General features: G+C 43.4%; 3 protein-coding genes and 1 long non-coding RNA gene across 6 annotated transcripts; 1 reads left to right on the top strand and 3 right to left on the bottom strand.

Annotated features, from left to right (window-relative positions):
• Positions 1-11,354: 11,354 nt before the first annotated feature.
• LOC121624670 (glutamate dehydrogenase, mitochondrial) lies at positions 11,355-27,943 on the top strand. The gene is made up of 13 exons (XM_041962486.1): positions 11,355-11,962; positions 16,197-16,277; positions 16,587-16,642; positions 17,241-17,304; positions 18,802-18,896; positions 19,650-19,829; positions 22,198-22,335; positions 22,530-22,667; positions 22,794-22,874; positions 23,817-23,940; positions 25,536-25,627; positions 26,413-26,475; positions 26,993-27,943. Exons 1-13 carry the CDS (start codon positions 11,566-11,568, stop codon positions 27,110-27,112), a joined length of 1,629 nt encoding a protein of 542 aa, XP_041818420.1. The 5' UTR covers positions 11,355-11,565; the 3' UTR covers positions 27,113-27,943.
• LOC121624671 lies at positions 23,660-25,409 on the bottom strand. The gene is made up of 3 exons (XR_006007877.1): positions 25,244-25,409; positions 24,810-24,885; positions 23,660-24,707 (listed from the first exon to the last, which is right to left on the bottom strand). It is a non-coding gene; the product is annotated as an uncharacterized LOC121624671 (long non-coding RNA).
• A 1,047-nt stretch (positions 27,944-28,990) lies between the features above and the next one.
• On the bottom strand, positions 28,991-39,858 carry sncgb (synuclein, gamma b (breast cancer-specific protein 1)). 2 transcript variants are annotated; one of them, XM_041962908.1, is made up of 6 exons: positions 39,618-39,858; positions 36,092-36,133; positions 35,381-35,508; positions 34,137-34,154; positions 33,195-33,236; positions 28,991-30,751 (listed from the first exon to the last, which is right to left on the bottom strand). In XM_041962908.1, the coding sequence occupies exons 1-6, from the start codon at positions 39,736-39,738 to the stop codon at positions 30,743-30,745; spliced, it is 360 nt and encodes a 119-aa protein (XP_041818842.1). In that variant the 5' UTR covers positions 39,739-39,858; the 3' UTR covers positions 28,991-30,742. The 2 variants fall into 2 exon arrangements, with proteins under 2 accessions (XP_041818842.1, XP_041818843.1); XM_041962909.1 differs by lacking the exon at positions 34,137-34,154.
• A 2,834-nt stretch (positions 39,859-42,692) lies between these two features.
• On the bottom strand, positions 42,693-57,392 carry ldb3b (LIM domain binding 3b). Of its 2 annotated transcripts, XM_041962891.1 has the most exons (9): positions 57,063-57,392; positions 53,161-53,312; positions 52,838-52,913; positions 49,523-49,545; positions 47,467-47,664; positions 46,518-46,541; positions 44,208-44,374; positions 44,019-44,055; positions 42,693-43,355 (listed from the first exon to the last, which is right to left on the bottom strand). In XM_041962891.1, exons 1-9 carry the CDS (start codon positions 57,156-57,158, stop codon positions 43,259-43,261), a joined length of 870 nt encoding a protein of 289 aa, XP_041818825.1. In that variant the 5' UTR covers positions 57,159-57,392; the 3' UTR covers positions 42,693-43,258. The 2 variants fall into 2 exon arrangements, with proteins under 2 accessions (XP_041818825.1, XP_041818826.1); XM_041962892.1 differs by lacking the exon at positions 46,518-46,541.
• Between the last annotated feature and the right edge of the window lie 1,098 nt (positions 57,393-58,490).

Raw genomic sequence — 58,490 nt, 5'->3', positions numbered from 1 at the left:
AAACATGTATTTACATATAAAACAGGTAATGAATTAAATAAAGCACTAATCTGTCATCTAATCAGACACTAACCCTGACATTAACCTGAAATGAAACCTCTGCACCAGATGTTTTAAATAATAGCCGATCAGTCACAGTTACATCCTGCAGACAAGCAACTAGATTAGATTAGATCAGATTAGATTAGATCAGACTTTATTGATCTCACAATGGAGAAATTCACTCATACAGGAGCTCTTCAGAACACACAAACAGGAAATGGAGTTGCAAATAAGAACAATAAGGAACAATAAGATGCAAAATAAGAACAATAAGGGTGCTAATAAAAACAGTTGGAAAAACAAGAACAAAGTGCAAATAACCAACAACGGAGCAAAAAAACAACTGTAAGAGTTTAAGTGACCTTTTCCCTGCAGTAGTGGCACTACTGACACTTCAGCATCCTCTTGGTAAAATAATGTAAATGAACAAAGTAGAATATAAATGTTGGGCCATAAAACTGTATTTTTCCAATGGTTTGACCAGATATAAGACCTTATCCGAATTATATTTATTCAACTTGGAAAATTAAATATGTCATACTGGATGAAAGAGCACTAAATAATATTAATCATACATAATACACAGTAGCATGCATAAGATGTACATTTGTGTATGAAAATGGGTGATCAAAAATGAAAATCTTTCTATCTACATGTGCCCATCTAAACTTTGATCTGTTCATCAAGCTGATATTGAGCCTTTAAGTCGCTGAGGAAAGTGACACGAGGTTTTATGAAACGTTTTTTGTCCTCTGTGTTCACTGTGCTTCTTCATTAACTTGGCTCTGGGAAATCTTTCCCAACACGTTGGACTGGTCTGCTGAACCGACACGTTCTGCTCGGCTGTGACCGTGCCGGGTTTCAAGGTGACCCTGGCAGTTGTCGGTTGAGTCTGCGTCGCTGCGTGCTGTTGCAGAAGCCTGATAGCTCCAGTATGAGCGAGTCTGAGGCACGGAGGGCGGAGATAAGAGGTCATGGTGGTGGGCCGAGGGTTTAATTTCATACTAGCATGAGTTAGCATTTTAAAGGAGCAGACTCAGACTCCAAACCCAGACAGGAAGATGGTCCAAGTTCCCCCAAACTCTCATGCATTTCCAGTGAAAGCCACATGTGACCTGACTGAGCAGGCCCTTGTTTAACCCTCCTCTCCTCCCCCAGTCACACCCCTATGATTGGGGGGGGTGTTGTCAGGCTTTCAGCCAATGACATGACAGTGTTCACCCTTTGAAACACAACCATGATAAATCAGTGTGTGACAGCGCAGAGAAGAAAACACAGAGAGTTGTAGAGACGGGGGAAGGGTGAAATGATTAAAGATAAACCGAAGGCACACAAACAGGGAAACACTGATGAAGGAGAGACTGTTTTAATTGAAAGCAGTTTATAATAATGTTTAATTATTAATTGGCTTTTATTGGCCCTTGCTTTATTGCGGAATCAGTAGCAATTGATATGTAGATAAAGGAAAGTGGAGTGGAACTGACCTCTGGTGCAGAGCCCACAGTTTAAAGGTCATCTGTTTTACGTGCTTTTTTGGATTTTCGCATGATTAAGGGAAGTCTGTGAAGTACCTTTCAGACACTGAGGCAACTCAACATGCTTTATATTAAAAACAACACAGAGAAAAATCAATCCAAATAGAATAAAATAAAAACAGAAATGTGAGAAATAAAGGTGCAGTACAGGAATTAATCAATCGCATGTGCAGGAAAACAGGAGAGCTTTGAAGGCTGGTTTGAAGTTTGCATATTTAAAGGGTAGTTTCATGTTTCTTCAACTCTGCCTTAAAACAATCCTCACATTCACATAGGAACATAGTTCTGGTTGCTGTAATTGCTCCTTTCAACTCAGTATCACGCCACTGTCACGCAAATGTGCAATACACCTGCCAGTCCATCATGTCTGTGCCACGTTTTGTATCACCTGGCAACAACACCGTCTCCCTCTGCGGTCAAGTTAGCAATAATGAATATCCAACATCTGGTTGCATTATTTCCTTAAAACATTATTATTATTGGTTTCAGACGGGAATCGAAGGCCGGCCTCCTGCGTGAAAATCATGTGAAAGTTCACCTCGACCTCAACCCCAAAATGGACTTTGTTGAACTTTCTACATTTGACCTTTGCTCCCATCATTATCGCCCCCTGCTGGTACTGCAGATTTGTTATTCAAGTTATTCATACAAGACATTTTTTTGTCAATTTTGGACCAGTTTCCAGTCAGACTCATGATTAATTCTCACATGAAAACCTTGTGTCTGCATGAAAAACTGTAAGATTTTAGATTGTACATTGTAGTTTTTTTTTTACTAAATCTTAAAACTAATTTTTTTATTCATTCATGTAATGAATCATGCACAGCACCCTGTCAATGCAACATTTTGACCCACAGGGCCTTCGTCAGGCCAACATCCATGTAGACAAAAATCGCTCATTTAAAAAAAAATGTATTACAAGTTTAAATGTGTCAAAAAATGTATGTCACATATGCTCACCCACCGTCCTTTCTTTATTACATTATGTGCACAGTAAATAATTTGAAGATAATGGATGTTATTTTCTATAATCCAATCTCCTAGGTGTAGGTGGAGCAGCCATTGTTGTCTGTATATACTGTGTATCCTGCTTTTTATCCACATGGATGTCTGCTTGACAAGATTTTGCAGGTCATGATGTTGCGTCAATGCATCTTTCAGCAACTTGCAAATGCAACTTCTCCTTTTCCTTTGCATGCGGTTTGTGTCATGCGCCTGTACCCGACTGGGGTTGAACGTATATTTCCACCTTATTTGCTTTGAGAGCATCTGGATGGATGGATGGCTGAAGCAGTATTGATTTTTCTTTTTAATTAAGTGCCTCATAAACATAAAATATATATATACAAAAAATAAAATATAAAATAAATAAAAAAGCCTGTTGCTTTGGCCGGCATTAATTTCTGAGGAGTGACAGAGGCCTCAGTTTAACATACAGCTGCTGAGAATCTTTACTGCTTTCTGCTTATCTTCCATGAAGAACAGACAGGCCGAAAAATGCATATGAATATTCATGTGGTGGTTGGTATTGTCTGTGCTGTTAATTTGAAGGTCCACTTCCTGTGTTCTGTTGTGTTGGCTGTAACTTTACGTTTTGTTTTCCTGAGGCTCCCTTCCCCCCCGATGCGTCGAGGAGTGATTGGGCACACCTGAGTTCACTTCCTGAAATTAGGACGCCTATTTAACCTCTGCGGAGACGCTCCTCGACGCCAGAGTATACTTCCACGTACCGTGGTATCAGTTGGTCTCAAGTCTCTTGTGGTAAAGTACTTGTTGATATCTCGTTAAACCTTTTTGGAGTAATCGTTTGTCTCTTCTCTTTTCGTTCCAGTGCCTCCCATGCCCACACAGCCCAGCACTCTCTGGACCTCTCTGAGTTTGTGTTTGTTTGGACCTCACGCTGCCAGCGACTGTTTGAGTTATTGCCTTTCTTGTGAAAATAAAACTTTTGTTAACCTTCTCCGTTTCCGCTCCTGGGTCTCTCTCTGCACCCGCCGTCACAGAATACTCTGGCCAACATGGACCCAGCGGATCCGGACCCCTTTCGAGCGGCACTCGCCCATCAAGGACTACGTCTCGGCCAGCACGAGGACATGCTTCGGGGAGTAATGGAGGCAGTACAAAATCTCAGCGTCCAAGTCCGTGACCTCACCGCTCACCTCAGCCGCACGGACACCCGTGGCTCGCCTTCCTCCTCCAGTCCCACACCAGCGCCACCCCCACCAGCTACCGCTTCAGCCCAATCTACCTCTCTGTCTGTCTCTCAGCGAGAACCTTATGTGCCGGCCCCCGAACCCTTTTCAGGTGAGGTTGGTAATGCCGGGGGGTTTATTTTGCGTTGTTCACTAGTATTTGATCAACAACCCCTTAGTTACCCTTCTGATAGAGCTAAGATAGCCTATACGGTCAATTTGTTACGGGGCAGGGCAGCGCAGTGGGCTACAGCGTTATGGGAACAGCACTCCCCCATTCTCTCGTCTTTCAACAGTTTCTCGAGGGAACTTAGTCGTATTTTTGATCATTCACGACAGGGGCAGGAAACTGCTAAACGCCTCTTCTCTCTGGCGCAAGGAGTGAGATCAGTGGCAGATTTCTCTATCGACTTCCGTATCGCAGCCTCAGAGAGCGGGTGGGGGGAGTTAGAGCTACGAGGTGTTTTCCTACGGAGTCTTTCTAGTGAGTTAAAGGACGAATTAGCTTCCAGAGATGAGCCCGATTCTTTAGAGTCCTTAATTTCCCTCGCCATACGTATAGATAACCGCTTGAGAGACAGACAGAGAGAGAGAGCCCAGACTCGCCTCTCTCATGTTCACGAGCCAGTTTCCCTCGCCCTCCCTTCAGCCAGTGGCGGATCCTCCGGCCATTCCGCTGCTCCCTCCACATCCTCCTCCCACCCTTCGGAGCCCATGCAGTTGGGTCGGACCCGTCTCCACCCTAGCGAGCGGCAGCGACGTTTCAACCAGCGGCTCTGTATCTACTGTGGCCAGGGAGGTCATTATCTCGCTAACTGCCCTCAGACGCCAAAAGGGCAGGCTCACCCGTGACGGAGAGCGCACTGGTGAGTCAGACATCCCCTAATATCAGCTCTCCCTCCCGCATTACTGTTCCCTCCTGTCTGCTTTGGGGTCGTGAGTCTCTTCCCATAAGAGTTCTGATCGACTCAGGGGCAGACGAGAGTTTCATCCACACCGAACTAGCCACCCAGCTTAAGCTTCCCCTTGAATCCCTCCCGGTGCCCAGAAATGTAACCGCCTTAGACGGCCGACGTATAGCTCAGGTCACTCAACGTACGCTCCCTGTCACGCTCATAATTTCCGGGAATCATAGAGAAGACATCCAATTCTTCGTCATTCCTTCTCCTCAGATCCCCCTGGTGTTGGGCCTCCCCTGGTTGCTTAAACATAACCCCCAGATAGACTGGACTACTGCCAGTATCACCACCTGGAGCCCATTCTGTCACGCCCACTGTCTTCGTTCGGCCAACCCCTTTTCTTCACGTGTTTCTCCACCACCTCCCACGCCCCCTGTCCTTACCTCCGTGCCTCCCGAGTACCATGACCTAGCCCCGGTGTTCAGTAAAGAGTTGGCCCTGTCCCTGCCTCCTCATCGCCCTTACGATTGCTCCATAGACCTCCTCCCTGGTGCCCCTCTCCCTTCGAGTCGCCTGTATAACCTGTCACGCCCCGAAAAGGAAGCCATGGAGACATACATCCAGGATTCCCTAGCCTCTGGACTCATCCGCCCCTCCTCCTCTCCGTTAGGGGCAGGCTTCTTTTTCGTTAAAAAGAAGGATGCCTCCCTTCGCCCCTGCATCGACTTCCGTGGACTCAACGACATCACCGTTAAGAACAGGTACTCTCTCCCTCTCATCGACCCCTCCTTCGAACCACTCTGCTCCGCCACCATCTTCTCCAAACTAGATCTCCGTAACGCTTATCACCTCGTCCGGATAAAGGAGGGTGATGAGTGGAAGACAGCTTTCAACACACCGTTAGGTCATTTTGAATATCTTGTCATGCCCTTTGGTCTCACTAACGCCCCCGCAGTCTTCCAGGCTCTCATTAACGATGTCCTCAGAGACATGTTAAATCGGTTTGTTTTCGTTTATTTAGATGACATATTGATTTTCTCTCGAGATTTAGAGGAACATAGGCAGCATGTCAGACTAGTGCTTCAGAGACTTCTTGAGAATAAACTGTATGTTAAAGCGGAGAAGTGCGAATTTCATTCTGACTCAGTGAGCTTCCTAGGCTACATCATCGCCAAGGGTCAGCTAAGACCCGATCCTGCCAAGATCCAAGCTGTCACGGATTGGCCCGTCCCCACCACCCGGAAGGAGCTGCAGAGGTTTCTCGGCTTCGCTAACTTCTACCGCAGATTCATCCGTGACTACAGTAAGGTAGCTCTTCCCCTCACTAGACTTACTTCTGTTAAAATCCCCTTCCTGTGGTCTCCTGATTCTCAACAGGCTTTCGCCCAGCTTAAAGCACTGTTCACCTCCGCCCCAGTGCTCAAACACCCCGATCCCGCCCGTCAGTTCGTGGTCGAGGTGGACGCGTCCGACTCCGGTGCTGGTGCCATCCTTTCCCAGAGAGACCCTCAGACTCACAAACTTCATCCCTGTGCTTTCTTCTCCCGCCGCTTATCCCAGGCCGAGCGGAACTATGACGTCGGGAATCGAGAGTTGCTGGCTGTGGTTTGGGCTCTTCAAGAATGGAGGCACTGGCTGGAGGGTGCTACGGTTCCCTTTTTGATCTGGACTGATCATAAGAACCTCGCCTACTTACGCACCGCTAAGAGGCTGAATCCCCGCCAAGCCAGATGGGCTCTGTTCTTGAGCCGGTTCAACTTCACCCTCTCCTATCGCCCCGGTTCCCGTAACACTAAGCCCGACGCCCTGTCCCGTCTCTTTGCTCCTCCCTTGGACTCGGAACATCAGGATGTCATCCTCCCGCCGGCTTGCATCATGGGGATGGCTGCATGGGAGATCGAATCCCTCGTGCTCAAGGAGCAGAAGCAACAACCGGACCCGGGTTCCGGTCCCCCCGGTCGCAAGTTTGTCCCGGATTCTGTCCAATCGCAAGTCCTCCAGTGGGCTCACTCCTCTAGACTTACCTGTCACCCTGGTTTCAACCGCACTCTTCAGTTCCTCCGCCAGAGTTTTTGGTGGCCCAGGATGTACCGTGACACCCGTGCGTTTATTGCCGCTTGCTCTGTCTGTGCCAGGGGAAAAGCTTCTCATCATCCCCCTGCGGGGTTACTGCACCCCTTGCCCGTCCCAAGCCGCCCATGGTCACACATCGCCGTGGACTTTGTTACTGGTCTTCCTCCATCTGAAGGTAACACTGTCATTCTAACTATTGTCGATCGCTTTTCCAAGTCTGTGCATTATGTTCCCCTGCCTAAACTGCCTTCTGCCCTCGAGACTGCTAGTCTACTCGTGTCTCATGTGTTCAAGCTTCACGGTATTCCCCTCGACGTGGTTTCTGACCGGGGTCCACAGTTCGCTTCCCAGGTGTGGCAGGAGTTCTGTAAGGCGGTGGGGGCCACGGCGAGTCTGTCCTCTGGTTACCATCCCCAGAGTAACGGCCAGACAGAGCGAGCAAACCAACATCTGGAGTCCGCTCTTCGCTGCGTGGCTGCTCATCATCCCGTCTCTTGGAGCACTCACCTGCCTTGGATTGAATATGCCCACAACTCCCTCTCCTGTTCGGCCACAGGTATGTCACCGTTTCAGTGCTGTCTGGGTTATCAACCCCCCTTGTTTCCCGAGCAGGAGACTGCGGTGTCCGTCCCCTCTGTGAAGGAGCACCTCCGGAGGATTAAGGAGGTATGGCAGTCTGCCAAAGCTGCTCTCACTCGCTCCACGGAGAGGAACAGACGGCTGGCCGATGCTCACCGCGTCTCCGCCCCCGAGTACCGACCGGGTCAGCAGGTGTGGTTGTCGTCACGGGATCTTCCGTTGGATGTCGAGTCACGTAAGCTCTCTCCCCGTTTTGTCGGCCCATTCGAGGTGTTGAAGGTCATTAACCCGTCTGCTGTCAGGCTCAAACTACCAGACTCTATGAAGGTCCACCCCACCTTCCATGTTTCTCTGTTGAAGCCGGTGCGTTCCAGCGAGCTCAGCCCGCCGGCCGCCGCCCCGCCTCCCCCCCGCCTCATTGACGGTCACCCCGCCTACACGGTGTCACGGATATTGGATGTCCGTCCACGCGGTCGTGGTTTCCAGTTCTTGGTGGATTGGGAGGGTTACGGTCCGGAAGAGCGTTCCTGGGTCTCCAGGGGGCTCATTCTGGATGACTCTCTCCTTCGGGACTTTTATGCCGCTCACCCGGACAAGCCGGGTAGAACGCCTGGAGGCGTTCGTTGAGGGGGGGGTACTGTGGTGGTTGGTATTGTCTGTGCTGTTAATTTGAAGGTCCACTTCCTGTGTTCTGTTGTGTTGGCTGTAACTTTACGTTTTGTTTTCCTGAGGCTCCCTTCCCCCCCGATGCGTCGAGGAGTGATTGGGCACACCTGAGTTCACTTCCTGAAATTAGGACGCCTATTTAACCTCTGCGGAGACGCTCCTCGACGCCAGAGTATACTTCCACGTACCGTGGTATCAGTTGGTCTCAAGTCTCTTGTGGTAAAGTACTTGTTGATATCTCGTTAAACCTTTTTGGAGTAATCGTTTGTCTCTTCTCTTTTCGTTCCAGTGCCTCCCATGCCCACACAGCCCAGCACTCTCTGGACCTCTCTGAGTTTGTGTTTGTTTGGACCTCACGCTGCCAGCGACTGTTTGAGTTATTGCCTTTCTTGTGAAAATAAAACTTTTGTTAACCTTCTCTGTTTCCGCTCCTGGGTCTCTCTCTGCACCCGCCGTCACAATTCAGATATTATATCCCTCCTTCTGTCTGTTCTAGCAGAGGAATATTGTTTCATCACAGCTTGCAGTCCACATATCAACTTTTAAGAGACAATAAAGGTATATGACCCTGTAGTACACAGATAATGATGAAGAGATAAGCACTATTATTGCATTAGTAGAAGTGAAACAGTGATTGACCCTGTATCGCTTGCAACTGGCAACCTGGTTTCTATTGATTACTTTGTCCAAGTGACATCAGCGTGACGATAGAGGATGTTCAGAACATTTACCAACCAAATCTCCACCAAACCTTTGTGTACTTACTTCTATATTACACACTTAAAAGAGACATAATTCCGTTTGCTTTTCATATTGTGTAATCATGTGTTTGTACCACAGTTTAAGCATATGGCTGTATTTGTACCTGCACCCGAGGTCAGGATCTAATCTTATCATCTGTGCAGAGTCCACAGTTGTAAGCCTGGGTCATGGCCTTCAGCCAGACGAGCTCAGCACTAAGATCCTCTCGCTGCGTCATATGGAACGGTAGAGAGTGTTAACGCACATACATATTTGTGTCTATACGTGAAATACTGTGAACATGCAATGAATGCGGTGTTACGTAAGAGCCCCGCTATCTTAGCTGTTCTCAGACGATGGGAGCAGAAGCACTGCCATTAAATAATGACACATAACAATCACAAAAATGGTCACTGTTTCACAAGTGTTGTCCATGCTCATTGTGAGGAGTTACAGCCATATTCACACTCTTGTTGAAAACATGCAATGTGCAGTACGACAGGACTGAGGGTCTTCAGCCATACCAGCAGCTCTGTTAGGTTGCACTTAAACACAGCGGCTCCATGAGATAAATGCTAATGTTCGCATGCTAATGTGTTCACAATGTGGAAGCTAACATGATGAGGTTTAGCAGGTTAATTGTTTACTTTGTTCACCATCTCAGCTCAGAGTATTGGCGTCCCAACACATTCGATCAAAGAGGTGGACTAATTGACTGATAGCTGCAGAGCCGCAGCGCTATCTTAAAGCCTCTGCTGATTGGCTGACCCGTAGGTTGTGCCCTCACACCTTGCTCCTATGCCAAGAGGCCTCTGATTAAAATAATTTTGAGCAACTGGGTGTTGTCGTCGTAGATCAGGGAAGACGCTCACTCTACCTCCCCCACTCAACACACACCCCTCCACCTTGTTCCAGCCATCTCTGAAATGTTTCCCAGCAAACCCCCATTCATTCACTCACGCACACACACACACGCACCATTATTGACCTGCTGACCTAAATTATGCCATCTCACTTGGAAGTAATTGCACGCACATAAAACACCACAGCAGGAAGACAATCAGCACTTTGTGTTTAGAGCTCACTAGTGAATGCTAGCATGCTAATATGCAAAACTAATATGGTGAATATGGTCATCATTAGTCCTGTGCAACAAAAGCAAGTTAGCATTATCAGTGCAGATGTGTTAGCATGCTGTTGTTAGCATTCAGCTGGTTCAGCCTAACAGAGCTGCAAGCATGGCTGCAGATTATTTTTCTTATCAAGGACATTCTGGATATTTTTCAATGGAAGCTGTCAGTAGTCAACTATTTGCGCTGCTAGTCACAAACTGTGCATCATCAGATCAAACCCACGGTTAACTGTAAGTGCCCATGAGGGTGGTTAATGACTGATGCAAATACAATGGGCCTTTTCAGCATCTCCCACCTGACTCTCCCTCTCTTTACCCTCTTGTCTGAGTCATCTCACTCAACAGATCAGAGAACTGCTGATGACAGCAAGCATGGCACCGATCCTTTGAACAAACCACAAAGTACAAAACTGTGACGCTATGGACGCTGTACAAAAGCTAATGAATGACAAAGCTGATGCACTTCAATCAACCAGCATATGTTCCTTCAAACTTAATGAAATTTTGATATATTTAATAAAGCATTCAATTGTTTCTAAGTGCTTCTCATTTACCGAGGCATATTTTTCATACAATCAGTTGTAATATTATCATTTCATGTTGCCTTCAGGTGGTTGTTAGGGCTGTAATGCTGCCTTCATGTCCTCCAAGGCAATTGCTAGCTGTAACTAAAATGTCTGAATGTATGAATGCTTCATCTCAATTTAATTCAAAATTCAGTCTGGTAAGTGTGCCATGATTGTATTACAGGGATAGCTTGACATTTTAGGGAATATTTGCTTTTTTGCTGATAGACAACACTTGCATGCCTGTACGTTAAATATAAAGCTACAGCCAACAGCTGGCTATCTCATGTTTTGAACATGTTTTGTGCTGAACTATTTGTTGGTCGGGTGCAGTAACTTAATGCCTTTGTACAGAGCCTGGCTAGCAGTTTCCAGTATTTATGCTAAGCTAATTGCCTAGTGTCTGTTTTAGGGGAGAAATAACTACATATATAGCTTTTACCATAGTTTTGACTGCAACAGCATCCTTTGAGAGGTGCACATGGGTGTAGTGGTGGTGTGGGGGCATGTGGGGGTGCTCCTATTGAGTCATTCCCTTTTAAATGTGAAGAAATAATTGACTGCCAATAATTACATTTTAACAGAATACCAAACTTATTGTATTGTATAATATTGGCCAAGAGTTCATGTTTTCTCGACAACACGCCACCATTTTTGTTTTGTATATTGCCTATCAACATATTGCTAACCAGTTTCCACCATTTCGATTTAACTGTACCAACAGATCACATATTATCCACTTTTATGCTTTAAAGTAATGCTGCAACTCAAACATTGCTGGCTATATGAAATAAATGTCTATCATTTAACTTTCCCCTTTCTTCGTCTCTCCCCTCTTTCAAGATTAACGGCGCAAACTCGGGAGCGCGCACTGTCAGTTGCTACGCACGGGCGCGCGCCTCTGTTGGTCCTCCTCTTCCGCGTGCGTCCGGAGGAGCCCCTGCCGCACTCCTTGGCTCGTGCTGCCTTTTTAAGCAAACTGACACGGCATGTCATTCCCCACTCGGCCAGAGGACGGGACACGGTGAGGAGTTGCTGTGTCGCTCATTCTACCCCCCTTCTCCTGTCTTCACCCCCATTGTCCTCGTTGTTTAGTTGCCTTTTTTATTAGTTCATCTACACGGTTAGCTAGTTGCAGTCATGTATCGCTATTTCGGGGAGTTGCTGAGCCGCTCTGCGGGTAGCGCCCTGGCCTCGGGATGCGTGGACTCCGCTCTCCCGGTGTCCTCGTCCCTGATGCGGGTCCGTCACTATGCCGATGCTGCGGACAAGCCCGACGACCCTAACTTCTTCAAGATGGTCGAGGGTTTCTTCGACCGCGGCGCCGCCATCGTGGAGGACAAGCTGGTGGAAGACCTGAGGACCAGGGAAAGCCCCGAGCAGAAGAGGAACCGTGTGCGGGGCATCCTGCGCATCATCAAGCCTTGTAATCACGTCCTGAGCGTGTCTTTCCCGATCAAGAGGGATAACGGAGAGTGGGAGGTGGTGGAGGGTTACCGCGCCCAGCACAGCCAGCACAGAACACCCTGCAAAGGGGGTAAGAATTGAACCAACCCCCCTGTCTATTCCACTGTGACAGCAAGCTTTAGCCAGCTACTTAGCATTGGTTAGCGGTAACAATAGCTAGTTAGTTAAAAGCAGAACAGGCATCTGTTGTCAACAGCTGCTAACGTCACTGTACCGTTACACCCAGCTGCGCTGTTTTATCCACAGCGCACCATGCAGCTAACTACACCCTTGTTGTTGTAGTTGCAGCTTATATGTTCTGTTTGTTTCCTGTATCTCACAACTGCGCACTGCTCACGTGAGACGTTTTGTGCTGTTTACAGTGACCTTCCTGCTCACCTGTGGCTGTAGTTTGTTAGCTTGCAGGCTAGCAGCTATTCTGCCCTGCAAGATAACCGTCAAACTGCAGCAACCCCCATACTTTGTGGCTAGAGTTGAGTTCTAGCCGTCAGTCTTGTATATTTAAAATTGCCAGCCCTTTTTACATTTTCTCACAGTCCTGTGGTTTGATCTGGTTCAAAACTGGAAGGGTGCACCGGTTTATTTCTTGTTATCACTGATCTAGTCTAATCTTATTCTGATTTTTGTGTCAGTTGTTTAATGTACTGAAGAGGGCAGCCCTAAAAGCATCAATTGTTAATGTGTGTCATTGAGCGTTTCAGGCCTTGACTGCACAAAACACATGGTTGACCCTTGAAGACCTATTGCTCATGCACTGTTCTGTCAGGTGGTTCATTCACACAGGCAAACTCAGGCATGTGTCAAAAGAGCAAATGCACACAATGGTGTCCTCTCTCATTCTGTAGACGAAAAAAATCAATGTTTAAGGAAGCTTTATAGACAATCTGTCAGTGTTGAGTAGAGTATGATAAATGACAAAGGGACATGGTTTGAAGTTCAAGGTTCAAAGCAGAGGCATTATGGGTTACTGCTGCATTGCACTGTGGGTAATTCATGAGTAGAAGGATATGATGTATAGGAAGACAGGAGGTGTGAGAGCTGGGGAGGGGGAGGTTGGCTTTCCAGGCACTCCTATTTGTCAGCAGTGTGACAGGTGGGGGAGGGTGCTGTGGAGAGGAGGCATTCTCAGTAGAAAGAGACATTCAGTCAAAGGGCGTGTGTGAATGGTGTGGAGTGGACATTGGCCTGCTATTAACGCCATGAAACCCCTCCACTGTGTCTACATGATGTAGACCTATTCTGGGAAGGCATTTTTCTGCCGAAGACATGCACGTGGTGGGTGGGCACTGTGCTGTTAGGGGCGCAACGGTTCACAAAACTCACCGTTCTGCTCTTATCACAGTTTTGAGTCATAGGTCGGACCATTTTTCAGACCATTTTAACAGAACTTTTGCCCATTGTTGCTCAACTACGTTATAATACATCACTATATGCTGTATATACATTAATTTATAAAAGAAAAAAGATTAGTAAACTCTCAAACTGACAAGCCAGTCAGAGCGCATCATTTATGGCTCCTGGATAAAATATTGACTACAGATCCCCCAAACAGCTTCATAGTAATGGATCAGTGCCTCCATTATTATCTCCAGGCCATTCAGGCAGTATCTGTGAGAGATCACTCAGAGAAGCCATATCGGTAAAATAACATTAAAAGAGCATCATTGCCGCTGTCCATCTCATAAAAGCCTGAGGAGAGCAAAGCAGATAGGAGTAAGAGCAGTTATTTTTCAGTGGGTTTAATCATTAATATAACGCATAGACCCTTGGCTGTGTTCAGGTCAAACTGCAAAGTGCAAGGGCTGTTTTTGTGTGTGCATGTGCTCAGACACCCCCGTTTCAGAGCCTTGTAGAGCGACAGCTGCTGGGCTGGACCACACTGCTCTCTACTGACTACTGAGTGAGCATCTGTGGTGTGTTTGTAGGAATGGTTGTTCACACACCCCCAGAAGATCGTTTGTGGAAAAATGTCCTATTGTTAAATAGTGCCAGCCACTCAAGTTTTGTTTAGTCTGCAAAATTGTAATCATCCTTCTCCTTTCTGTGAGGAAGTGGAACAACCCTGTGGATAGTTCATTTCACTGTTGTCACGTGGAAACCAGAAGTGCAGCAGTATGGCAAAGTTCCAGAGGTATGGAGGTGCACCCCATACTGCTAAAAGTTAAAAGCCATTCAGTAGAGTCCTAGCTGCTAAATAAAAATCTTAAAATCACACTTTAAACGCCATTTAGCAATGACTTGTGGATTATTACACCCAGACAACAACATCCTGCTTATAACTATGTCAGGTACTTCAGTTTTAATGGATATATTCATATTTATTATAGTGCTTTGGACAAACAAAAAAATGAAATGCCCTAGCATTAGTGCAGCTTCTAATAGCATGAATAACTGTGTGCTGAATTAAAATGCCACAGTTTAAAAAGACTTCCAAACTGTTATTTGTGCACTAAAGGAAAAAAGAGCAATTACTAAGAAGAAACTTTTAATAATAAAGGGAAAAATATCACGATAGGGCATATGCACTGAGTAACTGAACCAGTAATTCAAACCATACACACTGTTATTCAGGCCAAATCCACAAAAAATTGGCAGGTTGCTTTAGATCTGGGAGGCTCTGAAGCAGAAAACTCCAACATGTCAGCCTTTAGGCCAGACTGTAGAAATTAAACTGCCCTAACTGTTGTAGAAACTCCAACTTTCAGCATGGGCTCAGGTTATTTCCAAAAAATCTGCCCTCCCTTTCAGAGGAATGTGTTTACAGATTGCATTTTGGATCTGGTTACTGTGGTGTGCTGTTGGTTGGGTGGAGAAATGGATGGTTGGATGGGGGATGGGTAGGCAGCCAGGCTTTTTTTTCCCCTTTTAATTTGATCAGTGAGCTCAAGATTGTCTGAGTTAACTCAGCTGATCTTTGGTTGAATGGAAATAAAGACGGGGGGAGAACCACAGCAGCACTCTGAAAGATGGAGCTTTGTTTTGAGATGTTTAATCTTCTGAATGCAGTAACACAAATGCGAGTATGTGGGCACAAAATTGAGTCATTTCGGGCCACTAGAAGATGACATCATAGTGGGCTGGCTTCTAGATGTGCTTCCTGTGTTTTAGCTTGCAGTCGAACGCATGAAAAAAGACACATACAATGCTTTTGTCCTCATAGCGCAAACTGCCGTCTCCTCTTTGTGCTCTTTGCCCTTGGGTTTCTCTGTGTAAGCTAACTCTGGATGAGCTATATTTGGTGCTGCTGTACCGTCTCAGACACACACACACGCACTATGCCAGTGAGATGGAGCACTGTGACTTGGGCAGCCTGGTTGTATGAGCTCATGTAACGCTGCACACAGGCCGGCCTACACGTTACCATGGCAACAGTAGTAAACTCCAGACAACAGGAAAGAATGATTGCAGCTGGGGTTAGAATGGAGGGCTGGGATTGGTTCATTCGGTCTCCACCTGCCCATCGCTGCTCCCGTGAATGCCAGACGGCGTCAGTGATCTCTGACCTGTTCGTGTGATCTCGTGTGGTTGTGGAGAACATAGTGGTCCAGTCTTTAGCAGGTCTCTATCTCAGCTATTCATTTCCTTTTTCTGTTGTTGAGCTGTACATATAGTGGAGACAGTTTCGGTGGAGGCAAATAACTGTCTTGTGTTTCAGTCTGAACACTTAATACTGCTGCCAATATACAAGCCGCTTGAAATCATAAGATAAGATAAGACTTTATTAATCCCCAGCTGCGGAAGTTTGGGTGTTACAGGCAGCAGGCAATAGCAGGAGAAAAATAACAACAGAATAGAGAAATACAAAATAAAAGCTGACTATATATATGTACATTTTATACAATATAAACTATAACATAATATGTAAAATATATATATGTATATCGCTGCAAAGAACTGTAAAAAATTCTGCCCTAAAAATATACCAAAAATTCTATGGAATTACACAGTTTTTTCACAAATTGCACATGGTGGGTACTGACAGCATTTACACTGTTGCACAGTAATTTATTTATATATATATATATATATATATGTGTGTGTGTGTGTGTGTGTGTGTGTGTGTGTGTGTGTGTGTCACAGTAGAATACCAGTATGTATTGATGGGTAAGGTACTCAGTGAGAGTGAGAAAAAGTAACCCAAAATCTAAAAATGTAAACACATTTACTTTTATAAAAACTGTTGAAATTTGTTGATTTTTGTCAATACAAACAACAAAAAATCAGTTTGAAGAGAATAAAAGCGTCTTTTCTTTGTATGGTGGGCATGTTGTAAACTGCTGCCTGTATGTGTGTGTTTCCCTCAGGTATCCGTTACAGTACAGATGTGTCTGTGGATGAGGTCAAAGCCCTGGCATCTCTGATGACCTACAAGTGTGCTGTTGTTGGTAAGTATTAAAGCCTTAGCCTTCCTGATCTCCACATAAGGTGCATAATAATACTGTTTGACTTATCAAGTTCATGTTATTTATCCACCTCACATTCATTGTTGAAAAGCTACCAGGGAACTACTTTTCATTTGCCAGGATTTTGGGGTATTGGTCATGGAACAGTGCTGGAGAATAGTTATCCATCTTTTGTTTTGCTTCTTTTTCTACCGATTACACATAAAGAAGTTTGAATCTACATGTGTATCTTAATGTCGCACACACATGTGAATGTTGCTGTGGTTCTTAAGCTGTGTTATTGTCCTCCAGATGTGCCATTTGGGGGTGCCAAAGCTGGAGTCAAGATCAACCCCAGGAATTACTCTGTAAGCCTTCTAATGTCAATCCTCTCCCCCCGCACTCACACACACATGTAAAGACGCACAGACTAGCTTAACTGTGTGCTGTAAAACGTATAGGAAAGCAACAAAGCCTAAGATGAGCGCTCAAAATTCACACGAGTCATATGAGGGATCTGAGTTTTCCTGTGTTTCTCTCTCGTTCTCACATCCAAGCAAACACAGAGGATGATTCAGTCACACTAGGATGCAAAAGGCTGCAGGAACTTATCCTTTCATTTTGTATTTCTTGATTAATGAGATGACAGAATGATTAAAGAGAGAGACAGAGGTGGTTGCTTGTTTATATTGTACTGCTGAAGCAGATAATCAAATGTGTCTTTGTATTTAGATTAGATTTTAGTTCAAAGGCTGGAGGAACTGCACTGTCAGTTAATATTTTGTGGTTTATTTTCTTATTCTTTTGATTAACTAATGGTGCCTGCCTTGCCTTTAACTGGGTTATGGGCAAGGATTTTTGCCTCTTTTTTGTTGCCTGTTTTTTGTTTAATAACTTCCTGTCCTTGAACAGCCCATTGCAGTGTAACGCCTTTCTTGAACTCTATGCTGTGTCTGTTTGTCACAGGATAATGAGCTGGAGAAGATTACCAGGAGATTCACTATTGAGCTGGCCAAGAAGGGTTTTATTGGTGAGTATTTGTTCGCGTGTAAGTGCAACATTAAATGGTTGATTCATTGCTAACTGTTCAAGTTATTTCTTCATAAGTAATTGTATAACTTGTGGGGGTATTCATTGGTTACACTGCCTGGTATTTGGTGCGTGACGGTGTTCTAGTCGTTATTTGACTCTGTTACAGTGGCTATGGTGGTGAAAGGTGAATGTTTCCACCCAGAGAAGTAAACATTTCCTGTCATCCACTGCTATTTATTCAGGCTGGGTTAGCTATGGGTGTGCCTGTGTCAATTGAGATTGTTAACTATGGTTTTTAGGATAAAAATTCAACTTGAACCCGATATTGACAGGTGGAGAAAGCAGATACTATAATCAATCTCCTGATGTATATACATATATTTGTTTGTTGATGTAGATTTGTAATGTCACCACTGTGTGAGATCACTGAAGGGTTAGTGCATTAACAGGTGAAATCGTTTGGCTTTGGGAAGATATTTACTTTGTTCAACAGTTCAACATAATAATGTTGCAAAAATCAAACTGGCAATGTATTTAATTATTAGTTTCTGAAAAAAGTTGCAGTATTAGATACGCTGAGCAAGGCCACACATAAACATACTCACTGGCTCAGCAAGTTTCAAGCCCCTATACAGTCACTTTGTTCACCCCCGCCTGGATGCATGGTGATGTGTATATAATGTGTTCAGTTCAAACACGGCAAAGAGAGACATGGCACTGTCCCTTCTATGCTTGTAATCAGCACAAGTTGGGTCATGTGGTTTTTATACACCCTGGAGACAAAGCTGCACACATCACTGTCCTGTTATGTCAGTGTGAGCGTAACATGGTCAAACTGCTCCGGCCGAGAAACCCATCCTTTTCTCTCTCTTACAACCCCGGTTCCACGAAAGTCAACCTGTTTACCTGTTGAATGATCCAAACAGGTGTTTTTGGAGCATTCTGCATCTTTCCCAGTCTTTTGTTGCTCCTGTCCCAACTTGTTTGAAACGTGTTGCTGCATCAAATTCAGAATAAGCAGCTATTTACAAAAATCAATGAAGTTGATCAGGTGAAACAATAAATATATTGTCTCTCTGCTGTTTTCAATGGATTATATGTCAAAGGATTAGCAAATAATCACATTCTGTTTTATTTATGCTTACCACAGCATCCTGACTTTTTTGGAATCTGGTTTGTAGTAGTCCCCTCCCCTGCCCCCACCTCTCCACATGCCTGTTTCTGTTTTTGGACAAGGCCCTTGAGGGGACATGTATATATGACACAAGGGCACAAAGCTGGCACCCACATTTCCCCTGTTGTCCTAATTCATGTTGCCGATGACAAAATGTTCAAACTTTTAGGATCATCAGAGGTGCCTAGTTGTCTGGTTTGTGATGTTATACTGTAAGAGAAAAATCCATTGCGTCAGTCGTCCCGTGTGTGAAAAATGTTTTGATTTATTGACTCTGTCACTTCTACCTCCCTCCCTTTCCTACCCTTCTTTCTTGACCAGGACCTGGCATCGATGTCCCGGCCCCGGACATGAGCACAGGAGAGAGGGAAATGTCCTGGATCGCCGACACATACGCCAACACCATCGCACACACTGTGAGTTCCCAAACATACAAGACCAATCTGTATGTCTTGGCGGGTTTTTGGTACAAATTTTAAAAAAGACCAAATGAAAAGCAAGGAATGAGTCACATGTAAACCACGAACGGTGGTTTCCTGCCGTTCCCTTCTCAGCCCACCACTGAGTCACTCCTCCTCTCTTCAAAGCAGATTTACACACTGAGGCCTGTGTGTGTGTTTTTTTCCAGTTCATCAGCTCTCCCCTCATTTCTCCATGTTACTCAGTTTCCCCCTCCTCTCTCGTCTCTACCCCCCTCTCACCTTACCTACAGTCGTCATGTGTCCTCTGTTCCAGATACCCCTGGCAGGGCTTTGGAGTGGGTGACACATTCCTTCTCTGGGTATCTGAGGGCAGAGGATTATGGGTAGTGAGTACTGACATGCAGTCAGTTGTCTCACTGCCTGATACTGTGGTACTACACCACTGCACAATCTTACTTTGTGTATGTCAAGTATATCTGAATGCAGGAAAGATGCAGTACCACAAAAGGCCACTAGATGCTGGTTCCCCCAGACTGAGACTCTCAGACTGTATTGAATTCCATTGAAAAAGTGGCAGATTTTCTGGGCATCTTGGTAGAAATTCTTATGTTCATTGGAGAAAATGAGGTTTTAAGAATAGTGTGTAATCTCCTCTGGTAATCGGTGGGCATTGTTACCAATGCTGTGTACATAAACTTCCACAGTCAGTCATCTGTTTGGTCTGATCTTCTCTGTATGTGTGTGCAGGACATCAACGCTCATGCGTGTGTGACAGGAAAGCCAATCAGCCAGGGAGGAATCCACGGGCGTATCTCTGCCACAGGTCGTGGAGTTTTCCACGGCATCGAGAACTTCATTAACGAGGCGTCCTACATGAGCATGCTGGGTCTGACACCAGGCTTCCAGGACAAGACCTTCGTCATCCAGGTACACACACACACACACAAACACACATGGTTTGTTCATAGTAGACATTTTACTCAAGTGGAAAGATTCGACCCTAAATGTGCTGCAGATATTTGCTCACAGATACTCACAGGATTTAAACTTTTCATGATGAGGGGTTTTAGAGCTATGCCTCAATCAGAGCTATGCCATCTGTTTTATCCCAGCCCTGATCTCCTCATGACAAGCAGACAGCAGTGAACTGAAGGAAGGTCTCCTCTTTCTTCAGAAGAAATGATGATTCAGTAGGAGAGTGGAACCAACTAAGTCTTTTGGTAGAAACTGCTGCTCAGTGGAAGATGTTATTGGGAAAGATGATGAAAATGAACTTAAGGACATAAGTCCTAAACAGTGATAGAAAGAAACAGAGCAACCAGCACCGTGGTGAGAAACCTTAAACATTAAAATCATGGAAGGACCATTCTTACCTCTGATTTAAACCGTGAATCTGTAAGAACAGAAGTGCATCTGTGGGGACAAAAAGTTGAAGAGCAGTTTATCCTCCCTAGCAGTTTCACTTCTGTTTGTCACATGGCAGCTCATCACGTGCCATTGTCGGACACACACACACACACAGAAACACTGACACATGGCTAGGGACCCCCCTAGGCACTGGCCTCCACTGCTTTCCTAGAATGCTTTCTATAATTACCACTTGTTCATGTCAACAGTATAATCTGGTATTCTTCATAACAACGTCTAGATGCATTTCACTCAATAAAAACGTCTGTCAGGACCTGTAACTTTCAGACACATGAAAGAGGATCTGCCCCTACTCGTTTCCTTAAACACCCGCAAATATCCCCTCTTTGCTTTATAGCGGTTTGTAAAGAAGCAGATTTCTTTCCAGCAGCACTCCAGAAACAGTCAGAGAAAGGGGATGACGTTCGTTTTGCCCTCATTTTGAGTGAGGGCATCGTTGAGGAGGTGAAGAAGCGGTGACAACAGCTGAATCATGACGTTGTTCAAAAAGCTAATCCCTCTGTGTGTGTGTGTGTTTGAGGATTATGCTGTGCAGAGATTAGATTTTCTTAGAGATTTATTAGTGGGTGAGGAGGGAACCGATCTCTAGTAGGACATCAAGATCAAAACAGGGGCATGTTTTCTATCTTGCTAAATTTAAAATAAATAAATAAACACTCTTCTAATCACTGTCATCCTGCATTTCTGTTAAATCCAAGTCAGGGATGTGGGATATGATGATACTGTATATACCATGAGATCTATCTTCATGAGTTTTTGTTTGGTTATTTAGAGTATTTGCTTTAATATAACGTAAAAGCAATCCAATATGGTCACAACTTCACTGACCTTCTTACTTCTTACAGTACAGTGACATTAAATCGTCTCTTTTTACGGCTGCCACTCAAATATGTTCAGCTGGGAATAAAATATATGTTCTTATGTAACCGTATGCATTTTCTAGGTGGAATCATGGTCAGGCTGGTGTAGCATAAGGTTTTTGTGTTGAACAGGTTCCCGGCGTCAGTTGAGTGTTTTTCTGTACTTATTGGCTCACAGTCTCATAGAGGGTTTTGTTAGTCAGTTTCCCCTTCCTCTCTCCTCTCTACCCTCCTCTCACCTTACCTACAGTAGTCGTGTGTCCTCTGTTCCAGAAACCCCTGGCAGGGCTTTGGAGTGTATGAGGGCAGAGCGTTATGGGTAGTGAGCACTGTGTGCATGTCAAACATTTGCGACTGTAGCTGAATGCAGGGAAGATGCAGTACCACAAATGGCCACTAGATGCTGGTTGCCCAAAATCCATTGAAAAGTTGCGGATTTTCCATTAAAATAAAACTATTTTCCTCCTGAAGACAGACATGGAGAAACCCAGAGCTCAGCCCTGCTGTAGACATATTACAGATTTTTCTACAATATTTATACAAAGGTTGCCATCCTTTGGATCTCGTGGTCTTAGATCATTGTGGGTGAGGTCAGAAATTAGCAATTGGACTTCTTTATGGCAATATTGTATTTACAGGAGCTTGGCATCAGCAATTAAGTATCTTGGTTTATTAATTATAGACATGTTAGACTGTAAGCAGACAACACAAATGATTTTCCCTAGACAACATCCTGTCCGTCCATATGTGTTTTGTTTTATTTGTTTATTTGTCCTGTCTCCATTTCTTAACCAACAATTTAACCAACAAAATATTTTAATCACATGGAAGCTGTCTGAGATAGTAGACGGTGATGATGTTATAATCTAAACCAGCCACATGGGGGCACAATTGTATGTAGTTGCCTTAAGCTGAAACAGTTTAAATGTTTACTACTGATCTTATTTAATGATTTAAAAGTGGACAGTGATGTTGGACTGTGCTTATAACTACCTTACTGTTCACAGGGCTTTGGTAATGTGGGTCTCCACTCCATGAGGTATCTGCACAGGTTTGGGGCCAAGTGTGTGGGTATCGGTGAGATTGATGGAGCCATCTACAACCCAGAGGGCATTGACCCCAAACAGCTGGAAGACTACAAACTGGTACCAGCACAACTGCCTCCACTTCCTTCTCTTTTCTTTTATCACTTTATCACTTTTATCCCCCTCAAAGCACATCAGTTCTCACTGATTCATTCTCACTTAACAATATTGTTGTCAGATGACTGTCTGCTTCTGGAGTCACCCTAATCATTTTCTCCTGTGTGTGTTTGTGTGTGTCTCTGCACTTTCTGCAGCAACACGGCACCATTGTGGGCTTCCCAGGAGCCAAGCCCTACGAAGGGAACATTTTGGAAGCCGACTGCCACATCCTGATCCCTGCTGCCGGAGAAAAGCAGCTCACGCGCCACAATGCCCCCAGGATCAAGGCCAAAGTAAACACTCACTTTGATTTATCCGCAGTGCTGCGCTTTGAACTCCCATTTGAATTTGCATGATTAAAGACAGTAATCTTGGTCGCAGTCATGTGAAGAATGTGTTTGTCTTTTTGTCTCTTGCAGATCATTGCTGAGGGCGCCAATGGTCCCACCACCCCAGATGCTGACAAGGTCTTCCTGGAGAAAAACGTCATGGTTATTCCTGTAAGCACACACACCGCACGCACAGCGATGCAAGCTTTGAAATTTAGTTGGATTTGAACTGAAACATTGGAAACACGTTTTACATTCAGTTGTGACGCTGATTTAAGCAAGCTTTTGAACTCCAAATTTGTACTGATTATTTCCTTCAGCTCAGTTCAAGTAAATAAACTGGTTTCTTGGATGTCAAAACGAGCCACAGGTACGATGTCACCAAGAACATTTTTACAACACTGCACTGTGGTGGCAAGTTAAGTTCAGTGAAGACGTGGTCGACTTCTTACTGTGAGCGATGGGCTCCGACATGAACAAACCTTTTTTATTTGCCAAAGTTCACATTTGGTTATTTCACATAAGATATTTCTGTATTTGGGTTTTCATCTGAGCTCTTCTCACTGGTTTGAGGTGGGCGTAAACGTGATGTCACATATTTCTGAGCACCAATCAGGATTTAGCAGCATTTTAATCAAGATCTGATGACACTTGGCGGAGCTGCTTATGTTTCCAGCACATCCCTTAGCTCCTCATAAATAATACCTGAGGATGTTTTTTTCCCTGACTTTATTATTTGATCATGACTATTTAATGTTGCAGAAAAACAGTGAAAGCACAAATTTGTAAATATAATATTTAAACCATGAAGGTAAAAGACAACAATTGCTTTTAAAATGTGCCTCAAACTTAGTTCTCACTTTTCGTCCTCAGTTGTCATGTTGTTGCTCTTGAACCTGTATCGATGTAGCCCCATAAAAATAAGGATTTCGCAAAAGCGTTTCATTTATGCTGTCTTTATTTTACAGGGGAAAAAAAAAAATCATTTGCTTCCCAAATCAAATCTCACAAACATTTTTACAGCACAGAGGAAAGCTAATCAGAATAATTGTACACACAGATGAGTGAAGACTGTTCCAAAGGGGCAGATATTTATGGTGTTTCATCCTGCAGGACATGTACCTGAATGCTGGCGGTGTGACAGTGTCTTATTTCGAGTGGCTGAAGAATCTCAACCATGTCAGCTATGGAAGACTGACCTTCAAATATGAGAGAGACTCAAACTACCACCTGCTCAGTGAGTACAAGACTGCTCTTAACGTCCTCCATGACCGGCACACAGAATAAAGTGTCGTAGGACATAAACAGAAGATACATCATTACACCTCTAACATTACATTTGTGACTCTTGTGACACATTTCTAAAACAATATATAAACACCAGGAGCAGAAATTATAGAGATGCACAGTACAAGACAAATGTACTGCAAAAATCAGGAAAAAAATGTAATTGATTTTACAACATAGTACCATTTTTTTATTTTTTTGAGGGGGGGTATATAATTACTCATTCATCAGACAATATATTGAACATCAGCGGGGAGCCGGGGTTGGAGTTTTGCTGGGGTGGGCAGAGGCCCCTTCCCCAACAGGCTCATCAGGACATCCTCCATCATTAGTTAAGGTCATTCCTCCCATTCTTGCTGTTAAGGCGCCATCCTGGACTTCTTGTCTCATTTCTTGAAAATCTCTCTCAAACGTTTCCATTATTTGGCCACGTACCAGAACTCTTACGTAAGGATACAAGCTTATGGTACCGTCACCTTCCTTGGACTTTAGTCTGATTTGACCGTCCTGTTTAATTTCCTGAAGGTTGGGATATTTCTTCCTCATTACCTTCAGCCAGTCTTCAACAAGTGAGCTACCAAATTGGAGGTCCCATTTTTTCCCTTCTCTTTCATCATAATAGAGCTTGTCTTGATTGACTCTCACTGTTTTCTCTCGAAACATTTTTTTTCCGTTGTCACTCAGTCCTTCATCGTAATTGAATCTTTGAGCAGCCATCTATACAAAAAAACAAAAAGAATAATTATTTTTTTGTAAACGAACATGCCACTGATAAATGGTACAACACATTCAGTAGTCAGACTTGTTGTGGGGTTTTACCTTGTATATCTCTTGATGTCGCGGTGCTCTGGATTCCTCGGCTCGATGGCAGATACTCCGGTTCTACAGGTGCTTCCTGAAGCCACAAGACAAACCTCAGATCAGGATTCACATCTAACGTGGACGTTATAAAGTCTAACCTGCCCACAATATATCAAGTCTACCACTACAACCTTTACGTTGAACTCTTCATGCTGTGTTTGCTCACAACGGCTTTTAGAAAACGTGTTCTTAAACACCTAAGTCCTGAAATCAGCAAAAATCATCAACAACTTATATCGTTCAGTCCTTGCCTTGCTGTACTGGATTCCTGGCTGTTACTGTACACACCACTGACAACACTGCTAATGTATTTTTAATTCAAGAAAAATAGAGAAAATCAAATTAGCAATCCAGTTAACATGAATTAGAAGGTTAGATAAACATGTTCTTACTGAATCTGTGGCAGCTGAGGCAGCGTCGATGATGTTGCTGTGCAAATTCAGTGTCAGCTGGTGTTGTTGATGTGAAGGTTGTGAAGGATCATCTGTTTCCATTTGTATTTATATTCCATGTCTTGTTTGTGTACAGCCAATCATAAAAGAGTAGAACCTCTGTTCTCCATATATGGTCAAAAAACAGAAGAACGTCAAGCTTCAAAACAAGATAAATCATTAGGGTGTCTTGTTATTGGTATGTGACACCAACTCAGAAACAAGTCTTTTCTTTTCTTCTTTTCTCCTCTAGTGTCTGTGCAGGAAAGTTTAGAGAGGAAGTTTGGCAAGCAGGGAGGACCCATCCCTGTCGTACCAACTGCTGACTTCCAGGCCAGAGTTGCTGTGAGTAATGTGTTGACACACACATCTGTCCATGAACAGACTCGTTTTTCAATAATGATTTTGTTTATTAAGGGAAAAAAGCTATCCAAACCTACCTGGCCCCGAGTGAAAAAGTAATTGCCTACCTGTTTGTTCCACCCTTGGTGGCAACAACTGCAATCAAGCATTTGCGATGACTGGCAATGAGTCTTTTACATGGCTGTGAAGGAATTTTGGCCCACTCTGCTTAACAGAATTGTTTTAATCCAGCCACATTGGAGGGTTTTTGAGCATGAACGGCCTGTTTAAGGTCATACCACAGCATCTCAATCGTCTGGACTTAAGTCTGGACACTCCAAAACCTTCATTTTGTTTAAGCCATTCAGAGGTGGACTTGCTGGTGTGTTTTGGATCATTGTTTTACTGGTAGAGAGCAGAATTCATGGTTCCATCAATTATGGCAAATCGTCCAGGTCCTGAAGCAGCAAAGTAACCCCAGACCACCACCACCACCATGTTTGACTCATGGTATGATGGTCTTTTTATGAACTGCTGTGTTAGTTGTACCCCAGATGTTACGGGACTCACACCCTCCAAAAAGTTCAACTTTTGTCTCGTCAGTCCACAGAATATTAATGGATAATGTCTCTCTCTCTTATACTAATCTGAAACATTTCAGTGTGACAAATATGAAAAAAAGAATGAAATCAGGAAGGGGGCAAATACTTTTTCACAGTACTGTATAACAAGACAGTCAGAGAGACAGAGAGTTAATGTGAATATGTAACATTCATCTTGCTTTGCAGGGTGCCTCTGAGAAGGATATTGTTCACTCTGGGTTGGCCTACACCATGGAGAGATCTGCCCGGGTAAGTGATCGCACAGGACACCACGCAGTCCAGCGTGTTTTAGGCACCATAACACTTGGAACAATTTGGAAATGTTAGTGTAGTGCAGTGGTTTACAGACATCTTCTGTCATGTGCCCCATCTCACTATAAACCATTGAACAATTCTGAGGAAATCTGTGACAAAACATTCATTGAGATATTTCCAAGAACATGAACCACATGTTTCCTTTCAACCTTTGCCAAGATTTTCTTAATTGTGGAAATAAAAAATGTAAAAATGTTCCACTCATTTTGCTGCTTGAGTAAATCTTGATAGCCCTGTTAGTGTGAAAGTAGTTTCTAATAACTTGGATGATCAGATTAGACCTCCAGCAGGTTATCTGCTTTTCTTAACTTAGAGAGGCCTGAAATATTGCTTGTCGCCTGACGCCCATGGTACCAAATGTCAGTAAGCACAAGTCAGCATCTCCTGTTCCAGTCTGGTGGCCATGAGTCCTACGACGGTGGTATGACGTGTTCTCTTCTGCCTTTTTTAGCAAATCATGCGCACAGCAAGCAAGTACAACCTGGGTCTGGACCTCCGGACGGCCGCCTACGTCAACGCCATCGAGAAGGTCTTCAAAGTCTACAATGAGGCTGGGCTTACCTTCACATAAAAGGCCAATCAGGAGCCACATTTCCTCTCCCTCCCCTCGCCCTCCTGCTATTGATCACCCTCTCCTGCCTTCTTCCACCCTCTAAACAGCCTTCAGAACATATCACTGTTTATCGCTGCTCTTCAGCTCTTTCACCCACATACAGCGAGACGTTGGCTAGCCTGGTATTTGTCCTGTGATCTTAGTGCTGCCATTATACCGTATCTGCATCCCTGGTTAAATATTGCCCTCCTCTTGTTTTTGCCTGAGGTTGTATTGAGAAAAAGCAGAAAGAGACCCCTGACCTCGCCGCAGCCTTCATAATTTTGCTGTATGGCAGCCATGTTTAAAGCGCCCTTTTTTGTGATTATTTCAGTTGACAACACTACAGATGCCTTATTTCAGAAAGCGGTGTGCTCTGAAAGGGAGATGGCCACTTCAGTTAAACTTTAATGAAAAGGGATTTAGATTTAACTTTATGTAAATTAAAGAGAATAGTCATTTTATTACTCTTGAGTTTGTCTTCTCACTCATCAGATGTAAAGGTTAGTAGTGAAGTTGGAAGGATTAGGATTCCCAACAAGGATTATATTTCATAGTTGGTGTTTTTGCTGTTCAATATTCGATAGATGCTCTGCCACTCCTCGTCCCCCCTTTTTTCCCCCCTCGCTTTATCTCGTAAAAGCAGCTTCTCCCCGACTCCTCTGCTGGCCAAGAAAGGGGAGCAGGGAGGGGGCTCGTTGTCACTGTGACCGCCCGTCCCCTGGTTGAATTTTCCTCAGTTTTAATCGTCCAGTTCCTCGACGTTGACGTTGTTTTCGAGGAAATTTCTTTTTATTTTTTATTTTATTTCTCTTTTTTTTTTTTTTTGAAACCAATAAAAAGTTCAGAAAAAAACATACAACAGTGTGTTGCATCAGTTTATTTTTATGCTATTCTGTCACAAATTGTATTGATTGTAAAGGGGATTTAGTGTGATAGCAAGCTAAAACATCTGAAATGCAGCATCTCTCCCGGTCTTGTCAATAAGGCCTGGAAGGGGGAATTAATATTAAAACAGACAACACTCAGAGTGATGGACACAAGATAAAATGAACTGTTTGACCTTATGGGAAGTGCACCTATTTGCTTTCTTGACAAGAATTAGATGAGAAAATTGAAACCACTCTTATAAAGTGGCAGAAGGAGTACAAGTATTAACTACAAAATGGACATAAAGTATTTAAGTAAAAGTACTTGTTGGCCAGGGTTAGTACATGTACATTTTATATTATTGGAATATTTTTACTGGTGCTTTCACACATAAGCTGTATGTTAATTTTACCTTTTTACATCTGGTGGAGGTGAAGCACATTTAACTTTTATACTGTTGGATAGTTTAATCAGCACAGTGTCATTTTTTACAGTGCCATATGTTCTGTTTGTAAATTCTTCATTTGTTAAGTAACTAGTAACTCCAGCTGTTCAACAAATGTAGTAAAAAGTACTGCATTTGCTTCTGAAATGTAGTGGAGCAGAAGTTTTAAGTAGCATGAAATTGAAATAATGCATTTCATTTCTTTTGCACCACAATAGGTAATCTTGCAATGCACTATCCACTCAGTGACTACAGCATTATTCAGCTGATTTCTGGTTATGTTTAGGCACTGACTGCACTTGTTAGGAAAGGTTATGGTCTGTTTTCATACAGAAGAAGTCACTAGCAAACACAGTCTGTGTCTGCATATGGTCTATTTGTCTTCTAGTGCACAAGCAAATTCAGCAGGGATCCACAGCTCATTTCTGCCCTGTGGCCCCTCGGTGGGTCAGTGTGTTCCTGACTGTGTTCTGACTGGTACCTGCAGTGTTCACCCATCACTCGGTGTTGCACCTCTTCAAAGAAACTCTAGACACAGTTGCTGGATTTCAACAAAACCTTTTTAATTTCACTGGTACTGTTTATAAAATCAGCGAGTCTGCTTTGATGCCAACTTAAACATGGTGTGCGATTTGTGTGTTTTAAGTGGGGTTTGTGATTGTGTGTCGTTTCGAGTGTGCTGCGTGTGTGTGTGTGTGTGTTAGTACAAGTGTGGTGTAGTGTGTAGTCTGTGTGTGTGTGTGTGTGTGTGTGTGAATGTCAGATTGCTTGATAAGGCAACATGCAGTCATCAGTTTCCATTGGCCTCAAAGTAAAAACACACAAACCTGCTCCAGACACAAACACACACACACGCACACACACACACTTTGCTGGCTGAACCGGTTCTATGTTAACACACACATATATACACACACACACATAGAGTGCATACAGACACACACACTGAGGCAGACGAGCAGCGAGCGGTGGCATCACACTGACAGAGAGGCGAAGAGGATCCTGTGATTGGCTGAGACGGTCGATGGGCTACAGAAAATATCCCCTAACAAACAGCATATCCCAGAATTCAAGCTGTGTGGCCTCATTCCCTCAGCACAGAAATCTGAATAACTTACTCCCAATGGCATGCAAACCAGTGTCACAAACACTACAAAGCGACTACACAATAACAAGGTGATTAGCTGCTCATATTTCCTCCTTAAATTAAGCTTTTTTAACCCCTAAGACCCAGTTTTCCTTTTAAATTTCCCCTTAAGTAGCTTTAAAAAAAATCATTTTATTCCCTTGTGTCTGACATATTTTCTGTTGGAACTCATTATTGAAGCTATGAGATGTTTGCACTGAGGGGGAATATTCTCACCCAAGACTTTTTTGTGAATCCAAGCAGATCTGATTAACAGTTATTGACTGTTGTGTTCTCTCTTGTTATGGAGACACTGTAATAACCCTGTTTACTAAACGTGGAGGCGAAACACACACTAAGCCATACGAAGCTACACAGAACAGCTACTCTACAGTTACAGCACGAGACGAGTCATTCTACACATCTGATCATGCAGTCTATTGTAGCTAACTAACTACTGCACACACAACAGAGTGATATCTGTCCTCGATGCACGATTCCCTGCACAAGCCTCTGGAGGTTTATTCTACTCGCCAGCAGCTACACATGCACACACACGCACATATATATAAGCTGTCACAGGCACGCGAACAGCCGATCACACACCCTGCCTCACACACGCTGTGAGCTATTGTTGTGGACTGCAGAGGCTTGACTGTATGTACACACCCGAAATGTTTGCCCAGTGTGTGCGTCTGTGCTGGCATTGACTGTATGTACTGCATGTGTGTGTGTGTGTTTCATGCATGTGTGGAATGAAGGTGTATCTCTTTTTGTGTGTGTGTGAGTGTGTGTGTGTGTGCACGCGTGTGTTTGTGTGTGAGGTTTCCCTAAAGGTTGGTAGGCGTGGGGGCAGTAAGGACACCAGGGTTCATATCAGGACGACACTAACACACAGGTGGGGCGAGGGTGTGTCGGGCGGTGGAGGAAAAGCTACAGGCTGCAGAGAGTCGGGGGGCGGAGAAGGGGTGAGGACAGGTGGCTGCTGGGGGGGCGGGGCGGTGACGAGGCAGAAGGGCTGAGGTGCGGCATCCGGAAGAGTCTGTTTTAGTTGATTTTGGCTCTGAAAAGTCACAAAAAAATATGTGGAACATCTGGAGTCTGGTACAGCGAGGCGAGGGGAGCGAGGGGCCGCCGGAGAGCATGGGAGGGGAGATCCTGAAGGCGACTAATACCCCTGGAAGCAAGGAAGGAAACAAAGATAGAAACCCATGTCAGTAGTTAGATCCTTTACTCAAAAGAAGCAAAATCACAATGTTATGACGAACAGGCCCTTTCAAGTTAAAGGGGCACTTCCCAGATATTAAAGTCCAGATTAGGCAGAGTATCTCGCTTCCGTATTGGACATATTTCTGACAGTGGAGACGTGCAATGTTACATTTTTATTTTCTTAACCTATTAAAGCTATGTGCATATTTTTTCTATTGTGCAAAACACTGTTCTTAAAGATTGCATATGGTATACCCTACCATATGCCTTTTTTTTCAAAATTTTCCTTTGGCAATGTATTTTTGTAGTCTTTTTGTATAAAATGTACAGTATATATATATAGTTGACTTTTATTTTGGATTTTTTTTTATTTTCTCTTATTATTACTGCTATTATTGCTTGATGCAAACAACACCCTAATTTTCTCGGCAGGGTATCAATGAAGAAATATCTTATCTTCCAACTTTGGGAGGAATTTGATTTAAAACAGTGAAACATGTGGGAGTCATAACAAACAGTGAGCATCCCAGTGACTCAGAGCTGGAAACTAGCCTCCATACGTTGTTTGCAGTCACGTGATGTTAAATTTAGATGGAGGGCAGGAAGTGAAAACCGCAAAAAAAAAGCAGTATAGAAGCATACAACTTTTTTGTTAGTGGTTCGGTCCACGACCTCGGTACCGAGGTGTTCCAGAGTGACTGTCGTTTGGTTTTTGGGTGAGTAGTTTTTTTTTGTTGTGTTGCTTGTAGCTATTACTTTAAATCACCATAGATTTAAAACAATAGCTAATATTACTCAATTTCCACTATTGTCCGACTCAGCTCCGCCATTTTTGCCTGCATTTTTCGGTCAATTTCTTGCATTTTTCACCCTCACGAACAACAACTTTTGGTACTCGATAAAACGTCCTCATTTCTTGGTTTGAGCAATTAGAGCAACAGTAAACAAAGCAAAGCATCAGCATTGTGAGTGTGTGTTATAGTGCTTCCTGTGCAGAAAATCACTTCCTGCTCTCCTTCTGTAGTTCTCGCCACAACCAAATAGCGACGTGACGTCTTACGCAAACAACCTATTAAATCATAGAGGACGACCCGGCTTCTTCGACACCTTCACCACCCCCGTTAGCGCAGCAGCTAAACTTACCCCTCAAACAGTCCACTGTAAATATCCTTGTGTGTAATTTGGAACTGTCACAGACACTTTCCTCAAAGTGAAGTAATTCTAGCCAGTGGGCCATTAACATACTATTTTGGAGAAATGGAGGACGTTTTACGGGACAAACACTAGAAGATACAACGACGCAGCAAGCTGCTGCTGCTAGCTAGCTAGCTAGCTGATGAGTCTTAGCTCTGTGCTGCTAAAAGTTGACGATTGTTTGGTGGGTGGAAGTCATGATGTTATTGGTTGAAGCAAGTGAGCAGAAAATTAATACTAATAAACTAATAAAATTAAGGATACAAAGACATGGATTTTTTTGTTTGTTTTTTGCATATATTTTATATAGATGGACAGAATAACCGGGCATGCGATTTAAAAGGGTTAAATAATCTTTTTAATTTTATTTTGACTTTAAGCATCAAGAGCAGCTTGTTAATCATGAGCAGTGGTGGAAAGTAACTAAGTGCATTTACGCAAGTACTGTGCTTAAGTGCAGTTTCAGGGTACCCGTGCTTTACTTGAATATTTCCACATTATGCTACATTAGTGACTCCCAACCTTTTTGGCTTGTGACCTCTTATAAAAAAGTTTCTGGCTGGGGCCCCAATCCCGTTTCAGATGTATTTGGGTTGTTTTAAATGCCACCAAAGGGAAATTTGAAGATAGTTTCACTTAAATTATTAAAGAGGTCAAATCATCCATTATTTCACACACACACAAAAAAAACTTGAACATAAATTTGTGTTACAGGCTCTTGTTTTTTCTTCTTTCCTGATCCCCTCAGATTTATCTTGTGACCCTTAGGAGGGGCCTGACCCCGAGGTTGGCAACCACTGGACTTAAAAAATACCTGTAGATAAAAGTAGCTCCACGGGCTGTAACAGTAAAACGCTACTCATGCATTAATTCATCAGTATTAAGAATCTAATAATGTCATCAGATAAAAAGAGGCCATTTTCTGCAGTAGTAGTACTTTCTTGAAGTATATTTTCCTGATAATACTTCTGTGCCTTCACTTGAGCAGTATTCTGAATGCTTGCACTCGTAATGAAGTATTTTTTAAGTAAAGCATCTGAATACTTCCACCACTGGTCATGACGACTAATCAGTGTGTGAAAACACCTGTGTGAAATCTTCTGTAGCTCTGGCAAGTCACGAGGCCACAAAATGTGCTTCAATATCAAAAGTGAAAGCTTTGTTCAAACTAATGGAATGTTATGGCTTTAAGCCCAGTGAAACTCTGGTTTTCTTACCTCTCCTCCTTCCCCACCCTGCTCCATTCCTCCATATTCTCCCTGCAGGTGCGGACAAGAAGAGTGAGAATAAATTAGACACAAAAGAAGAGGTGGGGTGTGTCTGAGAGGATGAAAGAATGAGGTGATAGCAGGAAGGGGGGCCTCAAGCACCAATGGCTGTCTAGCTTTTGTTTTCCTCCAGCTATGATTTAAGAAAGCATTTAAGGCTACATAGACCATGCTGCAGGGTCAACTCATCTCTTATTATCATGCTTAGGCTATTTCCGGGGGGGGGGGTCAGTTAGTTCGATTAGAGCTTTACAGCATGTAAGAGGCTCCAGGTGCACAGGCCTTGTTCTGCCTGAGCAGTGCATGAAGTTATTTTGGGGCATGCCATGAATATATTCACTGGCTTATCTGGCGTGCTGGAGATGTGCCTGTGAGCTTGTATGTCATTGAATGCTACAGGAGGAGCTACATGGTTAGAAATGCATCATTTTAGTATCATCGTTGCCTAAACCACACAAATGAGTGAGCGTCTGAGAGGTCAGAGGAAGACGGTTTGCAGAAGAGTAGGAAACTTTGTGTGTTTTCATGCTGTTATACAGTTTGTCAATTTGATTCAAGCCCCAAATACTGCATGAATTTGTCCATTTTAATTTGTTTCCTTCCCCTCTTGATGCTCACTTAGTGGGTGTTTAGCTAATATACACTGAGTTACCAGTTCATTGGGTCACGTATGCCATTTATTGTAGTCCAATACCACAGTCCTGCATTAAGTCCTACCTCATGATTCTGCAGACTTATTGCAGGTTTATTGGATTAGCGTGTACAGGCAGTGCTAATAAAGAGGTAACTCTGGTGCATGTGGCATGCAGAGTATCCCCTCTCTGTCTCTCCTTCACCCCAGCCCACCCCAGCATGACCTATGACCCCCACACTGCTCTGTCCAATAGGCACCTCGTATACAGGCTCCTCCTATCAGGGAAACAACAAAAAACATGAACAACAAAAGGTGAGAAAAACAGCAACACGGAGCAACACACAAGACAGAAGCTTTGCCACAGTGCTACAACAAAAGAGGCAACACACGAGACAGAAGAACTATTAGAGGACATGCAAGACTCAAAAGTTAGATGTAAGAGCATCTAACATGTGACAAACAGGTTTGACAACAGAGTTCAAAACATACGAGCAGAAGGAGGGTTGCAAATCAAAGAAATATTCAGGGCAAATCTTCCAGTTACTGTGCAGTGTTACAGCATAGTGCATTAGAGCTTTAATGCATAGAAAATATTTTGAGACCTGGTAAAAAACAGTACATGTTTCTACTATAGTGCAAATACATACACAACAGTTCCCATCAGTTTTCCATTCTTTCATTCCATGTTTTTGGCTGATGAGAAGAAATTTGACTGATGCTTTTATCCAAGGCGACTTGGATGCTGAACTGCTTCAAGTGCTCCAGTATGTGTTTTATTTGTTTTTGTTTAAAATGACCACACTGTGGTCAATATATACTTATTGTTTTTTTTTTTTTAATTTAAAAAATATTGATGTCCACAATATCCAAAAATTCACTATTGGTCAATCTTTACATGCAAGTTGATTTATCAAGTAAAAATGCAAAACATTCCTCGGTTGCAGTTTCTCAATTGCTGATTTTCCCTGTTTCATATCATTGTAAACTGAATATCTTTGGTTTTTGGACTGATGGCTTTTAAGATCAATAAGAAACATCAGTAGGTTAATTGATAATGAAAATAGTCAGTGTTTGCAGATCTAATCCATTTGAAGTGCATCTCAATAAATAAGAGCAAAGCCATCAATGGATTAATGCTAATTTCAGCATTACTTCGATGTATCATTTTGTTAAAGGAAGAAACTGGAGTTTGATTTCTTTCTTTCTGATGTGATTAATATGGAGAAATAGCTCGATCTAGTGGCCGACCTGTGGTCGTGTTCCCACCTGGCATTAAAACTGTTAATTGCACACAAACACAACTTTCTAAATGAATTTACTGGTTCTGCTGAAATTAGATCATATATCAGGAAGAAATTATTCTCTGGTTTCTCCTCTGATGTCCTCTGGCTGCTCTGGCTCCACTTTCTGATGTCCACTTGTGATCGGATCACCAAAGACGACGTGGTATTGCCAGGTGTAAACGCAACCTGTGTAACCCACCGTTACCATGGTAACTGACCTGGTTGACCAGCCCGGTCGACGCAGCGACATTCTCGACCCCCTCCACGGTTGCCTGTGAGACTTCGTTGGCCCCGGCAACCACTGCGTCTCCGACGATGTTGGTCTGATCCACGGTCCTGTTGGCCACTGAATGCAGAGTGGAGGACGGTTAGTGCAACTGCAACACGCTCAAAGTCTGTTCACTGAAAAAACTGGTGCAAAAACTGTTTGCATCTTCAGATATATTTTTGTGGTCCCTCGTGGTGAGACGTTCCCAGATGGTTACATAGGAAAAACTCAGCGAAGCGTTTATGTGCTGCACTTTAACCAGTGGTGCCCCCAGAAAGTTTTCATAGTGGGGACCAGTTGGGAAAATTAAAATCTTGGGGTGGCACTCAGTGATATAATTGTCACATTACTGCCCCCTGAGGCCAGAGGGTGGAAAGCACTCACTGGTACATAACAGTTGGCGAGAACCACAGCTGTGGTGGGGTTTTTCCCCTAGCAGCCACAAGGGGCAACAATGAGCCCGTTTTATACAGGAAAACAAACTTCAACGAGCAACACAAAGGAACGATTTCTGCAGATCATGAAAACACATCTAAAGATGCAAATCCCTGCACAGGTGAAAAATAATGTTTGTATCTCCTGCCGATGGTTTGTTAAGATGTTGATGTGACTGGAGCGCTGAGGTCACGAATGTGGCGAGCAAATACGCAGCGTTTCTTACCTGTGTTTACTGATGACACAACTCCCTCCTTTGTCTTATTGCCTGAGGATCAAAAAGAGATTATAATCAAATTCATGTTTGTGAAGTTTCCTATTGTAAGAGAAAAATGCATTAGTTAACACGTTAACACATTTAGCATACGCATCCTTGCTGATGTTGCCCCATGAAACTCTAACATTTCCTTCCTGAGAGTGTAGGATCAGCAAAGCTCTCTCTAGAAATACATTTAAAGCACTAGTTCTGAGTAGAACTGCTTTTTTGAAGTGAGCTTGATCCTTTTCTCCTCTGCTTGAATTGTTTAATTCTACATGATCTTTCCATTTGAAGCTTGAGAACGCAGCATTTACTGTTTAACAGCTCCATAGGGCTTGGCGGTGTTTTATGGAAATATTTTTTAGTGGAAAACATCCTGTGAACAGCGGCTGCTCTCTGTGTTTCCCTCTTCACTCACCACCACTGTGCTCATTATAGTATGATCCCAAGCAGATTAAATTGTGGTTATATAATCTGCCCGATTGAGGGATAGAAGGAGGGAAATATCTGCTCTAAGAGATGAAAGGGAATAATGGGAGGAAGGTAGAAACTAAGGAAGGAAAGGAAGAATAAACCTGCAGAATAGCACGAGTTGGTGCACGCTGACTGTTCTCTTCTCGTTCTTTCACACAGATGCTGCCATCCACCCGTCCTCTTTCTGTCTCCTGCATCCCTCCATCTCTCTGCACGCTCCCTGTGCTACATGAGCCACGTGCCTGAGCACTGAGCAGTGCTGCAGTACAGCCCGACACACACATAGACACACACTGCAATGACACAGCTTCTTTCTCCCGGTCAACAGAGGGAGCCCCCAGACTGTCACTGTGAATATCTGTATGTGAGCCTGTGGTGATCTGTCTGTCACCATCACACAGAACAAACTGTACCCATGGATAAATCTTCCTCGCCTTCCTTTTCGATGTAAATTATTAAACAAGGTTTGGGCAGAAGCAGATGCAATTCCAGGTGATGCACACGCAACACTAAGAACAAGAAAGCAATTTTTTAAATAATCCAGACAGTAAACAATAATCCTGATCGAAAGCTTGCCTCAGTAAATGAAGATTGCATGGATTAGACTGTGTGAATGCTTTTTGCTGTTATGAAATTATATATTAATCGTGCAGAAATATGGCTGCAGGATTTGTGCTTTGGCAGTCCCGATGAGATGAAAGCTCAGCTATGTCAGAAATGAAAAATGTTTAATGAAAAATCCTACCAGAGGTGATATTTTCCCAATAATATATGCACTGAGACATTCATGAGCATATGCATTTACTAGATATATACACATATACAGTATGTAAAAAAGCTGTGCAGGACAGGTAACATTGAGAGCTTGTGCAAAGACCCTATAAAATTAAAGAATGAATGAAAAAAAACCTGCATAAATTAAATAATTAGCAAGTGCGGTAAGGCAATAACAAGACCAAACTATTTTTTAGAATCATTTTTACTAAAGCACACAAATGCTTTTCTGGAGAACTGACCATAACCATTTTTTAATATCAGTGCAAAAGTAGAAAAGGAAAAAAAAAACCCCCAAAGCACTAATTAGAACCTTTTTCTTGCAGATTATTGATGAATTCTGACTGGAAAATCTGATTTTTGAGAGCTTCCAGGGTGCAGTTTATTCATTCATAAAACCATGGAAATCAGCTACAACCTCCTCCGGTGAAATAAATACCCACAAAATAAACCCATTGATAAAACAACATGAAACTGAATTCAGTCTTAAAACTTAGTAAGAAAGACGTTTTTTTTGGAGCTGTTTTGTAGCAGCTTGTGTTCAGTGACTTGTGGGATGTTTTTATTGTATTTTTGTTATTTTTCTCTGTCCGGGTTTGGACTGTATGTGAAAGCGGGTGTGCAGACCTGGATACTGTGTACCCACACTCACACGCTGACGTATGCACTCTGCTGCAGGCAGATACAGTGTTTTATCGGCGCCATCGACCCTCTTCACTTCAGCGGTCACGCCCCCCTCTTCTGTTCCTCCACCTGTGATCTGCATGTCTGTTTTCCCCTCTCACCTTTCTCTCTGTCTCTCAGTTGACTGTGACCCCCTCCTCTCTCTCCTTTACCTGAGTCTCATCCCCCTCCATCACTACATGCCAACTCTCTCTCTTTCTGTCCCTCCATCTGTCCACACTGGAGCCACGAGACTAGAAGCTCTGAGCTTTTTTCATGACGTAACATCCCTCCCCTCTCTCTCCCTCTTTTCTCTCTCTCCCCATGCATCCCTCCATCTTTCCCTGGGATGGGTGGTGGGGGGAGTTGTTTTAAGAGCTGTGGGGGAGGAAGGTGGTTAGTCATCAAAGCAGCACGCACTGGCAGGCAAATCCTGCAGCTGCAACGACACAAACGCACGCATTCTTGCATCAACACATGGATGGGGTGAGGGTGGAGTGGGGGGGTGGGTGGGGTTGATGGGAGATCAAATTGGTGCAGTGCTCAAGTGATCCTTGCCCCATCTACCCCCCCACCACCACCACCACCACCACCACCACGCTTCAGCCAGTGACACAGACTCTTTTACGCATTTTGCTGCATTTTTTTCCCACCTTCATCATCATCAGTAAAAGAGGCTGCTGTGTGACGACCAGGGGGAGTGAGGAGACAACGGACTGCAGATGACGACAAAGACTTCCACTCTGCTAACTCCTCACCCAGCTTCCTACTTTCACAGCGCCCCCCTCCCCCCTCCGGTGGCCTAAAAGCCTGCTACTCGGGGTAACCTTGAGATGTGACGCATTAGCTGCTTGAGCCACTATAAAAGCAAACAAAAGCATCTGCAGCATCTTTAAACATTATAATTTCCTGTTGTATTTTTGCTATTTAAAATGCCCTGTCCTCATATATTTGCATGTTTATTGTGAATTTATGCATTTATCTTAAATTATCTATGAATATACGCCAAAAAAAAGTATGGCAGGCTATTGTGTGTAAACTCTTAAAATTAAGAAAAGCAGATAAATGGAGTCTCTGGGACATTATATCCATCACTGGACGTCCCTTTGCAGACTGCTCCACAAACCACTGAACGTGGGTAAAACAGGACAGGTGATAGAAGCAGCACCTGCAGAATCCCTCTTTCCTCCTCTCTCTCTCTCCTCTATTCCTTTTTTCCCAATATGCACCAATCCTCCACCTACTGCCCAATTACAACTTCTTCCATATCCTTCCCCATCTAAACCCCCTCCTAACACTGTCTATCCTTCACTCTTTCAGACCCCCACCCTCTGCCCTGCACCAGTCCTGCAGCAGTATCGTGCTGGTGCTCACTCCATCCCGTCTTCTTCTTCCTTCTCCCTCTCCTCCCCCTCCTCCTCCTCCCTCTATTCCTGATACTTTGTACAAGTGTCCCAGACACGGACACCCATGGGACCCCACCTCAAACGGTGCAAAAACACATGATGCAACCCAAAAAACGAATGCATCCCCCTCAAATGCACCTTTTTTTTTCTGCAACTCGGTGCAATGTGTTACGTACCTACATACATCACCCCTTCCTTGGTCTTGGCTGCTGCCTCCTCCATGCCGGCTTTGGTCTTCTCTGCAGCGGCCACCACCCCCTCCTTGGCCATGGAGAACCCCTTCATCAGTACATCCATTTTGGGTGACGAGACGGCTGGGCTCCCCTGCTCCAAACGGGCCTGGCTAGCTTGCTGGCTGGCTGGCTGGTGCTTATGGTGAGTGTGCAGAGGAGATGATGTGAGATGTCAGAGTGTGTGTGTGTGTGTGTGTGTGTGTGTGTGTGTATGTGTATGTGTGTGTGTGGCTCCTCCTCCCTTCAGTGCTACAACAGAGGACTGAGAGGACCGCACAGCAGGGCTACAGCACGCAGACTGAGAGAAAGAGGGGGGAGGAAACAGCCGCTATGCACGAGATGGAGAGAAGAGGAGGAGGAGGAGGAGAGAGAGACGACCGGATGCTGCAGCATTTTCAAGTCATGCTGCAACCCCGTGCCTCAACCACCCCTCCACCCGTCATCCATCTTTCTCCTGGTGATTCTCACTCATGCTCAGCGCAGCCTCCAGCTTGCTGCTTGCATATTTTGATTGGCAGGTTGCTGTGGACACACCTTTCTAGATGCTGAGCTTGTGAGCACTGTTACATAACCAGCAGAGCTTCAGCACGGGAGGCGAAGAGGATTTTTTTTTCACATCATATGACTTGTGAGACTTGTGTCACGTAATCTGTAATCACAGCACACGGCTTGTCCCAAAGACTTGATTCCCTCCTCCTTTTTCTGATTCAGGGTATTTCTCACCTAAACTCGCCAGCTGCTTATGTACCATATAAAAATATTTTGTATATATTTACAGTATGTACCTCTCTGTTTTTACCAATTGTTCATTCATGGCAGTGAAGCCTCACTGAACCAAATTTAATTGAATTAAGAGAAAAAAAGGGAGCACCTGCAGCTATTTTTATTGGTGTGAGAGGAGAGAAAATGCTTTGTCATCTCCACCTGAATGAGTCACAACTGCTCCTCCCTCCTCCTCCTCCTCCCCATCGTCCCATTTCTCCCAGACATGCCGACTCAGCAAAACAGCAATTCTGTGGATGGTTTTGATATGACAACAGCTCCATTTTTGTTTCATTTTTATTCAAAAAGGTGACAAGCAGAGAGAAATAAATGGGAATACAGATAAAAATAAGTTGCTGTTACTCTATGTTTTTGGCATTTGGTCCATGAACCTGATAAAACAAAGGGGAGAGGAATAAAGTGATGTACATCATGCAGAATAGTGCTGTCTTTCTGTTGCAGAGAGGATGCCTGTCTTTTCAGTCTGGCTGTGCAGAATCCCACTGCCCTCTGGTGGTCCTAACACATATAACGTCATGACGCAGCATTATGGCTGATAGGTGGTTGTCTTTAGATATGTAGAGGACTATTTAAGCAATGGACAGACATACATAACCTATGAATTCCTAGCGTGCAGTGCTAATTATCTAGATAAATATCTACTTTTAAATAATCTATATTTACATAATCTATATTTAGAATTTGGCTATATTTACTCATATTTAGGCTATATATAGAAATATATGTGTGTGTATATATATATATATATATATATATAGAGAGAGAGAGAGATCGAGGCCATTTATCATATTTATTATTTCAAACCCTGTGTAATATCTCTAGTTGCAGAGAATTACTTGATTTGGCAGTAAATTACACACTAAAGGAACATTTTCTAGTTCTTGGAATTTCATTGGATATACGACGCGCCAGTCATGTGCACAATCAGATGCAATTGGCTCGATATTAACGCAAAAGCAACAAGGACTCTCGTTGGCTCTTGTCGGCTGCATACATGAAATGGAAGATTCTAATTGGTCAAGGGTTCAACAGAGGTCAGAGTGTAGCGGCCATCTTGAGACTAACAGACAAAAAGATTAGCCCCTCTGCTGTTAATTTAAAACAATGTAGCAGCTTTCTGTGGATAATCTTAGTGTTTTGGACTAAATGTGTTAGTGGGTTGGATCATCTGGACCTTTACCAATGTAACCAGACCATTTTTGTCCACGTGATTGTTGGATTACCATGAGACTTCATTGGTGAGTTGCCTCAGTTATAATCGATTGTTTGTTGTTGCCGTTAATTGTATCTGCTGTTGTGATTTTATCTTGAATTGGAAAGCTAAGATTCTATCTTGAATCTTAGCTTTCCATCAATGTTTGGCATGAATATAAACTTAAACATAGCAGTTGTGTACATTGACGGACAGAGTGCTGAACAGTCTGACGGCCCACGGGCGGCGGTGAATTCTTAAGGGGTTGCTTAAATATGTAGGATTCCTTATGATTTATTATTTGTCATTATCTGAGCACGGTGGGCGGTGAAAACAGTGAAAGCTTTCATTGTCGTTCTTTGCTCCTGTTTCAGTGAAGAAATACTGTCCAGTTCCGACGTAACTGATGCTATGGCAGCATCTATGCTAACCCCTTTAGGGACCGCCATTGTTGTTTACAAACGAACAGTCGCTTCTCGCTGTTGTGACACAGACAGCCAGTTAATCACATGGCGCTGACTGGTCGGAACCGTTGTGGGAGACCAAAACAGAGTTAATAGAAGGTGAATGCTGTTTGTCCGAAACATGACTTCAAATGAATGCTAACGTTGCTCTGTGTCTGCTGAACGTGTAGATAATTTGCTAGCTAGAAGCTACGAAGCTACCTCAAGTCTACACCTCTGATCACTTTCCCTCAGATGGTCCTGTTACTGTTCTTATCTAACGGCAACACATTTCCCAACCATCTGCTTCACCTTTGATACGACTTATACTCATTAAACGAAAGCAGCAACAATATTCAGCTCTCAGGCCTGGGATGTGTCATCGTCCACGTCGCCGCCATCTTAAAACGTATTCCTGTCAAAAGCTATTCGATGCTCTTTCTGAATGACGCCGCTAGAAATGACAGCAAATGTTGCTCATTGATGGATGGACGACCCCGTCGATCGTGACGTGACGTCTTGCTTCCACTTTTTGATTCCCAAAATAGCGAGTCACACGTTCATTTCATTCATGTGAGTTTACAACAGTTCACTCAGCCGTATGGTTTAAAGAAAACATTTATTCACATTGATATCAGTACATGTTTTGAGTGCATTTTTTTTTTACATACTGTATTTGTGCATGTAGGTAAATCTCTATGTGTGTATTTGTACTTGTGCGCCTTCTCACAAGCATGCTCATCGTGTTAAAATTCATACGCCTGTGAATGCAGTTTATGTACTAAAAGAAACATCATCAGTTCAGCATTTTCACTTGAATACTTATTGTTTTTTGTACAATTTCCCTCTCGTTTCAGAGAGACAGAACCGAAACCAACAGGAAACAAAGAAAGAAAGAAAAACCCATATGCGAGGTCAGGTCTTAGCGGCGGACAGACACATTTGACAGGTAATATCAAGCTATGAGCATTCTCACACTAACACTTAGTATCTCACATTCTACTAATCTAGGCTACAACACTGTCTCACATTCTTGAGGAGTTTCCTCCCCCTCCTGCTCCGTTTTTTTCCCTCCATAATTTATCCCCTTTTCCTTGTTAACTTCTGTACTTTTGTCCATGTCCTCCTTTACATGTCCTCTCTCTCGCTTTCTCTCCCGCTCCTCTTTATTCCTGGACGTTGAGGATCTGTGCAGACAGTCCGTGGTGCCAGTTCTTCAGCTTGGCAAAGCGGGGTCCTTTCACCTCCGACTCAAACTTCTCCCTGAGGGTGTGGATGGCGGGACGAGGCAGTTACAGCAGGTAATGGTTGCACTTTTAGTCATGACTGAATTAGACGAGAAGGTAGATACAGTATTGCTCTCATCTGTACTGTGCATGGGAAGCTACTACCAGCACCTGGTTATCTTATCTTAACACGAAGGCTGGAAACAGGAAAACAGCTAGCCTGGCTCTGTCCAAAGGTAACCAAATTCACCTACCAGCACCTATAATTCTCACTAATTAAAAGGTGATATCTCTTTTGTTTAATCTGACAAGTTGTGGTTTAATAAGGGGGCTATTTGCCAGACTATTTCTTGGACTTCACCACTAGCTTCGTCATATCTCTGCTGGCTACCTGGCGCGTCATTTTTACACTTTTATACGTGAAATAATAAGGTGTTAATTAGTGAGTTTTAGAGGTGCTGGTAGGTGGATTTGATTACCTTCAGACAGAGCCAGGTTAGCTGCGTCCTCCTGTTTCCAGGTGTTATGCTAAGATAAACTAACCATCTCCTGGCTGTAGTTTCATACTGAATGGGCAGATGTTTAAGGGGCCCTTCCCTTAAATACTTTGGCTTTTTTGTCAAATTTTGTATGAGTTGGTGGAAGTACTGAAATAACGAACAAATACCCTGGAAGTCCTCTCACTTTTCTCCCATCTTACCTCGACTTCTGCAAGGCTTCCTCATCTGGGTCTTGCACTGCATGAGGAGAAATGAACAAGAGGATTCGGTAAGGACTCGCTCACGAGATGATAACAGAATCTGAACGAGACGTGAGGATCAGCAGAGATGAGTATCGGGACAAAAGAAGGTAAGAAAGAAAGAAGGAAAGGAGGAGTCAGTGTACTGACGGTATTCAGTGCCAGTGATGTGGGCCAGGATCCTGAAGCTCTTGGACTGCAGGTTGGCTGCACGACGAGCCCATTCAGACATGTCCTGGGTCTCTCCTGGCCTGATCACTGCCTGGTAAACCGGAGATGCGCAGTCTACCACAGGGTCCTTGACGGGCAGAGCTCCACTGCAGGGCAGAGATTACTGTCAGAGCTCTGAGAGCGTGGCATGTACTGTATTTAAAGCCCCCAAATGTAATAGATAATCATAATTTATTAAAAAATTAATTAATTAAATGTGTCCCTGGAAAAGCAACTAGAGCGGATAAAGGGGATATGTCGCCATTAAAAGGAGACCAAAAGAAATGCACTGTTACCTTCTATACTATTAGGGATTTCTCTGAGTTTGTTGGAAACAATTTGGGTTAACCGAAGTACGGAACTCAACAAAATATATAACATAGGTCCAGTTTTTTGTTTTTGTCGTGGAAATATTACAGTACATATTGTGCCTTTTTAAGATATCATATGACTATAATATTTTTTTATTTTGTGTTTTTGGTTTTATCCCTGAAACTTAGTTTGTTCTACCTCTAATGAAGGTTCAAAAAAATGTGCTTCATATCCGACTAGTTCACAGGGACGTTATGACTTATTATCCATAGCTAATCTTGACCCATCGGATTCCTATTTTTTGTGCAAATGTCTGACTGTCTACTCAAGGATCTCTTAGTCGCATTGATTCACAGGTATGAAAAACCACTGACTGACCGCACTCCTCTTATCCAGCCATTAGCCACCGCAAGTGATCAACAACTGCTTCTGTTTCTTCTGTTTCCGGACCAATCAAATGAAACTACCCTCTGGCCTGTCGATACCGTAGAAGGCAGAACTGAGCCGGTCTATCATTAATATCCTCAGAAATGTGATTTTCATGTGTTTTAATTTTGTTTACTTTGACCAAACGAAGGCAAGATGTACTGGACGCACGACAATTACACGCTATACTATGATATTATTTGACACTGTGTAGCATGTACACGCTAAATTGATCGGGCTTATATTAATTTGTGGTGTTTTGGAAGCTTTGTCGGTGGAATTTAGCTAAGTACTGTACTTGTATATTTCAATTTTATGCTACTTTATACTTCTACTCCACTATATTTCAGAGCTAAATATTGTACCTTTTACTCCACTACATTTATTTGACAGCAGTAGTTACTTTTATAAAATAAAACGAATATTCAGCAGGAGTCAGCTAATAAATTCTGATGGATTTTTATATATTTAGCTACCTGGCAGCAAAGTAGTTCAAATTAGCTTCACTTTTACCAGCTACAGTAGTGATGAATACATCAGTAATAATACTGATATTTATTATTCTGCATAATGACCAGTTTTACTTTCGGCACTGTAAATAGGTTTTGAAGCTAATACTTAAGTAACATTTTGAACCTGTTGTATTTCTGCACTGTGTTATTCCTACTTTTACTTGAGTAAAAGATCATCATACTTCTTCCACCTGTGCTTATGGGCATAGTTGTGTGCATGATACAGTACATATAAATATACTTTGAAATAGCAAAACGCACCAGAACGTGTTAAAAGTTAAAAATGTTGTTTTTGTTTTTTTTTGTAAATACAAGCCACATTGAATCAGACTTTATCTCATTGAGGGCAGTTTTTACATTAAGATCAATAATTGCATTTGTGTTGCTTTACGCACAGTCAGTGTGTTCATTGCTCATATACACTGTTTGTGCTGTCCCATCGTTCCACAGTGAAGGTGTCTGTCCTGTGGTGAACTGTAGATTCTGGAGTGAGTTTACACACCAACATGACCGAATAGTGAATGTTTAGCATTTTTAATGAGTGTTAGAAAAATGAGTCAATACCGATCGGGCAGTATTGGTTTGAAACCCTGTGACTGGATACTCAGAACATTCCCATGCCATGACATCCCTTCAGGTTCCCAAAGACGTCAGCTGCTTTTTTTAGAGGAGGATTAAAAAAAATAAAATCCCTAAACACTCTCACACTTTGGCCAAAGTACTTCTAAGTACTTTCACACACATAACCGCCTCCATGATGGCTTCATGGTTAGTGAGTTTGTCCTTCAGACACCTTGGATTGACGTATAACCCCTCAGAAATATATATATATGTAAATGTATGCATAAAAACATGAACACAACAAAATAAATGCTGTAGGAGTTCAAAACATTTCCAGTGGGATATTAGTTTATGAGACACATGGAGCAATGCACAAGCTGTTATGAAATCATGAGACAAAGGAGACACAGGGATGGAAAAGGAGCGCCGCTGTACTTACGCCAAGGGGGAGCCCGCCTCCTCACTGAGGTCACGACCAGGAAAGAAGGATGGGGAAGGATGGGTGGAGCACAGCACAGGTGTGGTTGGTTGTTTGTTTGTGGATGGAATGAGGAGAGGAGAGTGGGTGAAAGGCACGGAGGAGTACGTGGCTCGGACACAGACAACACGGAAAAGCCCGGGCGTACGCTAGGCATCCGAGTCGTAGCAGCATGGGCTAATATGTTCAAATGCTGCTTTTTGTGTTTGGGCTTTTTCAGGCAACGTATCTTAAAAAGGTTGGTTCATCCAAATGACACTCAAAAAAGCATATTTTCTCAATTTCTGCTAATGATATCCAGCCTTGACTGTAGTTTTGGGTTTTCTGCTTGGGTTCATTCTTTTTCTCCTCAAAAATTCTTTTGAATAAGAACAAAAAAAACTGAATGGATAGTATATCGACACTACAGGTTTACTTATGGGCCATCAGGTTTGATTATTTCAAGTTAATTGCTAAAAGGTGCCATTATATAGAAGTCAGTTTTCATGGCGAATGTCAAAAATACCCATGAGCCTCAGCAGATGGTGCTATGGAGAAGAGGTCAGCGGGAACAAAACAGCACCTTAGCTGATGAATTCACCTCGTACAGGGCCGCAGCTTCCACTCACGGCATGCTAACCTCTGTTTTCCTGGGATCTGGCAGCTTTTTGGAGTTTACATTCAACATTTATCTGTTTCTCCTTAATTTTTTCGTTTTATGTACATAGACTTTGAATTCTTTAATAAAAAAAAATGCATGGTTAGACACTGCTAGCAGTGAGTGAGAAAGTATGTTTTTTTGTACTTTGGGTGAACTGACCCTATAATTTCTCATCATGTGGGCTGGTTTGATCAGTGTCATGTGATGTGCCTGAGTGGAGAGGGCGCATGAAGGACTGGAGAAGGGATTTTCGTGCTTGTGTGAACTCACCTGTCGTGTCCCTTAGCCTGCGACTGCCCCGCGATGGCGTCCATGATGGCGTCCTGTGAGTACATGCTGATTGGTGTGTTGTACTGGGCGTGAACGATGGTGGCCTTTCCCCCCGGACCCTTCACCTCGATGGGCTTGTGGGTGGACAGGGCAGAGTCTTTCAGAGCTATGGGGTTGAAGCTGGGGGTGTACTCCACGCTGTGAGTGTCGGGGTCAGAGGTCAGTGGGTCGGAGAGGTGGTGGGGAGGTTTCAGGTGGCGAGGGGGGAAGGAGAGGGGAATTTGAAAGGAGAGAAATGACAGAGAATGCACGAAAGTGAAGGGAGGAAACCAGGTCAAGGTGTAATGATACTACTGACAGACAGGTAGCGCTGTCGTACCTCTCAGTTTTACCTTTGGAGCGATCTGATGTCCACTCAGTTACACAGAAAAAACACACTTCACACTACACTGTAGCTGTGTCCCACTTCCATACTGCATACTCATTTTAAGCATTTGAATGTTCTTCATATAGAAGGCAGAGTAATTCTCCAGACAAGGCAACAGTGAGAATATTAATTGATTGAAAAGAAAACAAAAAAAACCCAGCAATAATCGCATAATGATCATAGTGACAAATTTAATTAATGTATTTCTAATTTAACACAATATGTACAAAACATTTTTATTATTCCGCCTTCTCCATGATAAAAAACACTTTAAAATCAAAAATATAAGTACTAATTTTGTGTCTCTGTAAATGTAAATAGCCTACAGTATGTCAGGAACATCTCATTTTCCTGAATGACTAGATAACTAATAGATTAATCCAATTAAAGTGGATTTGGAGAAACTCGCTAACTACCCCTGCACTTGACTGTTGGCTAGCTAGCTAGAGAGATGTGAGCTGAGGCCAATAGTCATCAATGTTAGACTTTGGTGCCCTCCGGTGGTGGTAACAGTAAAAGACCGATAGCAGTGCATTCTATTGCCACTTCATGGAAAGTCAATTAGAAAGCTAACTGGCTAAAGTTTGACTGACATAATGAGTGTATTGTTTACTAACTTCTACAATGATATATGATGCATAACAGTATATATTGTATACAGTTTATACTTTATAGGATTTATATTCTATATGGTATTGGGACACAGCATGTTTTATGATAATCTGAAGGTTTTGTCCATCACAACTTCATGAAAACACTCTAATGACAAAATATAAGCTTTTACTTGATGGAAACAATGATTGAAGCTGAAGTCCAAAGAAAAACAGACATGCTAATGTTTAAAAGAGTCAGGCCACGTAGAGAGATTATTTCCTGCAGATTTTAAATGACACACACTGAAACACACATACACAACAGACGAGGTTTTACTTTCCCGGCGCTCATGCATTTACACACCGTAATATTCTGTAAATCCAGTCATATTCACAAAATGAATATGAGCTGAAGAGGACCAGCAGAGGTGGAAAACATGGAGATCGAGATCAACATTAACATGTTGCATCAAAAAAAGGAAAGTAGTATCAAAAGTAATAGCATGAAAATGTACTCAAGCATCAAAGTACTTATTTGGCTCAGTCATTTTAAATGTGGTCAAGGCAAAGTACTCCTTATAATCTTAGTTTATCTTAATTTTATGAAGTCCTTATCAATGTTTTGCAGATTTTTTTTATCAAGTAATTTGTACTGCATATAAAAGTAATGGAGTGTAAAGTACAATATTCCTCTCTGAAATGTTGTGAAGGAAAAGAAGAAAGCCTCACAATTGACTGGAAGTAATGGTACCTTTAAAACTGTACTGATACTTCTATACTTTCCACTTCTGGGGACCAGATGCTGTTAATCACACGATTTTCAGCTTGTCAGTTTCTGTTTCAGTCACCTGAAGAAACAAGTGATCCACACACTCAATGCGCTGTTACAGTTACGCTGAAGCTTTAGTTCAACTTCATGCGAATCCATGTTGGACGCACACCAAAATGACCAGTGACAGATCTGCAAACACTAGTACTCTCTGTATGCACGTATACTTCATGCACATTAGATACTGGGAGATGTGACGATACTGACTTTGCAGCTGTGTTCGCGATAACCTGAAACACACCAGAGAGGGACGGACGGACGGACAGACAGAGACAGAAAGAGAGAATGTAATGAATCGCCGGAGGTATATTGGTGATAACAATGGCACCGTGTGTATTTGTAGGAAACTATCCAGCTACAGCGCCGTGCTGTAATCCCACACACAGGTCAGAATAGCAGCTCTTTGTCATCACTGGGATATTTCCCAGCTTCCCCTGCATCATCAGGAGTGACTGACAAGAGCAGGAGTGTCTCAATCACATGACACAGGACGGGGACACATTTAGCACAGAGCAGCCACAAATACAGACGACTACACAAACCCAGCACCTGATCCACGTATGTCAGGACTGCAGCCGTTACATATAGACGAACTCGAGCTGCAGGCGGAAGTAGACAAGCTGCCGGTCAAAGCTCAGTGTATGCATGTAATGTGCTCTGTCCAGCGGATCGTTAAAAATATGGTCATCATACAAATCTTAACCTGTGCAGATAGATTAAGTCCAGTTTTAACAGAGCTTTCTCTTGTCAGCTGCTCAAACAACAAACTGAGACGTTGAGGGAAGAAATGGAAAGTAAAAGCCATGAGCCTCTGCTCCATGAGATCTTTCGTCACATGGCATTCTTCCCGACAAGGACAGACCAGGGGCCGTCAAAGCCAGACTAGGTGATATGTTTTACATTTTTGGTTATATTTGTTGAAATTTTCTTCACATCCTGAAAGCAATCAACAAATCGAATGCCACCCGTGCCACAGACTGTGGACAAACAGGTCGCTTGAGACGGCTTAGTCCAAACTGTGCATGGATGTGTTCAGGGTACAGTAGGTAAAGTGGAACGTGCTCAGCAGCACCTCACACGTGAGGCGTCCCTCAACAGGGACGTGATGGAGCTATCTCAGGTTTGGCGAGGGGACATCCAGGGGGTTCGGGATGATGGTGTGTAACCAGAGCGGAACATTCCATCACCATGTACAACAGCTGCTCTCTCCTGTGTGTGTGTGTGTGTGCCAGTGGAATCAGAGTCTCCATGAACTCGATGAGGTGGGGTCGCTGGCATGATACTGACGTGATCGTCCTGCCCGGAGCACGTTTCCCGACACCTGACTTACCGTTGGCCGTTGGCGTAAAGCAGCTCAGCTCCAGAGGGGAAACACATTAGTGAGGACTGATACCTGGATGCGATATGTCAGAGGCCGAGCAGATTGTGCCCTTAATTAACATCCACAAGTATTCCATGACTGAGGCTCTACCGTAACTCACACCACCCCGCCGAGGAGAGTTCCCTCAACCGCGGCCGCGGCTTAACGCCCAGTGACCTCTAGTCATTGCAGCATACATGTAGTCAGGATAAAGGCACTGCTGGTTTGTCCCTACAGTCCCAGCAAAGATTACATAAATATCTTTTTGAGAGACCCAAAGGTGCAGATGTAAATCCCAAAAATAACCCAGTCAAACTTAAATACACCTGTTTTTGACTGATTTGAATGGAAAAGCATCAACAAATTGGTCCAACTAATTATGGTTTTTGTAACCAAAGCCTCACAGTGTTTATTACTCATCCCTCAACATGGCCGCTGTCGTTTATTTTGAGTCGATCTCACACACTCTGTAAATACACGAGAGCGCGAAATGTTTATTAATCTCCGGATGAAATTAGTTCCAACAAATATACGACTTACCCCTGTCTGGGTGTCGTTCAATAAAAGCTACAGTGCCCGGCTGTTTTAGGAAATTACAGAGGCTTTTTAAAACATGGACGGTTTACGTCTTTGGGAAATCAGCTTGGCTCTTTGGGAGAGAAATGGACTCACTAAACATTTGAAGATGACACCTCAGGCTCCGCAAAACTTGTGATGAGCCTTTTTTACTATTTGCTGACATTTTATAGAATAAACAATTAATGAATTATTAAGAAATTCTTGTTAGTTGCAGCCCTAATAGAGAGTTTTAAAGTAGTTTTGAATTATTAATTAAATTATTGTTATTATTATTATTATTATTATATAACTAGAATCCACCAGTTTGCTTCTGCCCCAGGATGACTCTGCTGTTGCAACAAGTCATCACCTTCCTGCAACCTCGTCAGCAATTTAAAAAAGCCTCACAAGCAAGTCTGTGGTTTTCCAGGCAAAGCAGGGCATCAGACTCTGTTCTGGGCTTTGCAACAGCTTGAAGATAAAATGCCTCTATGAGTGAAATCAGGGAGCTGAAACAGCAACATCATCTCCCAGGTTTCATCTGTATTCCACAGCAAATGAGTTGCTACTGTGCACAAGAACTGAAGAAACCAAAAGCTCATTCATATCCTCTTCTAGCCACCGTCTACGTGAATCTCGTTTTATTTTGAATTGCCCTTTTATGCTCATGAGTCTTTTGAATCCGGTGCTGAGGACGTTCGACCTTTAGTAAAGCGTCTCAGATCTGCCTGTATTAAAGATCCTCAGACGACCCTGTAGTCTGACCTCCTGCTTTTCTGTCACCTGGAGTGCAGCCAGGTGCAGGTGTGTTTGTGTGTACGCGCCAGAAATAGTGCCACGTGTGAGAGGAATGAATGCCGGGAAGGTTCTGAGCGTACTTTCTCATCACGGCCCTGTTGACGTGAGGTTAAGCGGGGACGGTGTGAAGTGCATTCATTCAGCATTTATGTCAGTTTTGCGAGTGTGTTTGCATTTCGGGTTTTAAACCTTCTTCTCTCGCTGTTACATAACTGGAAGTTGTTTGTCACCGCGGTAACCTACCCTGTCCTGCATTGGCATCATTTCTCTGAGAGTTTCAGGAGGGTAAAGGCCAATTGGGGAATTGTGCTGCCCCAGCCAGCCTGCTGCAGATGCGGCAGGAGCTTTGACCGGGGTCGAGAAGAGTTTTGGGTCTTTTTTAGGGATTTAGAAGAGATTCCTTTTGGAGGGCTTTTTAATATGGCAACAGCTGCTCCATTTGAACTTCTTCTCCAAATTGTCTAGGCCTGACCTCCTCGTTCACTTTTTCTAACTCCTTAAAAAGACGAGAAGAGGTCAAGGAGGATAGATAGAAAAGAAAGCTTTAAAGAGGAAAGGTATCAGCCGCATCAGACCTCTGACCTCTGCACAGGGCTCCATGCACCTGCACTGTGAATAGTTGACACTAGAGGGCAGCAGGACACTAACATGGCACCACATGTGAGTCTGACGCTCTCTCAATGGGACAAGAATACAAAACACGTTTTGCAGACATACAATTATGTACAAGTGTGCAGATATACACACTGTGTTTGCATGGATCGCTGGCACGTCTTTGTTCATGATTGCTGTGGGGGAGTTCATACCTTCTGGTGGGGGATGACTGGCATGGGTGAGTCCATCCTTGGAGTAGCTGTGGGAACGGGTGCGGGACGTCTCGATCTGAAGATTAAACAACAGAATGTCCTTAAAAGATCACATTAAACATTGTAAAAAACACAACAACTATAAACAAACATGAGCCCAGCTAAAGCAACGATTCGACATCCTGCTATTCTCTCAAAATGTCCACACCAGTTTGTCTCTTTCCTGTTCTTTCTGCAAGTGATATCCATCACCTCAAAATTAGCCTCGTGCATCATCTACTTAAGTTTTAGTGGACGGCTGTTTCAGTGTGCTGGTTGTTTACTTCAGCATGGTGAGTGACAGTTTGTTGGTGGCAGACTTGATCTTGTTCTGGGCCTCCAAGTGTGTCATCCCCTCGGTGCTGACCCCGTCGATGGCTGAGATGATGTCGCCCTGGGCCAGGCTCCCGCCCACTGCCTTGCTGCCCGGGGTTATCTATGGAGGGGTCAACAGAGCAGGTCACACCAGGACCACTGACACAGATTCCTCAGGAAACACACAAGCAACTGAAAGACGTGCGCAGTTACACAAACATACGCACATGTTACAGATTGGAGGAGTATTTATGAAGGCTGGATTAATTCCCCAGGGTGGGTGTGAAAGAAGAAACTAAAATGTAATAGAATTTGTGGATTTGGTCGTTCATTTTTGTAATCCTCAGATCAAACCAGCGTTATTGCTCAGGTGACTCTAGGTTGACTCTCTGCGCCTCAGCCCACATCATTATTTATACTGTGTGTGTGTGTGTTTGTGTGTGTGTGTGTGTGGAAGCTCAGTAAATAAGCCTTCAAGGTAGAGTAAAAGAGAGAAAAAAAGCAGATGAAGCAAAATAAATGAATCCATCAGCTGTGTTTCTGCAGATGAAGGGCTGGATAACAGTCTTATCAGTCTCCACAGCTGCATATTAGGCTATCAGACACTGAAATAACTAGAAACAGCAGGATCTCTGATAACAAAGCCAAAATGAGGTGAGGTGTGCAGGACAGGGCTGTAAGATGAAAGCTAACTGTTCATATACTTCATGTGTAGTGGCTGAATGCTTAAATCCAATAAACTTTTCAAAAATGCTTTAATTTTGTAGATATTGATGAATATGATGAATGATTACTTGGCAAAACATTTTTCAAAAACTGTTTTTCGCTCTTTTTTTCCAATTGCCGGCCATTTATCGACCTTCAGTTGAATCATTATTCTATTGCTGTGCTGCACAGAGCGGAGGTTTAAGTGGACCCGGAGGACTGGGGCGTACAGTATTGGGTCTAAGCTTACAGTCAACTCGTTAAAGAGTTAAAAATAAGCAATGCTGTTGATGCCTGCCTGCCTTCACTGTGATTGACCCTACTGAGCCCCTCTCCATACCCCAAACACACACACGCACACACACACACACACACCTGCTACTGACATTCATACAAGACTTCCTAGATTCTGTCTTTTTTTTTCTATTTACAGGAAGTGTAGTCGTCTCTTCAGTCCACATTTTACCTTTATCATAATATTATGTTCTGCCTCTTCTTAGACTGTCACTCTCGTCCTTGTCCTTCCTGTCTACCTTTTTCCTTTATTGCCTTTTACTTTGTACTTGAACTACAGTTATTATGCGTCTGTGCTGAAATGTGTGTGTGTGTGTGTGTGTGTGTGTGGTAAGCAGGGAAATTGACGTAAGAAAAATTTATTTCTACACGGCTGCCTCAGTGTAATCAAACACTCATGTGAACGCACAGCCCTGCCCGGCCACTCTGTCATGCATGTTTTCATATGCATCAAACGCTTCAGACATAACGGATGAGAAACAGGAAATGAATATGAGGACCGGTTCCTTGAAAACTGGATATTAATGAAAGAGCAACATTAGCTTGGAATTCCCTTTACAAAATGTTTCTTGCGGGTTTTATATCTCAAAATGTGTCACATCGATCAATAAAAAAAAGACACTTCCTCCATCAATATGTCAATATGTTAATATGTGTTCGTTTATTTACCCTCAAGACAGTATGTAAATCCACTTAAATGTCATGGATATAAGTCGTTTTGTGTTGCAACAGTCTTGTCGTTGCTACTGAAATCACCATTTGCAACTGGGCTGAGCACCTAAAATTTAATTTACCGCTTGTAAATCCAACAGGTAGCTAATGTTACATTTCATTATGGGTTGCTTTTTATACCAAATGTAAAGACTGTTAGATGAATTTACTTTAGATATTAACCTGAAGTGCCTACATATGTTGGGAGCTTATTTAGTTTGCTTTGCAGCTGTCTGGCCAGCTAGCTTAACGTGCTAGCTACCGTTATTGCTAGCCTAGCCTAGCTATCTTAATGTGTGGCATTAATCTGAGCTACAATGATTTTAAATCATATTTCAGCCTTTTTTCATACTTTTAGCTTTGGTAACTCCACTAATAGACATATAAAATCAAGAAAAGCAGTTTGGTGTGTCGCATATTTAATGCTGATTGCTTCAACTTGGCTAACAAGATGTAATAAATCCGCTGTCTTCATCCCTCTTTCCTTTCTTAGCAAGAGAAAGGACTGTAACGGCACCCTGAGTTATCACGTCAAGCTGCCATGTTTCATGTTAAGCTGTCGGAGCTCAGCTCGACCACAGGATGAACACAAATCCGATGACAAAATGTCACACCGGATCAAAGCCCCCCCGGTCGCCTGAGACCAGGATCAGGAGACAATAAAGTAACAGATGTCTGCAGCTGTGAATCAATGTACGGCGGCCTGATATCACCCGCTGAGCATCAGTCAGGACTGGAAGATGAGGTGCTGGTGGAGCAGAGGTAATGCCCACAGCACTCTGCTCAGGTAAGCCTCATCTCCTCCACCTTCCTCCTCTCCTCCCTCATCCCCTGAATCTATCATCTCCTCAGCCCTGCACGGTGAAACTGAAACTGACTGTTCGCGAGGAATAAAGCTTACTAAAGGTAACACAAGAAGCCCATTAGCTTCCTCGCTCTGCCTGCTTCTTTCCCGTCCCATGTGTCTGACTCTCTCTCCATCCATCCACCTCTCCTCCGCTGCTATTTAAAGGAAATGCTGTAAATACACCAGCACCCCTGCCAGAGAGAGAGAGGGAGAGAGACACCCAATCGCTCTGCTGCAGAACACACTTAATGTTCCACCCTTTTTCTTCAATTCTGCTCATTTTAGGAAAATAATACTTAACACACTGATGGTCGAGAATGCTGTAATGCACATGTAGAAAAATTTTATATTTGTGTTCTTGTTCTAACTTTTTATTCAAAAAATCATGTCCTTTTTGACAGTTGTGTCATTAATGAGGCATGTTGCAGTTAAAATAAGTCAGTTAACCTCAGATTTATCAATATCCAAATCATCCCCAATTGACGACTCCCGTGTGGCGTCATCGAAGTTCAAGAAAACTCCTCCAGTCTTTCCACAGCTGCTCTATTCTTGAAATCTCTCCGGAGATTACATCTGAGCCTCCCTGTCATCATCACATACAGCAAGATTACATAACCGCTGCTAACACACAGACACACACACACACACATATATCAAACCCGCGCACGCACACGCATAAACAGTATGTGCAGAAGCTTGATGAAAGTGCAACACGTCAAACCAGGTGAAAAGGTGATTTTCAGGTGTAGAGGATAAAAAAAGCTGGTCTGAAAAATTAGTTTTACAGACATCTAAGTGATATTTGGCCGTTTGAAGGGCTGCATTTGACAGTATTGGAGGTCCTATAATAAACATGCTCCACTTATGGTCATTTAAATGTTGAAGCAGAAGTCAGCTATAACCCAAACGTCTAAAAACTTCCTAATTTGGTTTTAACTAAGACACCTCTGCATATTTTCAGCCGCAAATCACCAATATGTTGCTCAATCACATATTCAAGCATAAAAATCGGACAAAAATGAAGCTGTTCACATGATTCTACATCATGTGTCGTTTTTTTTATTGTCATTCAGTGGAGCGAGTCGCCCAAGTCAGTCAATCACTCTGTGCAGAGGACGTTTCAATTTGAAATTCGTGAGCTATTTGGTCACCAGACTGTGACACAGCTGGCGCATTCTTTTGCCACAGCGGATTATCAGTTCGCTATCCTCCGTGTGCCACCTCGTCAGAGCCGCATTGCCTGTCACTTTTTCTTTATTTGCAAGCTGCTTTGTCACAACAGATGTCAGCCTGTGAGGGTGACGCTGGCCTTACCCTGGAGATGGTGAGCGGCATGTTGAAGTCCTTTCCTCCCTGTAGTCTGAAGCCCCATGGAGCGGGGCCATTCAGAGTCACTGTGTACGTACTCATCTTCGGTTAAACGTCAACACTCCTCCTGCTAACAACTCCTGCTGCGTGGCTTCTCCTCCTGCTCGGGGTGCCCTTGCTCTCCGTCCTCCCCTGCTATCCTTTTGTCCCTGCCGGCGCCTCGGTGGTCGCTTCTCCTCCGTCAGCCCAGGCTTCACTACCGTCTCTCCCCGTCTGCTCCCAGCTCTCAGGACAAACACCCAGGGGTGGTGGTGGGCGGGTGGGTCAGGTGCTGTGCAACCTCTGTGACACACACACACACACACACACAGGCACACACAAATACACACAGATGCAGAGAGAGAGAGAGCGTGTACCCGAGCTGAGCCACTGCAGAAAAACACGGTTTCTAGAGCCACAAAAAAAAACTCCACTGAAATCAAAAAGACAAATTTGAGAAAGTGCAAACTCTCAAAAGTCAACTTTAAACTTAATATTGAGATGGAGCAGAGTTTCTTGCCTGCAGAGTTGCTGAGGGCGAGGGACAGACAGCCTAAGAATAGCCGAGGTGAGCAGAGACACAGGGGCCCTGGCCCTTATAAGGCCTGTAACACGAAGCCCCAGAATGCTTCACTGCCGATTCACATCGCCAATATAGACCCCTCTTACTGCAACACATTCTCCCTCTCTCTCTCCTCCTCCCTCTCTCCGTGCTATCAGTTCACGCTGCTAGCACCTTATTATCCGTAATCAGCCTCTGCGCACTGATGTCGGTCGCTGTTCAGCCTCGCAGCCTTTTAGTTCTGCTTGAGAAAGGAAACAACAAATTACCCAGAGCTTATTCCCCAGAAACACCCGCACCACCGAGCTGCCGGACCTCTGTTTGTGTGTTTGTGTTGTGGAGCAATTCAGTTAAAGTTTAAGTGAGCGCAAACAGCTGATTCAGACAGGTTAATAGATGGATTTATTTTTTTAATCAGATCCTGATATTTTTGTGAATATACTCGCACACCTTGAAATTGAGACTGGACTAGAGGTCCTTATCGATTACACACTCAACTGGTGATCTCATGTTCCATTAGTCCAAATCGACTCCAACAGATGTGTTTGTGGTGTTAAAAATCATACACACACACACACACACATTTGTTACTGAGCACAAAGCCTGGAAGCAAGGGTGACCAGCCGTCCAACGTTAAAAAAAAAAATGTCACAAACATTTTTCATTCTGCCACGATCCTTCTAGTCAACAGCCGGTTAGCCATAAGTGCAACAAATTGTGTCAGAGCTTGAGGGAAATCCAGCAGAACAACACATGAAATCAAACCTGTCTCTTCTTTCTCCTGTTTCTCGCCACTATTTTTACATTCATCTTTTAATCTACATCTTATCTCA

Source organism: Chelmon rostratus, chromosome 21 (genome assembly GCF_017976325.1).
Source record: "Chelmon rostratus isolate fCheRos1 chromosome 21, fCheRos1.pri, whole genome shotgun sequence".
NCBI lineage: Eukaryota > Metazoa > Chordata > Actinopteri > Chaetodontiformes > Chaetodontidae > Chelmon > Chelmon rostratus.
The sequence above is the reverse complement of the archived record's forward strand: the minus strand, read 5'-3'. Positions and strand labels throughout refer to the sequence as shown.

Coding starts and splice junctions, on each gene's coding strand:
- LOC121624670 (XM_041962486.1), top strand. CDS start 11,566: ATGTATCGCTATTTCGGGGAGTTGCTGAGCCGCTCTGCGGGTAGCGCC. Junction 22,875..23,816: donor AAAACGTCATGGTTATTCCT/GTAAGCACACAC, acceptor TTCATCCTGCAG/GACATGTACCTGAATGCTGG. Junction 25,628..26,412: donor ACTTCCAGGCCAGAGTTGCT/GTGAGTAATGTG, acceptor CTTGCTTTGCAG/GGTGCCTCTGAGAAGGATAT.
- sncgb (XM_041962908.1), bottom strand. CDS start 39,738: ATGGATGTACTGATGAAGGGGTTCTCCATGGCCAAGGAGGGGGTGGTG. Junction 36,134..39,617: donor GGAAGGGGTGATGTATGTAG/GTACGTAACACA, acceptor TTTGATCCTCAG/GCAATAAGACAAAGGAGGGA. Junction 35,509..36,091: donor TGTGTCATCAGTAAACACAG/GTAAGAAACGCT, acceptor CTCTGCATTCAG/TGGCCAACAGGACCGTGGAT.
- ldb3b (XM_041962891.1), bottom strand. CDS start 57,158: ATGAGTACGTACACAGTGACTCTGAATGGCCCCGCTCCATGGGGCTTC. Junction 46,542..47,466: donor CAGGCTAAGGGACACGACAG/GTGAGTTCACAC, acceptor TCGTGACCTCAG/TGAGGAGGCGGGCTCCCCCT. Junction 43,356..44,018: donor GAAGCCTTGCAGAAGTCGAG/GTAAGATGGGAG, acceptor CCACACCCTCAG/GGAGAAGTTTGAGTCGGAGG.